At 43.2% G+C, this 71,567-nt stretch overlaps 2 protein-coding genes and 1 long non-coding RNA gene across 3 annotated transcripts in view; 1 reads left to right on the plus strand and 2 right to left on the minus strand.

The window, feature by feature from the left end:
* Nucleotides 1-9,800: 9,800 nt before the first annotated feature.
* Nucleotides 9,801-33,167, minus strand: Map3k8 (mitogen-activated protein kinase kinase kinase 8). The gene is made up of 9 exons (XM_048367767.1): nt 33,112-33,167; nt 29,135-29,493; nt 22,241-22,408; nt 19,305-19,566; nt 18,141-18,247; nt 12,842-12,994; nt 12,110-12,356; nt 10,906-11,126; nt 9,801-10,699 (listed from the first exon to the last, which is right to left on the minus strand). The coding sequence occupies exons 2-8, from the start codon at nt 29,468-29,470 to the stop codon at nt 10,996-10,998; spliced, it is 1,404 nt and encodes a 467-aa protein (XP_048223724.1). The 5' UTR covers nt 29,471-29,493; nt 33,112-33,167; the 3' UTR covers nt 9,801-10,699; nt 10,906-10,995.
* Nucleotides 33,168-53,806: 20,639 nt separating this feature from the next.
* The window catches only part of LOC125366859 (mitochondrial poly(A) polymerase), a 22,195-nt gene continuing 4,434 nt past the window's right edge, over nt 53,807-71,567 (plus strand). The window contains exons 1-5 of the mRNA XM_048367583.1: nt 53,807-53,973; nt 58,807-58,979; nt 59,910-60,143; nt 62,459-62,683; nt 70,143-70,354. Of these exons, the coding sequence (XP_048223540.1) occupies nt 53,820-53,973; nt 58,807-58,979; nt 59,910-60,143; nt 62,459-62,683; nt 70,143-70,354 (998 nt within the window). The 5' untranslated portion in view covers nt 53,807-53,819. The remainder of the gene's footprint in view (nt 53,974-58,806; nt 58,980-59,909; nt 60,144-62,458; nt 62,684-70,142; nt 70,355-71,567) is intronic.
* LOC125366860 overlaps nt 65,275-71,567 on the minus strand; it is an 11,519-nt gene continuing 5,226 nt past the window's right edge. Inside the window, exon 3 of the long non-coding RNA XR_007213985.1 lies at nt 65,275-65,285. This is a non-coding gene — a long non-coding RNA (uncharacterized LOC125366860). The remainder of the gene's footprint in view (nt 65,286-71,567) is intronic.

Genomic DNA, 71,567 nt, shown 5'->3' on the forward strand with positions numbered 1-71,567 from the left:
AATTAAAAAAATACCAACTAGTATCAAAATACAACCCAGTGGTTCGTGCCTGTAATCATAGCTCTTCAGGACACTGATATCTGACTATCGCTGTTTGAAGTCAGCCCAGGCAGAAAAGTCCATGTGACTCTTATCTCTGATTAACCATCGCAAAGCCAGGAGTGGGGCTGCGTCTCAGATTATAGAGGGCCAGCCTTGACTGAAAAAGCCAAGTGAGAATGAGCGGCTCTGAGTGCAAGCCTTAGTACCTGCGTTGTGCGCACACACACACACACACACACACACACACACACACACACACACACCAATAGCAATGACAACAAAAATAAAAAAAAAATAGGCCACATCTGATCCATTCCTGTTTCTCTACCACCTTCACTACCAGACTTGTCTCGGACCTAGAATAGTATGAGAAACATCAAAACATCACATTTTACACCAGAAAGAGTCCTGGTGGGCCGGATGGCATTCGTTTCTGCAAAGAATTTGAGTCCTCATGGGAGAAAGTCTGGTGAGAAAGTAACAGAGCATACACCAAAAATCTACTGAGAATTCACACCAAGTGTTTTCAAGTACTTCTCTTTTTCTCAGGTCTTTTTTTAGTTATTCCAGCTCTGTTCTTAATTACCATCCGTAAGTGCAGAAGGGGAAAGAAAGAAGTAATATCCTCCTTAAGTAGTTGGGCTGTTTTCAGTCAGATGTGACAGATCCACGTTGAAACCTGTGTCGTGAATCCAATACCCTCATTTCTCTTGTTTGGTCTTCTGAGACCTGACCTGAAATGCATGTGGAATATTCTAGAAAAACTCGGGGAACACTGTTTACTTTTATTTCTATTATTTCCTAATCATAGTGACTCTTGTTACTTTTATATCTTTCTTGACCATATGCTTTCTTTTAAAATTTGTTCATTATGGAAATACTTTCTTCTCGTGGTATATAATTTCTCACTAACCAGGCTGTGTACAAGCAAGATATTAGGACTCATGTCAAAGTTTGTAAATGACCCTGAAATGTTACAGTAATAAACTATCTCATCCTTGCTCCCTTTTTTAGCATATTTTAAAACCCTCTTGCAGCCCTAATAAGAATTTATATGCTGGTGGCATTACTGTGATTTTGTTTGTGGGCTTTTGGATAGATACCCAACAGTGGGGCTGCTGGGTCATAGGGGAGTTCTATATTGAGCCTTCTGAGGAATCTCCATACTGCTTGCCAGAGTGGCTGAACCAGTTTACATTCCCACCAACAATGAAGTAGGGTTCCCTTTTGGGCACATCCCCTCCAACAATTGTTATTATTAGTTTTCTTGATATATGACATTCTTGCTGGGGTGAGATGGAATCTCAATGTTGTTTTGATTTGCATTTCCTTTATGGCCAGTGATGTAAAGCATTTTTTCATATGTCTATTGGCCATTCTCATTTCCTCATCAGAGAAGTTTCTTTGTAAGTCTTTAGCCCACTTGATGAGGGGGCTATTGGTTCTTTGCAGTTTTGTTTTGGAAGAAGGTAATTTTTTTAGTTCTGCATATATTTTAGAGATGAGGCCTTTGTCTGTTGAATGTCCGGTAAAATCACAGTAATGCCACCAGCACAACAATGTTCATCGCAGCACAATTTGTCATAGCGAGAAGCTGGAACCAACCCAGATGCCCCTCCATAGATGAATGGATCAGGAAAATGTGGTACATTTACACAATGGAATTTTATGCCTCTATCAGAAAGAATGACATTGTTCCATTTGTAAGGAAATGGAAGGACTTGGAAAAAGTTATACTAAGTGAAGTGAGCCAGACCCAAAGAAACATGGACTCTATGGCCTCCCTTATTGGGAATAATTAGTACAGGTTTAGGCAAGCCATAGCAGAGCATCACAAGGCCCAATAGCTATACCCTTAGAAACACATAAGATGATGCTAATTGAAATGAACTCCATGTTATGGAAACAAGTGATATATCACAGTTGTAACTACTTTCAACGTCCTATGTGTATGTGTAGTTTCTATTATTGATAATGTTTTGTATCACCTTCCTATGTTTGTACCTACACTATCTCTGTAATCTTATCTGAGTATATTGGAAACCGTGTTTACTGGTATTGGAAGTAGGAAATTCAAAGGGAATACCAAATTCGAGAGACACAGGGTAAAAAAAGAGAAATAACTACAAAAGCAATACTTGCAAAACTGTTTGGTGTAAGTGAACTGAACACCTGGGGGGGGAGGGAAAGGGGGGAGGGAGGGGGGCATGAGGGACAAGGCAACAAACAGTACAAGAAATGTATCCAATGCCCAACGTATGATACTGTAACCTCTCTGTACGTCAGTTTGATAATAAAAATTTGAGAAAAAAAAAGAATTTATATGCTCCTTTACACTGAAAGAAGTTACTAGAAAGTAGAGCCCATACAGAGATACTTATTCAAGACTTACTTATTTGAAGCTGGGCACTGGTGGCTCACACCTATAATCCTAATATCTCAGAAAGCTGATTTATGAAAACCATGGCTCAAAACCTGTCCAGGCAGATTCTTACCCTCAATTAACCAGAAGTGGAGCCATGGCTCAAGTGGTAGAGTACAGTCTTGAACAATAAAGCCATATGAGAACACAAGGCCCTGAGTTCAAATCCCAACCTCTCTCTCTCTCTCTCTCTCTCTCTCTCTCTTTCTCTCTTTCTCTTTCATTCATACATACACATGCACACACTCTATATAAGTCACACTGAAATCTCCTAGAATCTGAGTAAAACTTACTAGGAACAAAGTTCCATCCTCAGATCTTGGTCAAGTGTTAAGAAATTATTCAATTTCCTGAATACCTTACCAGAAAAAGTCCTTTTTGCAGTATTCAAGAATACTATTACAGTGGCACACGTTATATAATTCACCCCTAGACCAGATTATTTTCTTGTGTATATGTACGTGTGCCATTCCTGGGCTTGAACTCAGGGCCTGAGTGCTATCCCTGACCTTCTCTGCTCAAGGCTAGAGATCTACCACTTGAGCCACAGTTCTACTTATAGCCATTTTGCTAGTTAATTGGAGATAAGGGTGATATAGACTTTCTTGCCCAGGCTGGCTTTGAATACACTACTCAGATCTCAGCCTCCTGAGTACTTAGGATTATAGGTGTGAGCCACCAGTGCCTGGTTCAGAAACTTCCTTTACATTCTTAGTATCTCCTCCAGAAAATTCACTGTAGATTCTTTTCTTTTTTAGTTTGATTAAAAAACATATCCAACAAAATAAATAAATAAATAAAAAACATATCCAAAAGCTTTGGGTTTTTGTTTTGTTATGTTGTTTCATTTGGATCTTTGAGACAGAGGTCTCCCTATGTATCCTGGGCTGGCCTCAAGCTCAATAAGAAACACAAACTGGTTTCCAACTCAGGCTCCTCCTGTCTCCGCTTCCGAGTGTTGGGCTTATGGCTATGCACTATGGCTCCCAAGTGTTTCTTCTCTTCTATAAAAATCAGGTAAAATGATGGTAGAAAAAGAGAAGGCACTGGTATTACTTGATGTATTTTTTTTAGAATAAGTTGTCAATTCCTGGGGAAAGTGCTCCTGGAGTTTCTTCCAGCAGTGTGTAGCCATTGTCATTTCTCCACATTCTTCTTCAAAATGAATCCCAAGGTTTGAAGTTCAGAGTCGCTGTGGTATTCCTGATTTCCTATGGAACACTCATCTTATCTGGGGGCGGGGTGGGGGGAGAAGGGACTTTTTATTTGTTTTCTACACTCCATAGCATTTTCCAGTGATTTACTGAGCTGACAAAGAATGAATAACATATTTCCATAGTTCCAAAAACATTATACAAGAAAAAACACACTCAATCGTTAAGAGTAAGCCTCGAAAAAGTTCAGAGAATAATTTGCAGAAAGCTCTAATAAGAATCAAGTTCCTTGCAAATCCAAACAACGCTGAGTGCTCATCTCACCCCAGTTAGAATGACCATCAACGGCCAGGAGCCGTGACTCATACTTACAATCCCAGCTACTTGGGGAGGCTGAGGTCTGAAGATCGAGATTCAAGGCAGCCTGGACAGGAAAGTCTGTAGGACTCTTATCTCTGGTTAAGCACAGAAAAAAAAGCTGGAAGTGGATTTGTGGTTCAAGTGGTAGAGTGCTAGCTTTGAGCAAAAATAAATACATACATATACACATACGTACGTACATGCATACATATATACATACATACAGCTCAGCGCCAGAACCCAGGCCCTGAATTCAAGCCCTAGAATCAGGACAGATATATATATATATATATCTCAACAGGATGCTTGCAGGGATGGGGTCAAAGGTACCCTATTAAACTGTTTATGGAAATGTAAACAGTGCAACCACTCTGCAGGGAATTCTGGAGATTTCTTTAACAAAAAAAAAAAAACCCTAAATATAAAACTACCCTATGATCTAGACTACCTTTGGGCATTTATCCAAAAGATTACATCAGGATACAGAAAAAAAAAAACCACTTGCATAACTGCTATGTTTTGTATTTGTTTAGCAACTTTCCAGTTAGACTCCTTAAGTCGCCTTCCTCCCAGCCTTTTTTTTTTTTCTTAATCTGGCTCCACCTCGGCTAATCACACTTTATACTCCTTTTATTTCAAAATACAACAGCAAGCATTCTCCTGATTCACAAGGCACCAGTGACCTGCTCACAGCTGGCTTAGCAATATCTTTGGCTGTTGTTCACTTCATTGAAAAGCTCTCGCCTCTGTTTTCTTGTAGCAAAACCATTGCTTTTTCTCCTTGAATATCACATTGATTTTTGCTTCCGTCTCTTTTTCCTTCCACCCTTTATGCCACAGAGCATAGATATCTGGATGCTACTGCGTGATGTCAGCTTTAGATGCGATGACACTGCTTTCTATCTAGCCAGAAAGTTCCTAGCAATTCCCCACACCCAAAGCAAGCATAAGTACACCCCGCTGCCTTGCTTCTGCGCAGGACCATGGACACTAAACAAGAAATGCTGAGCTGCAAGCGGGAGCGTGTTCTGCTGGCAAGGCCTGAAGCAAGAGCATTGGTTCATGTCCTTTCTGTGAACATAGAAATATGGATCTTCCCCATTGCCATTAGACGTTTTTGTCCTAGGAAATTAATCAATGGCAAGATGTAAATTAAAAGGTCATCTTGTTGTTCCCTTCTGTTTCCAGAAGAAGAAAGAAAGAAACAAGGAAAATTAAACTGCAAACTTCTACTTCATGGTACAAGTAGGTGAGAAAAGGTTTTATCTCCAAAGCAAGACTCACGTTCAGTGATTGCTCTTCATTAAATATCTCTATCTATGATCCTTGGGAAATATGCTGTAAGAAACAAGACGTGCATGGATGTGTGAATTGTATTTCTAGTGTTATTTACAAAGAAAGGTCATATAGCTGGGCTTTTGTGGCTCATGCCCGTAATCCTAGCTACTCAGGAGGATGAGACCTGAGGATCATGGTTCAAAGCCAGCCTGGGCAGGAAAGTCCATGAGCCTCTTATCTCCAATGAACTACTCAGAAAAAGCCGCAAGTGGCACTGTGGCTCAAGTGGTAGAGCGTTAGCCTTGAACACGAAGTGGCTCAGGGATAGCACCCAAGACCTGAGTTCAAACCCCAGAACCAAAAGAAAAGGGTTATAGAATTGCCTATTTGTATGTTCATAGTCTAACTTCAATTATGGCAATTGCTTCTGGGGCGCAAGGCTGGGGAATTGGGGTGAGATTGTGACGAGAGTAAGGAGGAAGCTGATGCAAAGGTTTAGCAGCATGCTAAATCTGTTCTCTTGCTTACTGGCCAAACCACAGAAGGAACTTTGCTTCTCAACAAGAAAATCTGCACTTTTAAAATTCTCTCTCTTCCTGGCTTTTCTAAAACTTAATGAAGGTGGGAGCAATTGCTACTTCCTTGCTTACTTACCCTGGCAAAGACTCACAGATAAGTGCACATAGAGGATGTAAGAGGTTCTAGAGGCTTCCTATGTCCTAGGTCCAGAAAAGACACCTGGGAAGATGTGTGTGTGTGTGTGTGTGTGTGTGTGTGTGTGTGTGTGTGTGTGTGTGTGTGTGTGTAGATTATACCATTTCCTTTTCATATAAGCCTAAATGTTGGCAGGACACTGTTGCTATCCCAAAGCCTCTCTCCACTGCCATTGGTTTTGTGGGCTCATGCCCATTCACGCTTTTATGAAAAGAAAAATGAAATCCTCTCCTATCTTCAGGCCCTCAGTACCTTCCATTACCCTTTCTTTTAGGGGAAATACTCTTCTTTCTTATTATCACCCTCGATGACTTGAAAACATCTTCGTTGGGCTAAAGAGTCAAGTAGATTTGAGTTTATAAATGGACCCCTATGGAGACACATCCCAATAAAATGCTCTCCGAAATTTTATATTCAGTGAAACTGGAGTATAATAAGCTTCCTAGAACATCTGGCATTAATTAAGAAAACCCTAACAATAGTCAACACTCAGGGAACAATTCCACATCACTTGTCAATCTTAGTGTCAGTCCTAAAATGATATAATTTACATCCTAGGTCAACTCAGAACACCACCTGAGTCAATACTAGGTCAATACTTCCTGGTAGAACCATAAAAGGGGGAACGCTCTGAGATGGTTAGGCATTTAATTGTGTGTCTAGTTGGCCTCCCCTTTTGACCACCCGAATTAACACGATTTCGTTAACTTAGACAGTAAGGTCTTTTCACAAATGAGTTCATTTAATTAATTTCTAATTACTGCCATCTAGGGAGCTAGAGAGCACAGCCTGCTTTAGCACCTCTGGATCTGTAACCTGTGGTAAAGGAGTTGTGCTGAATGGGCTAAGTACTCAGTCCTAGAGGATGACAGCTACGAGTGCTTATTGGTGCAATGGATTCTCGCGCTGAGGTCTGAGGAGTCGGCCATGGGAGGGGCCGCTGCTGAAGCTGGGATGGGGACCTTTCGCCCTCGGAGTGGGAACCTGACTTTTCTCTCTTCCTCACACGCCGATCCTCAAAGGGAGTTGGGCACAAACGTGAGACGTGGGCACAGATCAGCACAAACATGCAAGGCAGACGATGAGCTGTTCCTCTCTCTAGCGCCAAGCGAGCTCGATGACCATGAGGTTAATGCCCACTCATGCTACTGTAATGGCCATTTCCTTCCGTATTTGAGATTAACTCGACCTTTAGAAAGTTCCAGTCTCTAGGGTTGGAGGTGTGCTTCCGTGGTAGAGCACTTGCCTAGCAAGCTCAAGGCCCTGAACTCCATTCTGAGGACTACAAAAGCAAAGAAATTAAATTACATTAAAAGTGAAGTGAAATGAATGAAACAAAAGAAAATGCCAGCTCTTGGGTAAAAAAGTACAATGGAAGATAATTTTTGAACAGAAAAGTCTTTCTGGAAACAGATAGAGATGTAAACTATAACCAAGAACCTTCTAATATCTCCACAACATGCTTCTTTTCTGCTGGGATTAAAGAAAAGACTCCAGGACCTTCCCCTCCTGTGTCCCTGTAGGGCCGAGCATAGTTGGGTTTTTTATTATTTGGGTTTTTTTCTGTTTTTTCCTAGAGTGGTCCCATAGCTTCCGCTGTTCATGAGCCAGTCTGGTCCCTTGGACCTTGCCATGGAACCTCGTATCAAACAATATTCACTCACAATCATATCGAGACCTTTGAAAAAAAATCCCTTGAGGCCTCTCATTAACACCAGCTTTCACACTGAGTTTACAGATATGCACTAGCTATCAATGAAATATCAAATTCCTCTGACTGTCAGACAGCGAGAAAGTACCTGGGAAGAAACCCAGGTCTTGCAGAATCTCTTTCAGGCCCCACGGACATGGGACCCACTCAGCAAACATTCCCTGATCTTTCCACACGAGCTCTTACATTTTTCTAAAGAGTGGTTTTCTCCGTTCAAAATGGAATTTGTTAACTAGAACTCAATTCTTACTAGTTCTTATAATCCAGCGATATTGGGGGTGGGGTGGGGCAGGAGATCCAGTGGAAACTTAGCTCAAGGCACAGAAGGGCATTAGCTGATCTACAGATGGGAACCTCCTTGCCAACGCCAGGTGACTTCCCATTAGGTCTAGCAGATTGCTAACAGTCTTCACCTTCTGCTTCCGGTTCACTTCCCAGAGGGGAAAATCAGAAGTCAAGGCTCTAGATTGACTACACGACCTCCAGCAAGCACCTTCAACTCTGACTCCATCGTGGGGTTGAGATGAGACAATCGGCGAGGCTGGCGTTTGAAAGGCTTTCTCTACCTTCCGCAGTGCACTCCTGCGCTACTGCACAACCAGACGCTGTGCCTCAACGACGACTCCAAGGTGAACAGAAGTTGGCTTCTGGGGGATGGCTGGACTGTTCTAGGCACACTGAACTCAGAGAGTCCCACTGCCCGTGTTCTCAGGAAGACACGAGAAGGGGTTTGCTCAGAACTCACTGGGGCCTTCTGAATTATTTCCAGTGACCCATCCCGGGCTGCACACCACGGCCTCCGAGGCGAAGTGTTTGCAGATCCTTGAGGCCTGGGTCTCAGCGGTGAACTTCCCAACTCTCTCGTCTCATGACCACTTCCTCGGTCACCATGACTGCAGGCCCACCCTTTGCAAACACCCCCCAGAGCTCCCCACGAGAGCGGCAGCGTCTCCAAAAGGATCGTTTTCTCCACTCCAAATGGATCTTGTTCAAGCTGGAATTTCAATTCTTCTTCATTGCCTAAGGTTTTCACGAAAATGATTACAAGTTGTATGCCTTTCTCCGTGTTTTGCTCGGGCTTCATCTGGAGGTAGCATGACGTAAGCCACAGAGGGAGAGGCTACGTCAACCCCGTACCCCATCACCTCGGCCTCAGGAACTGAACCTCTCACTAGGAACAGGCCAATATGAAGAAGAGCCCGAAGTCCTGACTCATCAAAGCCTAGGTGCCCGATTGTGATTTTTAAGCATAAACTTACCTATGCTTCCATTTCCCTGTTTAAAAAAAAAATGTGTATCCCATGTGGGTGTTTTGTGGCTATGCCATTGTGTGAATCTGTCCCTCAATGAGGTCCCTCCATCTGGGACACTATTGGGAGAGGGCAGAACACTGAGGAAGAGGAGTCCGATGAGGGGGACTTAGGACATTGGGTAGTGTGTCCATAAAAGAAATATTGGATCCCGGCCCCTCCTTTCTCTCTCTTTCTCTGTCTCTGGTTTCCTGACCAGGTGAGCGTCTCCTCCTGCAATCCACTCCTAAATGATGGGCTGCCTTACCACAGGCCCACGTGACCACAGACAACGAGTCGCAGAACTACACAACCATGGAATGAAACCTCCAAAATCATAAGCCAAAAGCAACTCCACCTTCAGAGTCGACCTGACTCGTCTCAGGCGTTCTGTCATAATGACAGAAAGCTTGCTAAGGGGGGGGGGGGGAAATGTGCCCTATCTTACACAGGCCAAAATGCTGACTCCTGTTCACTCAGCAAGCAAAGGACCAGACTTGCTTATGTTTTCCTCCGATTTTAGTATATGGATTTCAATCTGCCTTGCTCCAAAGGCAAGTGAGCTATGAGCCTGCCAAACAGGCATCAGTAAACAGCATGCAAGCAGACATCCCAAGACAGCACAGAGGCGCTACAAGATATAAAACAAAACCCCAATTACCCTGAAGCAGTGACTCATCATTCTCTCTTCTACTTTGAAGCATCAGAGGTTATAATACACGCAGGTCGAACACAATGGCTGTTTAGAGCAGAAGAGGAACACTGGATGTGCAAAGCTCCTAGTTAACTCTTGCGTTACCGTGTGACCCAACCCAAAGCCAGCTGAGAATCACACTCCATTATAATTGAGAAAAGGTACTGAATTTATTGAGTAGATCTGACCAATCGTATTGGATGAAAGTGTTGGATTTCATTTGCATAATGTAAAAATATACTTTAAAAACACATACTTGACAATGCTAAAATATGGAAGAAAGATTCATGAAGACATGTGACATAAAACATACATAGTATGCTATTTTAATAAATATACAAATGCTTTAAAGAAAATAGCCGCAAGAATTACAAAAGTAGCATCACCAAGAATTTATAATAGTTTCCAATTTCTTAAAGGAAACATTTCGCATCCTTTGGGATGTACAGAGATTATGTGGTTTACACAGTTTTATCCACATTCAAAACACCATGTTTTAAATGTTTTAAGCATAGCATGTACAATACAAAGTGTTTCCATAGGAACATAACAAAAACTGTCACTAGTGGCCTGCTGTCTGATGGCTCCTACTTGATCAGCCATGTTGAAGACACTAGTCAAGCTTATTGCTAAATACTCACCTCGTTCTATTTATTCAAAATACAATCACTTTAATTTATACTAGAATCTACCAAGGAGGCTCAGAGTTACACATAGTATGTACATCAATATACACAGAACCATTATTTTGAATTTTAAATGGACATCCTGTACTTAAAATAAGAATTAAGGATAGTAATTTTAGGCTAATATCCATATGGTTGATATTCTGAAAATGTCAAGCAAAGTGCACAGTGAATGGTAATGATCCTTCTAGAAACTCTCCATTTTCTCTTGAGTCCCACCACCTGAGAAATGAGAACCTTGAGAGCTGGCAGAGGAAACCGGAGTCGCTTCACAAATGAGACACACAGGGCCAGCTGGAGTCCCACTCACGCGTGATGGCAGCCCTCACTGTGAGCCCTGATAAAGAATATAATTCACTGGCCTAGTGGCAAGAGTGCTCGCCTCATATACATGAAGCCCTGGGTTCGATTCCTCAGCACCGCATATGTAGAAAAAGCCAGAAGTGGCGCTGTGGCTCAAGTGGCAGAGTGCTAGCCTTGAGCAAAAAGAAGCCAGGGACAGTGCTCAGGCCCTGAGTTCAAGCCCTAGGACTGGCCAAAAAAAAAAAAAAGAATATAATTCACTGTCTGGAGCCACTGAGTAGTCGGCAGCCCCAGGATCCAGACACGAATGCTGCTTCTGTTTGGAACAAACAGTGCCATCTGTCAGCCATATTCCAGTGTCGGTGGGCCCCGAACAAGATTGAAGTAGCCAGCCAGGGCGCCAAGGTCAATGTAGAGAGAACGCTGTCGCTTGAGCATCTCCGACTCCTCAGTGCTTCCTGTGCATGAGGAATCTAGGAAAGGAAAATAGATAATAGAATAAATGACAGGGAAACATGTCCAATAATATGTGCTCCTTCAGCACAGTCATCCTCCAGGGCCCAGCGAAACATTGCCCTGGTGCGGTCCCATCAGGGTGACCTTGGAACACGCTATGGGCTCTCTTATGGAATAACAATAGACAGGTCAAATCAAAGTCCAGGGTGACAAGAAATGTGTTGGAAATCCCGGCCTATTTTCCAGCAGCCCAGGTGGTTTTCTCTGACATCAGAAAAAAAAAAATCAGTACAGAAATGCAAACAAACATTCCAGGGCTGACACATGGATTAAGACCTGCATGACTTTAAAAAAAGGACTGCCAAGTAACGATGATGGCGTCCTTCTCCTGTACGATCGATCTCCCTGCTTGGGAGCCCCTGACTGCTGGCAAGGAGAGAAAGGAATGGCGAAGACGAGAGTTGACTTGCTGATGCACCTGCTGTTGAGCAGAGTGCCCGAGGGGTCTCCAACCACAGACCGGACGGCTTGCCGTAACCGAACACAACAGAACCTCACGCCTGAACGACAGCAAAGCTGTTGTGCTTCGTTTGTTTTGATCTATGGCATTTTTTTTTTAAAAGGAACTATTTCCAATGACCATGTTACTTGTATTTGCTTTAAAAGAAAAAAAAAAAAACCCTGATTCGGTGGCAAGTGAACCAATTTAAAATATTCTTGTTAAGGTTTTTCTAATGAGTTTCCCAAACAATGCATGGTACTCAAGAACTCGTGTGTGTGTGTGTGTGTGTGTGTGTGTGTGTATGTGTGTGTGTGTGTGTGTGTGTGTGTGTCTGAGATGGCGTTGCCCAGGCTGAACTTCGGGACTCAAGCATTTCCACCTGCTGAGTAGCTAGGACACAGGCACGCGCTACAGTGTCTGTTGCTCCTTCATTTTCCCCCCTGAACTCCATTAGGGGGGGAGTGAGTGGACAGGGGGACAGTGGACAGGGTGTCCTACCAGCAATGTTCTCAGGCAGCTCCAGGTCCTTCCTGCTCAGCAGTCTCTTCCGCTCAAAGAGGGCAGAGTCCAGACTCTGACAGCGCGGCTGATCTTCTCTGGGAGGGTTCAGGGCTTCGTGTCTCAGCAGATCTGCGGCTCTTGGGCGGTGATTGGGGTTCCTCTCTAGGGCGGCTTCAATCAGCTCCCTCATGCCCCGACTGCAGTCATTAGCAATGTCTTCTAATGGAGGCGCTTGCTTGTGGATCTATCAACAAACCATCTCTCTTACTAGCATCAATGGTAAAGAAATGAGCCCTCAGCCACAAAAGCAAACTTTTCACACCTTGAAAGTAATTTCCTCTGGCCCAATTATCCGCAATAGATACAGTTGAGCTCCTTAAGAAAAGCTTCCTTTTCATTTCCTAAGGACAACAGTTAAACCATCTTTTGGTTTAATGTTACAAAAGGTGCATGCTGGGTTTGAATACACAGTAACAGCTTCCTTCAGGTGGCCAGAGGTCACTAAAGAAATGTCTGCTCCTGGATTCTTCTTGGTAAAACGGGAAATGCAAGCACTCGCCTTGAGCAAGAACAACCTCAAGGACAGCGCCCAGGCCCAGAGTTCAAGCCCCTAGAATCGGCGAAGCCATCTGTAGCCCCCTCCCACAGAGGGAGTGAAAGGAGGCGAAACTGCCCTGTCCACCTGCAGGGGGCGCTCACCCGCCCGCCCGCCCACGGCCCCTCACTTACGATGTACAGGTAGGAAGGGTAGGCAGAGCGAGGGTAGCGCTTCACCCAGGGCGGGGTGCCCGTCTGCATGTGGATGAGCGTGGCCCCCAGGCTGTAGATGTCGGCTTTGGTGGAATGGCCCCTGCACAGGATCACCTCCGGGCTCATGTAAATCTGAAAGACAGGCGGGACATACCGTGTGCCCGGGCACAGGACAACCCTAGGGAATGGCTCATCCATCTCTCCCACATCCACGGCCTGCCTCATCCTTCCGGAAGGGGACGCCGTCGCTGGGTCCCCTTAAACTAAGGAGCCAGGAGACATTTGCCGGAGCAGGAGTCTGAAGACTGATAAAGGAACATGGTTCCTACAGACTGAGCACACAGCTGGTCTAGCAGCCCGGGCAAAGGGCCTGGGGCCAGGAATACATCTGGGATGCCCACAAGTGCTGCAGAAACTCATCAGGTATAGTTCACCTTGCATCCAATTAAAACCTTAATTCCTTTATAGTTAAAGGACACTGAATTTGCTGCTTTACTTCCCTGTCATCTCACTGTCAAATCTCTATCTCCAGTGCCTAAAGGTGGCCAGATCCCACAGGGTATTTATTAACACCAACTGCTTAGAAGGAAAGAACTAGAAAAGCGGAAGTCTACTGCTGTCAGAGTGTTCCTGAGCTGTTTCTATGAATTCCCTCTTGTCTCCACCAATCACGGGAGTGCAGGGATTAAGTAGCGAACGCCTGCCCTCGTAACAGTGGTACCTCCTATCCGGCTTCATGTGTCAATAAGCTGAATAAGCACTGACTCTTTTATGAGTAGCTTCTCTAAGAAGTATTCATTTCTACACTAAATAGATAGGGCGGGTGCCCATAATCCTCAGGAAGCTGAGATCTGAGGATTGCGGTTCAAAGCCAGCCCAGGCAGGAAATTCCCCATGAGAATCACCAAAAAAGCCAGAAGTAGAGGTGCAGCTCAAGTGGTAGAATGCTAGCCTTAAAAGAAAAAAAAAAAAAAGCTCAGGGGCAGACAGAGTCCAGGCCCTGAATTCAAGCTTCTGGATCAGCATAAAAAGAAAAAGATAAAGAACAAATAATAGTCACCAACAACGTGTCTTTTATGGCTGACACCAACACAGAATTAACTCCATAATACCCTAATTGACTCCATAGGTTGAATAGCTCTAATCTAAAGATACCAAATCGAAAATGCTCCCAAATCTGAAGCTTTTTGAGCAAGGTGCCACAGGAGGAAACTTCCACAGTTGGACATAATCACGTGACAGGTCACAGTAAATTTGCCAGTGCACTAAAATTACCACCTAAAATGACCTTCAAGGCTATGTTATGTATACAGCGCACACAGCACAGTTAATTTTGTGCTCTGGGCTTGGATTTCCTTCCCCAAGATCTCGTGCATTATATAAGTGCAAGTATTTCAAAATCTGAAACACCTCGGACCCCAGCCTTTTCAGATAAAGGCTACTCAGGCTCAATTCCGCTTGAAAAAAGACAAGTTTACACGTGGTCATGTGACTATGCGGAAAGAGGTGAGGGTTCCCGGAATACATTTCTGAGTAAATTAGTAGAGAAGTAGCTGACAGAAAACTGGGGAAATTGCCCAGTTTCCCCACCCTAAGCCTGCTCGGCTGCTTTGAGAGCTCACTTCCGGGCAGGCTTCCTTTGGCTTTCAGCCCACAGTTGAACTGAGCTGTGCTCACAAACTCTGCCTGCAGCCAAGACGCAGTACCTGACTCCTGAAGGTCTTTCTTAATCAATATAATCATACAGTTAAAACAATAAATGAATGTAGGCCTTTGTACCCTGTGGTCAACAACAATGTGTTAAATACTTTAAAAAAAATTGCCAGAAGGGTGGATGGTACAGATTAACTGCTCTGACCACAATCATATATCAAAGAGAACAAGGACAGGGATGATGGAGAGAGGAAGCGTGTGTGTGTGTGTGTGTGTGTGTGTGTGTGTGTGTGTGTGTTACAGTCACTGGAGAATGCCTAGCTCTTCCTATCCACCCCTACAGGGCAAGGATTAAGCAGAAAGCAGTGTCTAATGGGCTGTAGCTGTGCACACATGGTCTTGAAGGTTCCATGGGCTGTAGCTGTGCACAGACAGTTTCGAACATTCTATGTGACTCACACCTAGGCCACCAGAAGGATCCAGCCTGATGGCTGGCCCCCAGGCAGTCATCTGAGAGCTCCTGCCTCCTCAAGCTGGCCACAACAGCCAGACCAGGGACTGTGGGGCTGGATGAGCAAGCCCCCTTCAAGCTGGCTACCGGGAAGGCATGGCTCGGCACTGGTCAAACCTGGTAGAATTCTCATCCCCTCAGACATGGGCACTGGGGCAAGAAGACTTCATCTCACAACACGTTTCTTAGGAAAAGAGACTGTGTCCGTGCATACATTTGTATGTGATGTGATGTTAATTTACCGATGGTAAAAACAGACTGGAAAGTAAGAATTTTTTTTAAAGACCACACACTTTGGAAGTGATTCTAATTTATTATTTATGTGCACTATTTATTCTTTCTCTGCACCATGTCACAACGTAAGTAAACATATGTCATGCTAACCCTCAGGTCTACATGGCTATATTGCTTTAAATATGAATACAGAGGATTGAGATTGATTGATTTTCAATGAGCAGTGTTTGGATTTGTGAGCTATACTTCAGAGATCAGAAACAGACTTGGGCTACAACAATAGTCAGGTATCAAGTTCTGATGGGAAGCCAATCTGTGTGGTTGACTGGCTAATTATATCTTATTTGCTTTTACAGTATGATGAGTAAAACCCAGCTTGTTGAGAGCTTTGATTGGGACTTTAAAACCGTTATTCTGCTTCCCGTCCAACTTCAAACGGCAAATGCAAGTTGATGGAAAGAGTTTGTAAACACCAACGCCAGTTCTGCCCTTCATGCAAAGAGTACTTTGCATTAGTAGTTCAGCTACAACACCTCATCTGAATACTATTCAGACATGAAACATACTATTATTCCACACGCAAGGATCCTGCTGGAGAAAAAGAACATGTGTTTCTCTGGCATTTATAAAATGTTCAAATTGACCACACTACCAGGAATCAAAAGGTACTTTCCATCTCTAGTACCATATGTAGTTTATTTCTTACACTGGCTCCAGGAAAAGGGTTAGAATGCCACATATCTAAATTCCTGACTGATGCCAAAATATGTGGAGACATTTTCCAAAGAAAACATGCCATAAGCACAAAGTGGGATTAGATTTTGTATTCTGGCAAAGGATTCTTAAGCTCTGGGGACAAAACACTCTCTGCAAAAGAAAATGTCTGCAGTTTTCTCTCCTGAATATCTCAAAGATGACTATCAATAGTCTTCTCCAGGTAGGTTCCAGGAATGACGTCAGAAAAATCAGCCATACCAGGGTCCCTTCTGCCCCTCAGGAGTCTTTCAATTCAAGTTAAGAAAAGGCTTTCGGAATCTAGCTTGAAAGGAAGATCTTTAATTTTGTCACTGCAACTCAGCACAGTGTTACACATATCCTAGCTACTAAAGGTCATTACTGGTTGGACTCCAAGACTAACAAGGTGACCTTGAAGCTGCCACACAGCCAAAGGTCCTCTCTCCATTCCTCTTGGGTACCTCCAGGGGAGAGAGGCAGGGGCTCGGGAGGCTCAGCTAGAGTTCTTTGTGCTGGTGGAAAGCATCCAGAGAAGCTCCCTTTCCTCCTTAGCCATAGCACAACTTACTGAGATCTCAACTTCATTGTTGAGCTCTTAACCTTCAGGTCAGCTTAGAAGCCAGCTTAGGGAAGGGGCGGGGGGTGGGGGGAACACAGGCTGATCAAGGGGCTCCAGGTTGCAGTTACACAAGGAGTAAGAAGCTTTGACATGTACTGCAATGCACGGGAGAGTGACCACTGAGAGCCATGCGTTGTGTGTATCTCAAAAAAGCTAGAAGGAGGAAGTTTGAATTGTCACCATGAAAGAAGTGTTGGAAAAGACAAGTTTAACCTGACTACACAATACGTATGCATTCTATTGAAAGACCATGTGAAACCCCCATCAATAGGTATAATTCTGAAGGTTTTATTTCCCAGATTCAAAAAAGAAATGAGTTGAAGCCCCAAAGAAACAGCAAAATGGTGTGTTAGAATAGCTTTCTAAAATGTCAGTTAAGTTAAACAGATCCTCCCATCAAACAGTGGGGAGCAGCGAAGTACCAGCGAAGTACCAAAAGGGCTCTCCAGCACACACACCTGCCTATCTAAAGGCAGATGCTCCACGGACATTTGCTAACTAAATTAATCACTCAGCCCCGTACTGAGACTATTGAATTACATATATTACTGAAGAGCCCACGAAAGCATTTCCCAGAAGCTCATTTAGTTTCAGGGATGGCTTTTTCCTTTACCATTCACACTAGTTAAACATTTACAGCAACTTAGCATCTTCAGATAAACTATGTTTGTGCTCACAACTGTGTTATGGTTTTTTAAAATAGTTTTAATATAGTTTTATTATAGCATCCCTGGATGGAGACAGGTCTTAGTGGTCAGTCTTCAGTAAATATGGTTGACCAGGAGAACACCACTGATGGTTTTAAGTGAACTAAAATGTTGTGGTATTAATCACAGGAATATTTTAATAGTATATGAGTCATATTAGAAAGTTACACAGCATTCAAACCTTAAATTCAGGGGAAAAAAAAGGCTCAAGTCTGAGATATGCCAGCAACTGAGTAATTTCAGACATTTTGCTTTCATCTCTTCAAGATTATTTGATTAATGTAAAAAAAAAAAGAACAACAATGATATCTGCTATAATGATAGCATTTACCAGTAACACAGCTGTTAGGAGGACTAAATGTTAGAACTCACGTGAAGTGTAAAACTCACTGTTAGAAAGTTAAATTATAATTCTGTGGTTGTCTGAAAAGCTGAATTGTGAAAATGCAAATTGGGTGTTCTTTATTTATAAATGTCTGGGACTAAAAAGAAGTATGACAGTTTTAGGAGTTCTTTCTGTTTTGGAATGTTTGCATAGACCACTCCTCATCCGTCTTTTCAGATCAGGGCATCTATATTAGCATTAGATTGTTTCTAAATGTTGATAATGTAATATATATGTAGTATTATAAATACTACCATGCATTACAAACAACAGCATACCCAGCACACCCAGAAATTGTTAGATTTCTTCTAGTGACAGCAGTGACTCAAGACAATGCCTCCCATCCCTTCTTTGTCCTTCTTCCCCACAGGAATTCTAGAACACGCTTTGTTCACTCTCAAAAAGATATTCACATTTCGCAGGAACATAATTACCTCTGTTCCTCGGAGGTCCTTTGGAAAATAGATATCTCCAGTCATTTGAACACTTAGGCCAAAATCCACCAAGACAGCTTTGGTAGACATGAAAACAATGTTGCTAGCTGCAAGGAGAAATTGTTAGCATATGATTATTCATATACCCATACATAAAATGAAGTCATCCACTAAAACAACAACAAGTCCCAAGTCAGAATAGAGGGAAATGCTTTCCCCGGTGCGACATGTATGCTATTTCCAAAAGAGATGCGTCTTGCTATTGGCAAGAATCTGCCGATGTGAACATCAATGACAGAAGGCAGTAACAGCGCTCAAGAGCTGGGGTTTCAAATTTGAAGAAAAACATAAACATACAGAAGGTACCAACAAACTAAAACACCTATTTCCAATTCAGTGCTAGATACTGGATCATTTCTTCATTCTAGGAGATAGTCAGAAGAGGCTTATTTAATGGATTACTGTCAAAGTTAGCATTCAAACTTAAAAAGCTACTGGTTCCTCAAAAGTGTATGTAGCGGGCTGCCTGTGGCCTGTAAGCCTGGCTCCTTGGGAGGCTGGCATTTGAGGCGTGACTCCACGCAAGCCTGGGAAGAAACATCTATGAGACTCTTAGCTCCCATTAACCACCAGAAACCTGGAAGCGGAGCTGTGATTCAAATGGTAAAGTGCCATCCTTGAGCAAAAAAGCCAAACAAACGAGAGGGTCCTAAATTCAAGCCCCAGTACTGGCATCAAAAACAAGACACAGCAAAACAAAATGGCTGTGTGTATATGTTAAGCAAATTACCTTTTTAAGTGTGTGTGCGTGTGTGTGTGTGTGTGTGTGTGTGTGTGTTTGAAGATGCTGGCGATGGATCCTAGACCTCACACACGTTAAATAACTGCATTTCCACTGAGTCACACTCCTGAGCCCTAACTAGTTGTGTGTCTGGAATCCGCATTACAGCTAGGTAACCCGGAGAGCTCTAGCAGCCTGGCCTGACCTGACCCTGCTGTCTCAGCAGCAGAAAGGAAGGAGGTAAACTGAGTTCCACAGGAGCTAGCCGTCTTCCCTTCCACCGAGGGTCTTCAGGCTGAAGGAAGAGCCCGTGTGCCTCTCCCTTCCTCCCCCAATAATAAGGCTCGTTAAATCCAAGTGGTATGCAACGCCCAGACACTTACGTTTAATATCATGATGAATCACTTTCTTGGAGTGTAGAAAATCAAGTCCCTTGAGAACATGCTTCGCCACCCAAATAATTTCAAATTCCCTCATGGGTCCACAGCTCTCCAGCTTCTCGAGGACAGAGCCTCCCTCGCCGGCTTCCATGAAGAGGTGGACCGTGTCACCCCACAGGACCGCGCCGTACAACTCGGCAATGTTCTCGTGTCGGAAGCACGCCTGGATTTCCACATCAGACGGCTTAAACTGATCCACAGGGATCTAGAACGCAAAAGCAAGATTCTTAACCTCAGGAAAAGTGGAAGGGGGAAAAATACACAAGACGGGTGAATCTATGAGCCAGAAGGCAAACAGATACCCTCCTAGGAGACTCTGAACTACCTGAAATGTGAGAATGTTTACCTCAGATCGGCCTCAGCTTTTGGTATAAAATTCAAAACAGAGGGCTGGAAATGTGGGTTAGGGGCAGAGTGCTTGCTCAGCATGCATGAAGCCCTGGGTTCGATTCCTCAGTACCACATAAACAGAAAAGGCCAGAAGGGGTGCTGTGGCTCAAGTGGCAGAGTGCTAGCCTTGAGTAAAAGAATCTCAGGGACAGTGCTCAGGCCTTGAGTTCAAGCCCAAGGACTGGCAAAAAAAAAAAAAAAAGAAAAAAGAAAAAAGAAAAAAATCCAAAATAAAAACATTAAAAAAACAGTGAAGCACTATTATCATTTGGGGTACAGAAATTCAACCAAGATTTAAAAATTACAAATAGATCAAAAGGAGAGAAAATTCCCCATTTCAGATTCATACAAATTCTATGGAACCTAGACTTTAGACTGCTATTTTTCAATATTTCAACTTGTTTGAGAGAATATAAAGGCTTTGGTCACACAGTTCAAACTTTAGTTACGCATTTAAAATAAGGGCTGGCCATCCTTCCACAGAAAATTAGTATTACTAAGGAACAAGTAGCTCTTTCATTGCATAAAGATTTGGAAACATCTCCAAAATACAGTGATAGGTGAAAATAAAGCAACATTCAGAAGCTCAGATTATACTTGCTCATTTGTTAAAAAAAAAAAGTTTTAAAGTACACACATGTATATGCATAGAAATTTTCAGAAAGATAAAATAAGGAAGACATCTTATTCATTAGCCTACATGCTTGTGAGTTTCATCATCTATATATTTTTATTTGTTAAGACAACAAATTGTGCCTGAAATAGTAAATGTAAGTACTGCGGGAAAAACAAATCCACAAAGCCATTCCCCATGTTTGCGGGCGGAGGGATGGTAAAATCAAAAACCAGGACACTGTGGTTCTAAGAATACCTTCCTTTTTAAAAAAAAAAAAACAGTTTGAACATGTAAGCTTCAAATGGCTTACTGGAAGTTTTTGTTTTTGTTTTTGTTTTTGTAGGGTAGGATTTGAATTCAGGGTCTCAACACTTACCACACAGCTGCTATACCATAACCCTATAAGTATTTTTCCAATAGGCTCTTAATGTTTTGCCTGGATGGCCTAGACTAAGATCCACCGCTCTGCTTCCCTCGTGGCTAAACAGCCATACATTAAAATTGTAAAAATGGTAAGTGCTGACCTCAATGAACACACAATCCCTAGCCAAATAAAAATACAGAACTCTAGTAGTACCCCAGAAATCCCTCTGAGTCCTTTCAGAAAGGAATCAATGGCACCCACTATTTGAGCACCAAGCTTATCTCTTTATGTAAATGGAATATCCTACAGATTTGGGGGAGGAGGAGATGATCCCGGGGCTTGAACTCAGGACCTCGGGCTCTCACTCAGCTGGCTTTCTCAAAGTTTACATTCTACCACGCGAGCCACACCTCTAGCTCAGCTTTTTGTTACGCGTTAGTTGGAGATGGAATCTCAAGCATTCTTCTGCCTGGTTTGTCCTCAAACCCCAGTTCTCAGATCTCAGCCTCCAGATGAGCTGATATTATAGGTATGAGCTACTAGCACCCAGCTCCTACAAGAGATCTTATTTTGCGTCGGCTGTTTGAGCTCAACCTAATGGATATGAAATGCATGCACACTAATACAGCTGTAAATCATTGATTCTCTTCGTTGTCCGGTATTTCAGAATGCACATATTCTACCGCTCAGTATCTGGGAGCTTCTGAGTTTGGGATTCCTCAAAGAGTGCTAACAGGAACATAGGCGAACCTGATGACCATGTGAACATATCTCTGTTGGGTGGAACCAAGGAGGGCAATTACTGGGTCACATGATGTGGGCATACTCAGCTTGCATGCTCTGCGCATACTCAGAGTACGGAGATTCTTCAGAGTGGCTTTTCCAAAATGGCGGCACCCTGGCTTATGTGTAGTGAGTCTTTTCAGTAACAGGTGTGTTGAAATTCAGTCCTTTAAGCCTGTAGTTTTTTAAATCTCTGTTTCTCAGCCCAACCTCCCACCTAACAGACAGGACAAAAGCATACAGCTTGACTTCTCCATTGCAGAACTCCTCTCTGAGTGATTGTGTTATCCAAGCTGCTGGCATTCCTTTAAATAGATTAACAATAACTTATAGGCTCATGCCTGTTCCTACTAGCCACTCAAGAGGCTGAGATATCAGGACCCCAGTTTGAGTCAGCTGGGGCAAGAAAGTCCATGAGACTCTACTGTCCAATTGACCACCAAAAAACCAGAGCGAAGCTATGGCACAAGTGGTAGAGCACTAACCTTGAGTGAAAAGACTAAGCGCCAGAGCCCAGGTCCTGAGTTCAAACCCCAGGACCTAAATAAATAAATAAAATAACTTGGTTTCTAAGAAGACCCAAAAAGGCCCCAGGTAGCCAACAAATCCATAAAACAACAAATGCCTTGATGGAGGACACTGAAGTAAGATTCAGTCTAAGGGGTACAACTTGGGCCAATGCAAATGAAAGGCAGAAAATCACACAAGCAGTGTGACTACACATACCAGTTTACACGCCATTCTTTTCTTAGTCTTTATGTCTTGGGCTAAGTACACTTTCCCAAAGGCTCCCCGAGGAATGAAATCGGAACCAATATTCCTGTAAGTCAACTTCCACGGGATGAGAAGAACATCGGAGTCTATTTGGTAACGTCCATTCTGGGGGGTGATCACCTATGAGAAAATACAGAGACAGGAAGATGAGACTATCCACAAAGTTTTCCTTTTCTTAGGGCCACTGAACAGAAGCAGGTTATTTCTGAACCCTCTTTACACACAGCACTTAAAATTAATAGCCCTATGTGTAAATCTGACACTGTACAGACTATATTTAGAACTTGATTAAGACAGAGAAAGCATGTAACAGACTCGGATCTCTAGTTGGACCAGGTCTTGTTTCCTAATGCTCATGAGTATTTAATTGCCAAATAGAATGTGAGTATGTACCTAAGGAGAATGACTAGAGTGACTCAAAGACTGAAAACAAAGGTTGCGACTGAGTGGGCAGGTTGATTTGTTTCTATTTAAGATGCGCTAACCTGTTTGTCTGCCTGGCCTTACTCATACACGAAGCACAAACAGGTCAGAGAGCATGGAAATTCACTGAGGACCAAAGAGGGCTGTGGTAAACAATGTGGGATGCTACCGCCATGAGTTGGTGATGCTACATAAACAAAGAGCCGAATCACTTATGCACGTGATGTTTACTAGGTGCCTAATGCATGCCTGCCACTGGGTTTGGTGCAGCCATGAACAAGAAAGAACCATGGTCCATGACCCCTGAGGGGTTCATGGGAAAGCAGATACTTAGAACCAAAGCTTTCAGAAATGATGAACTCAGGGCTTGGATGGAGCTGAGTGTTAAGAGGGCTAGGTCTGATTCTCAGCACTGGAGGAAAAAAACAACAACAACAGCAAAAACAAAAATCAACTCAGAGGAAAGAAAATGTTAAACTAGTCGACTAAAAATGACGAGATGTACCCGGATAGCAATGTATGCTATCAAAATGTGTGTGCCAGGCCAAGGGCGTGGGATTAGACATTTAAGATTTATGTATTTTCCAGTAGAGAAAGTAGAACTCAAGCCAGGCACAGGTGGCTCAGACCTGTAATCCTAGTTCCTCAGGCGGCTGAGATAGGAAGGCCAAGGTTCAAAGCCAGCCTGGATAGAAAACTGTGAGAATTTTATGTCCAATTAACCACCAATAAGCCAGAAGAGAAGCTGTGGCTCAAATGGGAGAATGTCCGCCTTAAGCAATAAAACCAAGGAGCAGCACCCTGGCCCTGAGTTTAAGCCCTAGTGTCAGGGTACGTATGTACATAAGTCTCCCCTCCCCCCCCCCCACCTACACACACATAGTGGAACTCAACTTTTACATTTTAAAAAATGAAAAGGGAAAAATAATCACACTTAACATGAAAACAAATGAGTCTGATGGTCCATGGGGAATATAACCTGGAACACAGTCCTTTAAAAATTGTCTAGAAAATTTTTTTTCAAGGAAATGGAGTAACTAGTCTCTCAAGATATCAGTTTTTCTCCCTAAATATAATGAGTAGTATTATGGCTTCAGGTTATGAATTCAAGTTGTTAAGCTATTTCAAGCACAGAAGCAGCCCACGGGGAGTGTGGAAAGCCCCAAATCCACCCCAGGGAAGAGGAATGAACACCTGATTCCTAGGATTTATCCCTGGCCTTTACTGGCATAGTCCTGGTAACTGGAAGGGTTATTCACTCGGCCTGTATTATTGCTCTTTTTAGCCACACAGACATGTGCTATTATTAGTCAGTGAATGAAGCAGAAAATGATCATTAATGTGTGGAAGTGCAAAGTCATTAAGCTTAAATACCTACCGAGTGCTTCTGCTATGCGGGACCTCGTACAGGGCCCTAGAAGGGACACAGATACGGACAGGCCTCGGTCGTGCCTTGTGTGAAAAACCATCTCTCCACAGGTGTGACCTCCAGTGCTGGGGACCTCCTTTCTGCGGGACCCTGAGCATTCCTGACTGGTTCCTTCCTCACTTTCACAGACCCATAGGCTTTGCTCTAGTTGGTGGCTCCTTTCTTATCGTTATCGATAAACAGGTCCAATTTCATTGCAGCCTCCAGACAACAATTTCAAGATCTCACTGGCCTTCATCCAAGTTTTACTTTTGTCCAAACTAAACCTGCTATTACCCATTTCCACCCTGTAACTCTGCCCAAGAGGATGGAAGCTATAGTCATTTATCATACTTAGCAACCCAATGTTGTCCTAGAATCTTTATCTCATCAAAGTCTGCCACCATGCTCTGAGGAAAGGGCTACTTTTACCTCCACTTCGTAAATGAGGAAACCAACCTCAGGATTTGAACTCAGGTCTACCCAACACCACAGACTAGTTTTTCAGTCTTTGTCTACGGTGCTCCAGAGTGTGTTATCCAAGGCCGCGCTGTGATGCAAACCTTCTTACTAAGAGCTTACCCACCAGTGAGCACACCTGAGCTCTGTCCCCTGCCGGTCACGTTGCCCCCAGTTGACCTGCCTTGCGACCTGAGGCTCCTGCTGCATTGCACACTGTGTTTCGCTACCACCTTGATGACCGGCTCGGAGCTCACCTGCTGCTGTGCAAGTCCTGACCGGAGCACAGCTCTGCAGAGCTCCCCGCTCTGCCTCTGGCCCGAGCTTCCCCGGGTGGATCTGTTTTGTTTTACATACCCTTTCTAGGGGCCCCATGGAGCCATCAGACATCACTTGATGCTATTCATCTCCGCTCAGGCTGCAACTTAACCAAAGTGCAGGCCGGGAAGGAGTCTTCCTCATCCAGGTGTCTATCAGCTATACGAAGCTATCCTGGGCCTGGACAACAGGATATCCCTGCTGTGAAACAGATGGGATTCTAGGCTACATTCAAGGCCATTTATCTAGATCAAAGGCAAACAGAGCTCTGCCCTACTGTGTAAATGATGGACCCCACGTTCAAGGGCTGAGCATTAAGACTGGTGGCAGAGACGTGAGTTCAAAGGGCACTGCCAGATGACAGGAAGAGTTAACACTACCGTGTGTTAAGTAGTAGCAGACAAACTCAGACACGATGTGGGAGAAGAGAGATCCAGAGGCCATGCAGGTTTTAAATATTGAAAGAGCTGTTGCAGGGAAAAAACAACTGTGTATTACCACCCCAAGAGCCTGCATTCATTAAACACTGGGTGTATACCAGCAGGTCACAGGGACTTGCTCTCTGCATCTAACAACAGCCCTAGGAGGCAACGCTATAATGTGTACTGGTGAGTAAACAAAGGCATCAAGAGATGAGGTAACTAGCCCTGTCTATCACATAGCCAACCCAAAGTTCAGAGGCGAGCAACATAGCCAGGCACTTCCATTAAGGGCCCACAGCCTTCCTGGCTACTCACCATCTGAGACCTTTTGTTTTCAGGCCAAGAGTAGGACTAGAAGGAAGAGCAAGGAGGAAGCCAGAGATGGATTTTAGTCCTACATAAAGAGGAAGTTTCTTAACAGAGCACAGCAAATAGGACTGAATGATCCAGTATGTAATGGCCTCTTGAAAAATGTTCTACCCATTATAAGAGATGATCAGTCAGGTTACCCAAACATCAGAGAGAGGGCTGGACTCAGTATTTCCAGGGGTCTCCAACCCTGAGAAGTCCTGACTCCATGATTGAGCCCCCCCAAAAACATCATTCAGTTTGTCACAACAGTTCCTATGAGTCCTTTGGGGTCCTTTAGCTCTGGACAGAGCCACCAGAGTTGAGTGGACACATCTTGGATTATGCATACCCAGGACTGGTTATGAAACAATCATGTAAAAATAACTTTGGGCTGTAACACAAAGCAATCCCTAGGTTCATCTCCCAATGTTCCTTCCCTGGGTCTTTGTGGATGTCAGTGGAATCTTAAACATATTATATTTAGGAAAATAGCACACATGTGTGCACGCGTAGACACACATACACACACATACACAGAGAGTACCATTCAATATGCCTATGCTTTGGGATATTTTTATAATTCCTGGTTCTCCACCCTGACTAATTTACTCTGCAGCATCGTGGCTGTCGGCTGCTGGAACACACCAGATCTCTGTGCCTCAGGCCTTTGCAAATGCTGTTCCCTCCATCTGAGACACTCTCCACCTCATCTAGCTGACTGAATACTTCAGACCTTGGCTCGGGTACCAATTCTTCCTGGAAGCCTGGGCCTATGCTAACCTTCTCCCAGGCCCCTCCCCATGCTCATGGCCATGAGAGGCCTCTTGCACAAGCTTTCCCAAAACAATCAGGGTGTAGCTGGACCGGGACTGAGCACACTGTGCTGCTCTCTCTGGCATGCACCGCAGAACACACGAAACTCCCTTTACTAGCACCTGGAGCGGAAACAGAAGCAGATAGACTGAGGAGGTGCCAGCCATGTCTAGCAACTGAATGATGGATATTTGCATGGAAGTTTTCCATCCCTATGTAGGTATACTTTAAAATGGATTGTTACACCTTGGAACCAATCTAGTTGGTGGGAGATGCTCTAAAAAAGAAGGAACGGCAACAGCAAATAATAGTGAGAGAAGAGAAAGGTTAGACAGGGAGGTGGGAGGAGGTAATAACAAGATCTTGATCAAAGGATGGGTCCACAGAGGAGGACAGGAAATGAAAAGCAAGCCCTGTCTGTTAGCATCTCATCCCAGTTTGTGGAGGGTCAGAGATGACAAGTATCAATGCATATGACATTATTCATGAAGCACAGTTATGACAGGTTATCACCTGTCACAAGGACGGAGTTTTATTTAACGTCAGTGACAGGAAAGTTAACCATTATTCCACATTATAAAACCTTCCTCTTAATCCATTCTGTTGTTCTGTCTTCTTGCATTGTACTTTATTATCTTTAAGTGATCATCTTCTTTCTCCTTCTTCTGCTTCTTTTTTGCTGTACTAGGGACTAAACTCAGGGCATAGTGCATGCTAGGCAGGCACTCTACCACTTGAACCTCACACCCAACCCTTTGGCTCAGTGGTTTGTTTTTCAAGCAGGGTTTCTCACTAACTTTAACCTGGCTGGCCTCAAACCATAATCTTCCTACTTCTACCTCTCCAGTCGCTGGGATTACAGCTAGGTTCCATCATACCTAGCCCCTGACCATTTCTAAAATTAAATATGTGTGTATTTATTTATTTAAAGTTTTCAAGATCCCTGTCTTTGTAGTATGTCTTATTATTAAATTATCTTCCTCATACACAATTTGCTCATTTACACAACCTGGGCTGTTTGGCAAAAATAACTTGTTTATGCTAAGTGTTTTTATTCAACCAATATAAAAAGGAAACACACAGAAGTTCTGTCATTGTACATGGGTATGTTACTTTGAACCACAGTCCTCAAGCAATATTTGGCCTTGTTTTAGTGATGGAGATTAAAACTCAGGGCCTTACCAGACTAGGTCTGCCCTCTATCACTGAGCCTTATCTCCAGCTCTATTTATCTCTACTTCATCCGGGGGAAAAAAAAAATTAAGAGTGGCTCCAAGCACAAATGATTACTTCCCATTTGCAAAAGGAAGTACTATTCTGAAGGCAAAGTACTCAGTCAACCACTAAATGCAGTTTGGTAGAATCAGACCAAAGGAAGCCATACAAGAATCACACAGAGGACCATTTCTCTCCACAGTGAGCCAAACACAACTGACTTCTAACAAAACAAGTCAAGAGATAACTGGCCTAAACTACTGCGTTGTTTTTCATTAAATGAATGTGGAACGCAAACTAACAACATAAAGCACTCTGTTCATTTAGCAAGGACTCCCCAGCAAAGGCCATTTTGCCATTGGGAAACACCAAAGCCAAGAGGCACTGTCATCAACGAGCGCGCTTTACAAATCACCACCTACTCTATTGCAAAGTCTTCTTTTTACGAAATTAGATCACCTTCAGCCAGCACCTCAGACATACGGAGGGCCAGACAGAGGGCCCGGCATATCTAAACACACCGTCCCATTGACTATTGTAACAACCCAGTGTTTTGGATTAATCTGCATACTTGGAATGATTACATAATTACATCATTTGTCACTCAAAGCCAATTATAGAGTAGACCTGTGGATTAGCTATTGAACCACCTACAAACAACATTTCTTCAAGGACTAAATTCAGTCAGTATTGTCATTATATTTCAAGATGTGTGAAGATAGATGGAACAACTAATCCAGCCTTTCAAGATACCTCATTTCTTCCTCTCTCCTATGAAGGATTCGTATTAAGCTTTTCTTTTCTATAAAAACATGCCGGGTGCTAATGGCTCACGCCTGTAATTCTAGCTACTCAGAAGGCTGAAATCTGAGGGTAGAGGTTTGAAGGCAGCTCAGGCAGGAAAGACCATGAGACACCTATGTCCAATTAACCACCAAGAGGCCAGAAGTGGAGCTGTGGCTCAAGTGGTAGAATGCCATCCTTGAGTGAAATGCTAAGGGACAGTGCCCAGGTCCTGAGTTCAAGCCCCAGTACTGGCATAAAAAAAATCTTTAATAATATATAATAATGTATTTCATATCAATGCTATAGAATATATCTTATTAATAATACAATCTTATAATATATATCATGATTATATATAAGTATTATACTATAATCACATTATGTATTTGTTCACTTAAAATTCATTGTTAGGGGCCGGAGGTGTAGTTTGCTTACTTCACACTCTATGTTCTTAATTACTTATTTGCAGGACTTACGCCAACTTATGATCAAGAGTCTCTGAATGGAATTTCTCGTGAAGACTTTTGAGGTTTTGAACATAGTGATTCTTAGCAAAAATTACACATTTCTAGAAACAGGCCTAGAAGCCAGTCTACACCATGCTCAAATGCCTGAACAGGCAGCCCTCAGCTGATCAGAAGGAACACATACCATATTTAATAAAATTCCAGATTCTTGTGGTCGGTGTCTACAGAAACACTTGGAGGTATTGGATATATGGTTGGCGAAAGCCAGCAAGTCCTCCACCGTTCCGTATCTGACGGAGGACAACCATGGCCCCTCCTGGCCACTGAGCAGCAGAGATTCGGAACGCTCCTCATTTTCATTCCCGTCCGGACACATGGTCATCAAACTGGGCTCATACACCGCTGGCTCTTCACTTGTGTAAAGATTTTCCATGATGTCTATTACATCCGACACGTTTAAATGTTTGATTAAGAAATCAATTTCTTCTTTATTGTCACTTCCAGTGCTCATGTACTCCATCACTGTGGCGTGTCCTGAAGAGTCTACAAAAGAAGATACGCTCAGTTTACTAAGTCTGTATTTGCAGCAGACACCAGTAGGCCATGAAAGGATTGGGGACAGGCTTCCCTATTCTTTTGTTTATAAAACAGTATCTCCCGGTCAACAGCAGGTGTGAATTCAAGTGGACAGCAGTTCCCACTTGAAAGGGACCTTAGATCATCTTTAGCCCTGGCTCCCTCCCTCGGCTGGGGGAAATCTGAGTCCCCAGAGCTTGCTCCCCGGTGACATCAACTCAGCTCAGCGGGAGCTACTGAAAACAAACTTTCACAAAACGTAAACATTGTGAAGAGCAGCCCAGGAGTCACGGAACCTGGGGCTCCGGGCTCTTCCCACTTTTCTACCTAGCATACTCTAGGCGTTCCCAGCAAGAATCACTGTGGCATTTATGCCTCCGGTGATTTTAAAGAAAAACAATCACCTGACTACATACAGGAAGTAAGCAAATAAAATTCAAACCAGAAAGAGAGGGGGGAGAGAAGAGAGATAGGAGGAGTACACTGGCCTAACAATAATTTGAAATGGACCTTATTTATTTATTTTTGCCAATCCTGGGGCTTGAACTCCGAGTCCGGGTGCTGTCCCTGACTCTCCTTGTACTCAAGGCTAGCAGCGCTCTCCACTTGAGCCACAGTACGGTTTCTGGCTTTTTCTGAGTAGTTTTACTTGAGATAAGAGTCTCACGGACGTTCTTGCCCTGGCTGGCTTCAAACCACAATCCTCAGATCTTAGCCTCTTTGAAAAGCTAAGACTACATACAGGTGTGAGCCACCAGTGTCCAGTTTAAAATGGATTTTAATCTTAGCAAATCTGAAGTCAAGTTTAATCTTAGCAAACGTGGGGTCAAGTTTCAAACTATTCTGATGCAAATGAATTAAACAGTTCCCCATCTTCCAAAAAAAGAAAAATTGAAGGCAGCAGACTAGCATCCTAGCTCTGCAAAGATTAGTAGGCAGAAGGAGATTTCTTAATCTTTCTTAATTTCTTGCTTAAACTATGCTTCCGTTGTCGTCTCCTAAGAAGAGATCTTCAGAGTCCCAGAAGCTAATTTAATATCTACACCAATGAACCACTAAAAGTTTTGGTAGGGAAGTCAAGTCTATGATACTACGTAAGGCTGAGATTAAGATCACCTGACTGCATTAGCTCAAATTACATTTTGGCTCTTCCACAATCCGGCTTATCAGGATGGTACCCGAGGGTCACTTTCGGAGATATAAACTGTATCTGAGGCAAGCTGTGTATCTCCCAACCTACAACCTAATATTCCTCTAGACTCAAGACGGAGGCCACATCTCATCTCATTGCTCCCAGCTACGGCCGGCAAGCAGCTTGCTGGCCAAGTACCTCACCTCTGGGCACCTCCTTTCCAGCATCTGCAAAACAGAACTGATAACAGCATCATCCTCTCAGGCTGGCTGAGAGGATTAAATACCTTCAAGTGAACAAGCTCTCCCCCCATTTCCCCATCTGCTACACCGTATGTATATCAACAGCCATCTGTGGCTGTTTCCAGAGTGCCAGCCCTGGCTACGCAGGTGTTGCCTTAGTCTCCTTTTTCTGAGTGGGATGTAGCCACCTCTTCCCCAGTCTTCTTCATAATAAGCTTTCAAAGGCTGCGTCTAAGCTAACAGGCAAAGAAAAAAAGGAAGAAAGAAAGGCAGACACTTCTGAACTGCTTTGATGAGGTCCTATCTCTGTACTTAATCTAGAGAATCTGACAGCTCTCACTCAGATATCTTGTGCATGTTTGTGGGAGGCTGTGATTCAAGCACTTGGCATCTGTGGAGTTAGGGGACTTCTTAGGTTAAAGAACCAACACTTGACTTGGGTTTCACAAAGCCATTTAGTTGCAGTTTCTACTTCTAGAATGGGCTAAGAAAAACAGAAGTTCAAAACAACAGTCTACAGCCTCCAGTGGCTGAAAAGTAACAAAATCAAAGGCCGGTGGAATGATTTATCAAACTGATTATTTGAGGAAAAGAAAGTTTCCAGCACCAACTTGACTCAAGAAAGACTCAGCTCACTCAAACTTCATCAGAAAGACCAGCTTTGACATTTAAATCCAACAGAAAATCTCAAGCATTTGTGAGTAACACTGGGAGGTAAGACACACCCACAGACTCCCAAAGACAAGGAGGGAGGGAGAGGAGAAGGCAAAAAGAGGTTGCCGGGCCTTTGACACCAAGACTCTTTTCAGACTTTGCGTGATTCCTTAGCAACCCAAGGCTTCAGTCACACAGATCCGTGCTACCCAGCAACCTTCCTGACAGACCAGGCGGCTAAACACTCCTGCAAAAAAAAAATCCTCAGGACTTTCCCCGCCTTAATTAAGCAGACAAATGCTAATGTTTATGAACTGGCAACAGCAGTAACCCACGAAGAAAAAACACACATGGGTGAAGGCCTTGCAGCTCAGCAACTAAGACTTCGCAAAAAGACTGCCCTGGACACCATTCACAATAATAATAATAATAATAATAATAATAATAATAATAATAATAATAAATCTCTACTTCCTAACAGTCCAGAAACATATGTCAATTTTAGAAACTGGTCGGATCCGAAACTGGACTTCAAAAGTAAGAATCCATAACAAATCCCAAATTACATTTTTTTGGGAAAAAAATCAGCGATAAAATCAAGAAGACACTAATAAGCATTAGTGCAATCAATGCTCTTGGCTGCTTTTCTAGAAGTAAGGAAACAAGTGTTTTGTGTGGTGTATATTTTTTTCCCCTATTAAAAGTGAATGCGAAGGACCAAGGTTACGGGAGTATACCTGGTGTTGCTTATCTAAAAGGTGCATTTGTTGTTGTTATTATTATTATTATTATTATTATTATTATTATTATTATTATTATTAGTCAGGGCAGTGCCTGGCCTCCAGGGGCACATCTCTCTTCAGGAATTCTGTAAGTAAATACGAAGGCTGGGGATGGCGCGTTCTGGGGGTGCAGAATCACGGCCACCCGGCTTCCCAGTCCCGGATGCCCCCCACCGGGGCCACAAGCGGCCCGGACGCGCGCGGTCCACGCGGGGCCGGATTCCACGCGGCCCGCAGCCCCCCGCCGGCCCGGCGCGCTCTCCTAGCAGCGAGGGGGGTTTTTCCCTCGGTTTCCACCCCTAGCTTGGCCGGATCATAAATCTCCATCCTAAGAGCCAGCCAACCACCGGAGCTCCCAAGAGCGCGCGGCCCAAGGCCCGGGGGACTCGGCGAGCCTCGGCGGGGAGGGGGCCGCGGCCCGGGCGTCCGGGGGTCCGGGGATCCGGGGGTCCGGGGATCCGGGGGTCCGAGGGATCCGGGGGTCCGGGGGTCCGGGGATCCGGGGATCCGGGGGATCCGGGGGTCCGGGGGTCCGGGGATCCGGGGGTCCGGGGGTCCGGGGGTCCGGGGGTCCGGGGGATCCGGGGGTCCGGGAGTCTGGGGATCCGGGGGTCCGGGGCCCCCGGGCGCGCGCGAGGGGCTTCCCAGCGGTGACCCCCGCCACCCTCCCCTCAGGCTGAGGGAACTTTCTATTTATTTCTACGTGGGAACCCCCGCCTCCCCCCCCCCACCCCGAGAGAGATCCCCAATACACCCCGCACTCCGGGTGGGTTACCTGCGGCTCCGTGCGCCCCCGCGGGGCGAGCGCTGCGGCCGGCCGCGTGTCCCCCCCGACGGCGGGGCGCGCAGCTGGTGGCCGGCCTTGGGGAGCCCGGCGGCGGCGGCGGGAGCGGGAGGCCGGGAGAGCGGCCGCGGAGCGAGGCGCGCCGTCCGGACCCGGGAGGACGAATGCGGGGCGGGCCGCCCGGGCGCCCGGACCGCGCTCGCCGGGGCCTGACTCACGCCGCGAGAGCCGGCCCAGGGGCGGTACCGAGGCCGCCGGCCGCCGCCTCCCCGCCCTCGCCATTTCCTCTTTCGCTCCGTAAACAGAAAGAGACCGCGGGGTGGCGAGGAAAGCCAGGGAGCCCCGCGCGGGGAAATTCCGTCCACCCGCGGCCCTGCGGGGCGCGCGGCGGGGCGGAGGGAGCGGGGCCCGGGGAGGGGTGGGCGTGGTCGGGGCGGGGCGGGGGCGGAGCTGTGTGGGCGGAGCCGGCTGGGCGTGGGCGGGGCCTGCGGGACGAGGGCGGGGTCGGCGGCCGGAGAGGCAGCGGGGTGGGCGGGGCCGGCTGGACATGGGCGGGCCCGGCGGGGTATGGGCGGGGCCTGCGGCCGTCGCGGGCGCGGGGTGGGCGGGGCCGGCGGGACGTGGGCGGGGCCGGCGGCCTGAAGTGCAGAAGTAAGGTCAGTAAGACGCAGCCTCCGCATCCCACAGACCAGCAATGCTGGACCCTCAGCGGGTTCGAAACTGCACCTGACCCCTAGGAGGGCTCTCCACGCGGTGTGTGCGTGCGTGCGTGCGCGCGTGTGTGTCCTGGGCCTTGAACTCAGGGCCTGGACGCTGTCCTGGGGCTTGGCGACCTTGGGGGAGCCCCTCAGCCCCGCTGAAAGCCCTTCGTTATTTGAGGGGGGTTGGGGGGGGTCCCTTTCTGGCCCCGGAGAGAGCCGTTCCCATCCAGCCTGCCCCCACGCGGGGCTGGAGGACACCCCCGCCCCCGCCCCCGGCCGGCCCAGTGGGTCCCCAATCTCAGCTGGAGGAGGAGAAGACCGAGCCCTGAGGAGGGAGCACCGGTTGTGAGTTCTAACCGTGGAGTGACAGCCGTCTCCACCCCCCCCCCCCCACCTCGCTGAGCCTTATAAACATTTTAAAAATAGAACCGGGGCGCCCCGCCCCTCCCCGCCCCCCCCCCCGGTGAGGTCACCGAGGCCACGCCCAGCCTTCTGAGAACTGAGCTCCCTTCCCGCCTCAACCCTCCCCGGGCCCGGGGAGGAGCTGAGGAATAATGCCCAGGTCCCCAGCACAAGCCTCAGTACCCAGCACCAAAATAAACGGGGTGTGAAAATTCAATCTTATTTTGTAAGCATAACTTTTTTTCTATATTATTTTATTGTGAAAGTTACATATTTAATGATGTCTAAATTACAATCTTTTCATGCTCCTGACAATCATGTTCAGATGACAAAAGTGTACACACGTAAGCAAATTGACGGCGATCACATCGATCAACTGTAAGCAATTGGATTTTTATCATCTCCCAGCTCTTCTTTTTCTTTCATTGAGAGATCTCAGTTTCTTGTGATGTGTGTGGATTTTTAAATGATTGAACTTTCTCCAACTTAGTGTTTTTAAATGACAAAGCTTTAACACGCAGAAGGTGTATGTTTTGTCTGAGGTACAAGGCTGGATTCTATGAAGCCTCCTGCAGAGGTGGAGGTTCAAAGCTGCCTCCCTTGGCACCTGAAGCACATCGCCAGGAGTAATGTGCGGGGCACTCAGGGGTTGATGGGAGACTCGCTTAACCTCCCACCAAAGGCTTAGGATGGATCAGGATGATCCATGAGGTTGGGGGAGCAAAGTTTAAAATCTGAGAAAGCAGCAGGCCCTGGAGCCTCGGGCCCCAGCTCTCTTCCTTTGGAAAGGGGAGGCTGAGTAGGTACAGTACACTGCTAGCCCATCAGTGTGCAAGGCTACTTACTGCCTGGCGGGCTGCACACCTCTCCCCTTTCACCTCTCCCAAGACTCACTGCAGGGGAGGAGTGAGCCAAGGTGGAAGGGGTAGTCTTCTCTCACCTCCTTCTTCCCCTCACTCTTTCCTCTCCTTTGAGACTGTCACTGTACTGCTCACCAACTTTCACCATTATTGTGAAAAGTGAAAACAGCAACCAACCAAGGGCCAGGGGGCCCCAGGCAGAGATGCAATCTTCACATGGGACGTGAGAGGGAGAAATCCCCTGTATCTCAGGGAAGAAAAGGGGAGTTCTTAAATAGACTCAGCTGCTCCTGTTGTTTAACTAGAAAGGCTGTATATATACTGGGTCTGGACATGAATGGAGACCATCTGTTTTCATGTGCAGAAAGTTAGTAGTCCTATATGTAAGTGTTGGTTTTTAAAAGTATTTTTTATATTTCTATTGTTATTATGAAGGGGATATACAGAGGGGTTACAGTTACATAAGTCATGGAATGACATTTCTTTTAGGACAATGTCACCCCTTCCCTAACTCTGTTGTGGATTTTTAAAATTGTACTTGATAAATGTTACACTTCCCCAATTTTGAGTTCCTTAGCTCGCACTCTGAAAACAGAAACTACAATCAGCTCCGGGCTTCTTTCTTCCACCTCTCAGATGGAAAGTCCTTGTGTAGCATTTCTTAATCCTAGAGTCAAATGTGATGAAACCCTCCCCCTGCCCCAGGTAGACTTGTGGAGATTTCCCAGATGCAATTTTATCTGCCTCTAGCTGTTCTTTGACTTATCTACTGACCTGGCAATATTGCTCTGTCCCCAGCATGAGACCCAATCTGAGAATACACTAAAAGCAAAAAGGACTGGGAGCATGATTCAAATGATAGAGCACTTGCCTAGCCAACACCAGGCCCTGCATTCACTCCTTAGTAGTTCCACTAAAAAGAGAAAGGAGGGGATGGACTAGGATATTATACCATTCAAAGCCAATAATTAATTAGACTCTACTACCAAAATGATGTTAGCCACATGCAACATGTTTTATACTAAACACTTTGTCTTAGAAAAAAAAAAAAACAGAAAACATTTTGTGCTGCTATACCAAAATGCCTGCGACTGTATAACTGATGGAGGAAGAGAATTTGCTTTCACACAGTTCCAGAGGCTGAGAAGTCAAACATCAAGATGCCAGCAAGCTCAATGTCTGGTGAGGGTTGGATCTGTTTCCAACATGTGCCTTGATCCTGTGTCCTCTGGGGTGCACAGCGAGGAAGACAGAGGGCAAGCAGGCCCAAGGGCGCATCGCCTCCTTCACACGGGCCAAACCCACCCACAGGAGTTCACAAAGACCCCTCCTGGCCCGTCACTTCCGGACTTTTAAAGGGGACACGTTCAAACCATGCTGATTATCTTACAGTACCGAAAACAACCGTCAACAGATTCCATCTCTTTAGTGCAGGTGAAAAGATCACTTTCCATTTTTAATAAAAAGTATGAATTCATGTCCATCAGGCCCTTTTTTTCATAGAACTCAATGTTTGGATTGATTCGTTTCCTAAGAAGCATAATGATGCTTAACGAAGCGTCGTTACGGACTCCTCCAAATGTATTCAAATAGCATTCACAGCAATTGCATTTGGAGTTTACCTACTCTGCTAGTCTCCTCACATGGATGATCTCTCTCCTCTGACTCTCAGAAGTCTAATTTCCATTTCCAGGTAGAATTTGTATGAGAAGCAAAATGTGAAGAAGCCCAGATTTGAATCCACATCTCTGCAATCTTAAACATGAGTGAAGAGCTTCCTGCGTGTGCTGTTTGCACACACAGTGCTTGGCACAGCTGCGTGCCTGCCGGCCCCTAGGAGCCAGTGCCAAAACTTCTCAGACCTTGTGAGAGTTGCTTTGCAAGCATGGCCATTGTTTACCAATAAAACTGCCCAAATACAAGTAAATAAAATCCATATGAAAAACAAAGGTAACCTGGGAGCCGGTGGCTCACACCTGTAATCCTAGATACTCATGAAGCTGAGATCTGAGGACTGCAGTTCAAAGCCAGCCTGGACAGGAAAGTCTGCAATACTCTTATGTCCAGTAAGCTACTCCTCTCTCCCTTCCCCTTACTCCGCCCCCCCAAAAAAGTGGCAAGTGGAGCTGTGGCTCGAATGGTAGCGTGCTAGTCTTGAGCAAGACAAGCTCAGGGCCAGCATAGAGGCCCTGATTTCAAGCCCCAGAACCTGTACACACACATGCACACCCAGAAGACAAAGGTAATAAACAATGGATACTCAGCACTTCCTGACGACTAAGTTATCTTTCACTATATTTCTTAGGCCATAACGACTAGACACAATTACTATGGTACCAGTTGGCCACCTCTGTATGCTTCTATGCAACTCATCCAGTGAGTTCAAACACTGAGAGTTTGAATTATGCCCCTGTGGAAGTATTCACACCACAGTAAGCAGCAAATACTACAAATCAGTACAAGACATTCAGAGAAATGATTGTTAGATATGTACCACCATACAGTACCTACAGGCAGTGTTTATGATTTCTGGTACTTCTGCCACATTTCAAATTGCAAGTTTTGTTTTTATACCGTGCCCTCCCTTTCTTCATAGTCTATAACCAATGTCCTGGGTCCTGGGGCATGAACTCAGGGACTGCGTGCTGGCCAGGAGCTGTCCCTGGCTTGTTTTTTGAATTAGCTTTTCCTGCCTGCATCCTAATTATAACCTGGCAAAACCTGGGCTCCTAAAACCAGGATTTTAGAAAGTGTGAGGCAACTATTCCTCATCAAATGAAAAGAGTATGCTGGGATTCAAGTATCTGCCTCTCCAGTTTGGGACCCTGTGATCTTGTTCAAGTCACTGAAAATCATGGAGCTGTGGTTTCCTTTTATAGATGGGTGGGGAGGTGGAGGAGGAGGAAGAATAACTATCTTGTTTTCATTTTATGTTTTATAATATCAGTGTGTGTACAATCTCATAGGAGAAATCAATTATTTAATCTGTCATTGGTTCCATTTACTGGCATGTTGTTATAATTAAGATAATAATAATAATCCTGAAAGTGGCTCTAAGTAAATCCCATCTTATATTTGAGGAATCTGACACTGAGAGATCAGTAATTTGTCCAAGATCACTCCGATAATACACAAAAAGCCATCATCCTAACTCAGCCATTGCTTTCAAGATTCAGTAACTTGCTTTACTATACTCTTGGGCTTAGTAGATGCCTCGCCATTCCATCCAAAGACTGAGCTGCTCTGGGTTTTGCTATCGACACATATCATGCACGGGTTGCTATGGACCAAGGAATCACCGGCCAGCCTTCCGCTGACAGCTGTTAACGCTTATTGCAGGTTTTCCTCCCCACCTTTGCTTACTTGAAAGCAACATCCTGCTGGTTCTGACTCAGGGACCTGCTGGTCCAGTCAGCACCTCAGTCTCTCACCTTTTAGATCCAAGATTCACAGAGCAGAGCCTTGGGATACAGACCTCCTTGGGGAAAGGAGGAAGCTAGAGTAATGAAGTGTATTGTCTTGACTCCAGCTAAAGACAGAGAAGCTTTAGACATCTCTATTCCTGACTCGTGTTTCCAGAGAAATATCAAATTAGGGAACACTTCAAGGGTTCACATTCTTTTTAAAAAAGAAAACCTTCCATCTAACTACAAAAACAACTCGTGTTCAACAATACCATGCTAGAAAAGTGATTATGAAATTTACTCCCAGTCCTGACACACAGATTGGAAACAATACTTCCACTATTCTGAATTTCTTTATACTGCACTGTGTGATTTCATTATCTTTAACTCTGGCACCTGCTTTCAAAATTGGTTTTGCAAGTAAGAAGAAAGGAATGACCACTGTGCCATTAAAAAATACAAAAAACAACTTGAGAGTTCCCTCTTCAGATAGAAGGGTTTTTCTACTTACTTCCAGTGCTTTTTTTTTTTTTTTTGGTAACTTTCAAATAAGTGTTCTTATTTGGTTAAAAACAAAAACCAACCAACCTGTGCAGTCATCCATACTTGCAAAAGCATACCTGAGCGTGAATTAAAGGCCTGTCACCATGCCAAGTTCTAGGGGCCAAGCATGTACAAACCTCAGTGGTCTCTAGGTAGTCATGGAGAGACAGTGGACAAGTCAAGAAATACATGTAAGAGCCCAGTTTCACAAGAAAGTGACTGGGTATGGAGACATGCTCTTGACCTTACTGAGGCCATAGAGGGCCTCTCTGAGGACATGAGCCTGATGGAAAGAGAGAGAAGACTATGTGTAGACTCCAGCAAGCTAGTGTGGGTCAAAAGTCACTCCCGATGACTAGGATTTGTCATTTACATAGCTGCTTCTTCAATCTTGTGATTCCTTGATGTGGACAGATTGGTGAAGCAAGAAAGGGTGTTGTTGTTGTTGTTGTTGTTTAGTCATGGGGCTAGAACTCAGGGCCTTGGGCACTGTCCCTGAGCTTCTTTTACTCAAGGCTAGCACTCTACCACTTTGAGCCACAGCACCGCTCACCGTTTTCTGGTAGTTAATTGGAGATAAGAGTCACGGACATGGCTACCCAGGCTGGCTTTGAATTGTGATCCTCAGATCTCAGCATCCTGAGTAGCTAGAATTACAGGGGTGAGACCCTAGTGCCTGACTAAGAGGTGATTTAATCTAGTAACTTCTCTTTGTAAGAGATGAGATGCGTCCAGGAGTCACTTAGTTGGGTTCCTATTGCTTATATGTAACAGAATCAGACCCACCAGTCAGCATTTGGACCCACAAATCCTATTACTATTCTCACATGTGATTTCTCTTAGAAAAGAGTCATGTAGAGGAACCTCGAGGGCTGGAGTTGAGGTTCAAGTGGAAGAGTGCCAGGCTAGCAAGTGTGAGGCCCTGAGTTGAAATTTGAGGTTAAGTAATAAGGTTATTTATTTTCTCAACTACAACTACAAACAATTACATAATGCTTCTGTCCCCCCCCCCCCCCAGTGCTCGTTTGAAGTAGAAGAAAGACCCTGTGGTTTAAGTGGGTTTTAAGTGTTTCGTGACATGCAGATACTAGTTTTATTTTCTTATAAGCTGTGTGAGTTGCACTCGACTTGCCCTCCTCAGTAAGCGTGTGTATTATTTCAATGCTTAGGCATAGAAAAGCATGAGAAATACTGTTCTTTCTAATGCCATAAAGTGTGGCCCCTTCAGTGCAGGGGAAATATTTTTCAGCCTGTCAGTGGTGGGGTTTTGCTTTCCGTGGAACAGGGCTGTCTCTAGCTGGTGTTAGCAACCCCACTGCCTTGCGTGGAGAAACCAGAGAAACCGGGTAAGCAGCACCGCCGGCTGCAGCCCCACCATTGTGGTTTTCCCTTTAAAGATACCAAACTTCCGGTTTCTTTCTTTCTTTTTAAAGTTGCACTGGCTTTCTTGCATCATCTGCTTTGTGACAGTGGTTTCATTTTGACCATAGGAACTGGATATCCCACTACAAATCTCCCCTGTGTTCTTGGAAAAATATCTGAAACTGATAAGAGTCAGGACATTTTCAAGGAAATACCCGCCTAATGAACTGCGGAATGTCTTACTTGGTTTGTGGAGGTTGAGAGGAGATAGTCCAGATCTCTGTGAGAAAGGTCAATTTCTTTTTCTTTTTCTTTTTTCTTTTTCATTTTTGGTGCCAGTCCTAGGGCTTGAACTCCCAGCTTGTGCAGAGCACTGTCCCTGAACTTTTTTTGCTCAAGGCCAGCAACTTGAGACACAGGTCCACTTTCTGCTTTTTTTTTTTCCTCTTTGGTAGTTTATTGGCAATAAGAATGTCATGGAATCAAACAAGGGCCCCATATCTAAAATATACCTAAAGCTCAAAAAAAATTAAACCTCTCAAAAACAAATCCTCAAAGAAACAACAACCCAATTAATATGTGGGCTAAAGACTTTAAGAGAGACTTCTCTGAAGAAGAAAAAAGAATGGCCAATAGACACATGAAGAGACGTTAGATATCTCTGGCCATAAAGGAAATGCATATCAAAATAACATTGAGATTCCACCACACTTCAGTTAATAACAGATACTGGCAGAGATGTAGCTACAACACTGTTGGTGGGAATATATCTTGCTCAACTACTCTGAAAAGCAGTATGGAGTTTTCTCAAAAGACTAAACATAGAGCTTCTTATGACATAGCAATCCTACTCCTGGGCATTTATCCAAATGACCACAAACCAGGCCACACTAAAGCCACTAGCACAACCATGTTCATTCCAGAATTGTTTATCATAGCTAAGATATGGAATCAACCCAGATGCCCCTCAGTGGAAGAATGGATCAAGATAATGTGCTATAAATACGCAGTGGAATTCTATGCTTCCATCAGAAAGAATGACATTGCCCCATTCGTAAAGAAACAGAAAGACTTGGAAAAAATTATATTAAATGAAGTAAGCCAGACCCAAAGAAACATAGGATGCATGGTTTCCCTCCTTCGTAATAATTAGAATGTGCCTACAAATCTACAAGTAAACCTAATGGATAATAAAAGACAAGTAATTACACTTGGACATGATTAATTGCACAGCACTCTAAACGTTCACACAGTGAGAACAAAGGAGGTTGGTTATTCTCAGGCCTCAATAGGTATGTGATAGGACCATATAAAATGATGCTCATCAAAATAAACTCCAAAGAATGGAAACAAGAGGTCTTTTTATTGTACTGTTTGTGGGGTTTTTCCTCTGGTGTATTCCTCTTTGTCCCTGTATTTCTCATTTCTGTACCTTTGTCTTGCATATAAGTTTATCTGATTTGGGAAGGGGAAGTACAGAAATGGTAGGACAAAGGCTGAACCAAATGAACTCTACAATTTGCAGGGGAGGGGGTCAGGAGAGAAAACATTGGGAGAAAATGAGGGAAGGGGTGATGCTGTTCCAAAAGAAAGGTACCCATTACCCGGTTTACATAACTATAACCCCTCTGTATATTACCTTTACAATAAAATTTAAAAATAAAATAAAAATTTAGAAAAGAGTACCATGGATTTTCTTACCCAGGCTGGTTTCAAACCATGATCCTCAGATTCTCAGCCTCCTGAGTAGCTAAGATTAGGGTCAATTTAAAGATTGAGCCTCAGTTTTTCTAATGCCAAGGAGACAAGGTTTAAAAGAGGATTTCCCTCTAACTTCTTCTTCTTCTTCCTTCTCCTTCTCCTCCTCTTGCTTCCTTTTCGGAAGTACTGGGGTTTGTGTTTACTAGACAGGTATTCTCCCAAGTGAACCTGGCCCTTTCTCTTGTAATTTTTTTTGAATAGGTGATCACATTTAAGCAGGCCAGCCCAGATCACCATCCTCCCATTTATGCTTCCCATATGTCTGGGAAGACCAAGTTTGGGCCACTGCACCCAGCTTTAATTGACGGCCAGAAGGTCTTACAAACTTTTCTTTGTCTGGCCTGGCGTCAAACCCTAATCCTTCCTATCGCAGTCTCCTGAGTACCCAGGATTACGAGCAAAAGCAACCATGTATGGATTTTACTTTGAACTTGGCCTCGAGCAAAAGCAAGCACGTATGGAGTTTACTTTGAACGTGGCCTCGTGCTTGCTAGGCAGTTGCTCTCCCATGTGAGTCGTGTACCCCCTCATTGTTTGTGCTGTGATCTCAATTCTAAGCCAGATCTGAGCAGAAAGAGCAAGTCATGAGATCCCCCAAATAACTAAAGCAGAAAAGTTGCCAGTCCTCCTCGCCCTGGGTCCTGAACCAGTGAGGAGTAAGCTAGCCCGCCTCCTAGGAACATCGTGGAATATTCAACTTGAGAAATCACATAACACCACGGTAGGATTTAGCAAAGTGTCTCTTATCTACCCAAGTCTGTCTGACAGGCCTGCCCCTAAAATGTGCATGCTGACAGTAACTTTTGCATCTCTCGCTCCTTAAATGCCAAATACAAAAGACCAGTTAAATAAAATTATTTTTAAAAATAGAAGAGTTTTGGATCTAGGATGTACCTTGTGCTCACTTTTAGAAAATAGATCAGGCAAGGATATACCTCATCGAAGACCACGGTCTGAGCTCAGAGCCTCACATTTGCTAGTCTGGTTCTTTGATACTTGAACCACACCTCCAGTCTGGTTCTTTGCTAGTTATTTTTGGAGATGGGCTCTTCTGGATTTTTCTGCCCATGCTAGCTGCACACTCTGATCCTCTGGACCTCAGACTCCAAAGTTACTGGCATTATAGTCATAAGCTACCAGTACCTGGCTCAAACTCTGTTTTTAATGTCATTGGGCCTTTCCATGAGGCTGCTTGAGCAGCCTTCTCCTTTCCTAGCCCAGCGGGCATGCCACACAGCAAGTAGAAGTGGCTGGACCTGAGGAGAAATCACACATTTCATCCAAAGGGGTGGGGATGAAATTAATCTCCCATGCCAGGCCCCATGCAGCCTGCCAGGTTTTTCCACCTCCAGGAATGGCCAGGAATGGTCTCACTACTGCTGAGTGGCACAGCTTTTCCTAATGGAGCCAGTGGCTCTTAGAGGAAAGAGACATGGTAAAGCAAATATATTCCTTCTGTCTCTTCCAAAGAAGTTGGGCAGCCATGGTGGCCCTCATCTATTATCCCAGCTATTCAGGAGGCCAAAGTAGAAGAACTGTGGTCCTGAGCCAGATCAGGCAAAGTTAGAGACACTATCTGAAACACAAATCAAACAGGAAGAACAGAGAAAGGACTGGGGTGAGGCTCGAGTGATAGGGTCCCTGGAAAGAAAGAAAGAAAGAGAGAGAGAGAGAGAGAGAAGGAAGGAAGGAAGAAAGGAAGAAAGGAAGGAAAGGGGAGGGAGGAAGAAAGTAAGCAAGGAAGACAGAAGAAAAAGAAAAACAAAAGGGGAAGCATATCAATTATATTAATTAATATTAATGCGGCAAAGATACACATGGCTAATTCTGTGCTGGTGGCTATCTCTTCCAGCTCACTGGCTTATTAAGGTCTAAGTTCAAGAACATTATTCCAAAGTGAGATCACAGTTGAAAATCATATGCAAATAAGCTAGTGAAACGAATCTAAGTAAAAGTAAATAAGTACACAATGCATTCACTCATTCTCCACAGAGGAAAAAGTGCTTAACTTTAGCAATTGCTAGGTTAGGTGAGAGGTTTTCATATATTACTCTCAGAAAAGTCACTTGCGGGCTGGGGATATGGCCTAGTGGCAAGAGTGCCTGCCTCATATACATGAGGCCCTGGGTTCGATTCCCCAGCACCACATATACAGAAAATGGCCAGAAGTGGTGCTGTGGCTCAAGTGGCAGAGTGCTAGCCTTGAGCAAAAAGAAGCCAGGGACAGTGCTCAGGCCCTGAGTCCAAGCCCCAGGACTGGCAAAAAAAAAAAAAAAAGAAAAGTCACTTGCTTGTGCTCACACACCTGTTGATGGTCTTGTGAGCCACTGTTATATGCCAACACACCAAAGAGGCTGCCTAGTAGAGGTTTCTGAGTCTCAGTCCTAAAGGCCAAATGTTTGGAAAGAGTCAGATCCCTGGCCCAGCTTTAGAATCCTGCATCTTGCAGAAAAAATTTGGCTTGGAATATTATATATATGTACTTACATATATAGATAGATGGATAGATATATGTATAAAGTCAAACTGTAAGAATATGGATGTCATATTCCAAAAGGCAATGTCCACAGCTTCAAACACCTACCCGCAAGCATGAGCACTTTAATTCATCATCATCATCATCATCATCATCATCATCATCATCATCATCATCATCGTTTGTACTGGTACTGGGGCTTGAACTCAAGGCCTGGGTGATCACATGCCCCAAGTGTTTTGCCCTCAAGGCTGGCTCTCTAGCACTTGAGCCACACCTCCACTTACGACTTTGTTGCTGGTTTATTTGGAGATAAAAGTCTCACAGACTTTTCTGTCTAGGCTGGCTTTGAACTGTGATCCTCGGATTCTCGGCCTCCCGAGTAGCTAGGATTACAGGCGTGAGCCACCAGTGCTCAGGATTGGCGCCTGACTTAAAATCCAACGGATCTTTATGCTTCCCAAACAGCAGCAGCAACAGCTTAGGAATAAAAACCACAGAGGAAAGAAAACATGTTAATGACATCAATTAACACAAACCATCTTAGAGGGGAATGAAGAAAACACAAAAACTTTCCCATGAACAACCTTCTGTGGAGCCGAGTTCTGTGTCATTTCTTGGTTAGATGAGTTTCTTTGGTACTAATAGAAATATTTCCCATGGCTTATGTCATATCCAAAAGCCCTCTTTCCACTCGGGAGTGGGAGGATTATCCTGGCTCAAAAGGTTGAGATTTGGGGCCCCCTGGTTACAACACTGTCTTAAGTTTTCGGTCTTTTTGTTCTTTGACCAAATTATGTAATTTCTGCGTGCTTCAACTCCCTCACCCACAAAACGAAAAGTGGTAATACAAATGAGTTTGCATCACAATTTAAAACATTTAAATATTATGTCATAATGAACAATCTCATCAACTCTTAAGATAAACTCCTTTTCTTTTTCTTTTTTGCCAGTTCTGGGGCTTGAACTCAGGGCCTGGGCACTGTCCCTGAGTTTCTGTGTGCTCAAGGCGAGCACTCTACCACTTGAGCCACAGCCTCAAGCTTTTTCAGAGTAGTTTATTGGAGATAAGAGTCTCATGGCCTTTCCTCCAGGCTGGCTTCAAACTGCAGTCCTGAGATTTCAGCTTCCTGAGTAGCTAGGATAACAGATAGGAGCCACCAGCACCTGGATTATTATTTTTTCTTTCGTATTTTAATATCTCTAATAATCAGAGTATGCCTCACCACTGACAAGAAAAAGTATCTTAACCTACAGCAGCTCTTTTTTTTGCCAGTCCTGGGCTTGGACTCAGGGCCTGAGCACTGTCCCTGGCTTCTTTTTGCTCAAGGCTAGCACTCTACCACTTGAGCCACAGCGCCACTTCTGGCCGTTTTCTGTATATGTGGTGCTGGGGAATCGAACTCAGGGCTTCATGTATGTGAGGCAAGCACTCTTGCCACTAGGCCATATTCCCAGCCCTACAGCAGCTCTTTCTTTCTTTCTCTCTCTGCTTTTCATTTCCTTTTTCTCTCTCTCTTTCTTCAGTTCTGGGTATTGAACCTGGCACCTCACACATGCAAGACAAATGCTCTACAACTAAGCTACGTTCCTGGTCTTACCATCTCCCTTAGTGGGGCAGAAACTATTGGGATGTTTTATATTGATGATATCTTTGACCAGAAAATGTAATATGATTATTTATACTTATAAGCCTACAGTCTTGCAGGTCTAAGCTGAACCAAGAAACAAAATGCTTAAGACCGTTGACTGGCTAATATACATCACTTAATAAATATAATCTATTATATTTTGATATGTGCCTGGGTTATAACTTAACTCATTCTTCCCCATTCCCATTGTATAGTTAGATTGTTCCATTTTTTCTTCTATTATGGTGTTACATATTCATATATATCAACATTTATGTGCACCTCTAATTAGGATAGATTTCCTAGATGTGGAAATACTAGGGATCAGAACATAGTAAGTACAAAATAAGCGTAGATTATCTGAATCAGGAAGTAGATTCCAGCAGCTCCGTACAACCCATCCAGCTTTGGACCAGAGCACATAGCTCTGTGGAAAACCATCAATACTCAACAGCTCCTCCACGTGTCCATAACAGAAACAGCAGCGACAAATGGGTAGGTGTTACGAGAAAAGATCAGGTGTACCAATTCTTCCTCCTTGTTGTTTTGTGCATTTAGAGAGAAAACCCTCCCTCTTGAGATTCTTAATGTGACAAAGATACACCTAAAGGAAGAAATATTGGGCTCTGCCAACCTGTATAGGCAGGTCTGAGTGATTGCTTTAGTAGAGTTTATTCATTTTTTAAAATTTAAATTCTATTTCACACTCTCCTGTCGTGTGTCCCACCGCATTCTCTCCAGGATGGGAATCATTCTTTCTGTCCAGCTATCTTTTGTCCTATATCATTCTTTTGTCCAGTATCTATGCTTTATAAACTACCCACCTGCGAGTCACTTAATAGTAACCGCAATCATTTTCAGATCAACTAATGTGGTATTGCAATGCGTGTGCTCATGTAACCCTCATGGTGCGCAAAGGCCCCAGAGAGCACAAACCTGGTGCTAATGATTTGGGTGTGTCTAAGAGAAGCTAAAAGGCTTTTTCTTCAAGTGAAAAGGCAAAGGTGTATCATAGTTATGGGCATACAGGAAAAGACACAATGTGCTATGGCAGTTGCAAACACCTGCTGGAGATCTTTGCGTGTACTCTCAGCATATGAGAAGGGGACAACTGAACATACAGTAGTCTGCTAGGCAAGTGGTTAGGGGCCTGACCACACACTTAGTGCAGCACCAGTGACATATTATCATTCAACAAAAACCTCAAACCAAAGTACGAAGCATGAAGCCCTGAGTTCAAACACCAGCAGCACCAACAAGGAAATAGATTTTTAAGAAAAGCCTTGAATTATCAATGCACGTCTGTGTATATGAACTGATAAACGACTCATAATGACTTCCGAGGTAATGGCACAGTCTGCTCTGTACAATCATGAGAAATCACTGTGGAAAATTTCTTTTTACCTTGTCTTTCCATCAAACTTCCCACTGCCTTTTAGTGAGTGGTTAGGATTGACATGATGATACTTAAGTTATCAGTCACCAAAGGCGTACAAGCCTGAACTGCTGCAGAAGCTAGGAGACTCAGCATTTAGAAATGGAAACAGGAGCAGTGGCGCAATGAGCATGGGGACTCCATTATCCAACTGGTGTGTCAGATGATGAACGTACATGTCATACATTTTATCTCAGCGCCTACAGTCCATTCATAATGACCAAATAAAAGAAAGTATGATTTAAAACTAAGCTTCTGTTTTGAAAAGTATAGGTTACCTTTACCTGCACTTTATTCCTTTCCTGAAGTGCCTGGGACTAGAATTGTTCTAGAGTTTGGAATTCTTTTTCTAATTGGGAGTATTTGCATGCACACAATGAAATACAATGAGACAGAGACCCAGGTCTAAGTCAAAACTAGTTTGTCTTGTGTAAACATCATAGGAAGAGCTTGAAGGTAATTGCACACATACTTTCAATGTACCTAGTTGGACTGAGACTCAGGTATGGAATTTTCCGCTGGTGATTTCACGTTGGTGTTGGAAAAATTTCAGATTTTGTCATGTTTAAAATTTTTATACGCCCAACCTGCACATGACTATGTGGGACTACATAGCTCAAGTAGCAGTTGAAGAATCGCTATAGCAAAATCATAAGAATACAAAAGTACAGATGTAAATGGTCCACTTGTATAACTCCTTTGAATAACGAATAATTCCTTTCAGGAAACTGAAACGTATGTTGTCTAGAGGTGGGGAGGAGGAAGGATACCAAGATCAAAGGAGAAAGAAAGGGTAGTGGACTATAGTCCTAATATCCAATGCATATATGGGAAAACGCAACAGAGTACCTGGAAGAGATTGATGGGAACTTCAGAATACACTTTATACAACTACTTAGAGATAATTTTTTTAAAATATGCCAATGATTAGGTACAATTAGAATGGATTTTAAATATGTAATTGCAAAGCTTTATGTGCTTTTTAATCATTTGACCACATCTTTATTTATTTGTTTGTTCATGCATTCATTCACCCATTCAGTGCTACAGATGGAATCCAGGCCCTTGTACATACTAAGTACATGTTCCCTCTCTGAGCTATATCCCTGGCTAACCACTTTCTAAGTTGTATGCAATAAATTGGCATTGGTGGCACACACTATAATCCTAGCTACTCAGGAAGCTGAGATCTGAGGGTTGTGGTGAAGCCAGCTCAGGCAGGAAAGTCTGTGAAACTCTTATCTCCAATTAATCCACCAGAAGTGTGACTGTGTGGTTCAAGTGGCAGAGTATTGGCTGTGAACCCAAAAGGGACAGCACCCAATCCCTGAGTTCAAGCCCTAGGACTCGCACAAAAAATTGTATATACTAAGTTATTAAGCAAGTTATATAGACAGTCTAAAGTGCTTAGAGGAGCTAACATTTTGCATCTATAGGCAGAACATACATAAAACGCAATTTAAAAGTACAAACAAGCAAACAATGAATGGTGAGTCTCCCTCCCTTCCCTAATAACTAGCTACTTAATTGATCTCCCCTTGGTCAAACTATGGAGCAGAAGGCATTTTATACTTTTTTTTCCCCTCAGTTGTGGGGCTTGAACTTGGAGCCTGGCCACTGTCATTGAGTTTTGTTGCTCAAGGCCAGTGCTCTACCACTTTGAGCCACAGCTCCACTTCTGGTTTTCTTGTGGTTCAGTGGAGATAAGAGTCTAGTAGACTTTCTTATCTGGGCTGGCTTTGAACCATGATCTTTGGATCTCAGCCTTGTAAGTAGCTATGATTACAGGCATGGCCAATTTTAATCTTTTCAGTGAGAAGTGTTTTAAGTCTTTTTTTTTTTTTTTTTTTTTTTTGCCAGTCCTGGGCCTTGGACTCAGGGCCTGAGCACTGTCCCTGGCTTCTTCCCGCTCAAGGCTAGCACTCTGCCACTTGAGCCACAGCGCCGCTTCTGGCCGTTTTCTGTATATGTGGTGCTGGGGAATCGATCCTAGGGCCTCGTGTATCCGAGGCAGGCACTCTTGCCACTAGGCTATATCCCCAGCCCGTTTTAAGTCTTTTAAAATAAAAATTTATGATTATAATATGGTTAAAAGCATCAAAACATTCATAAGATACAAAAGTTGTATACAACCCTCTTCTTATACTTGTTCTACCGTTTTTGTTTCATCTTCAGAGTCAACCAGGTCTCAGTGCTTTCTGCATCCTTGAGAAGCTTGCTACGAACTCTAGCAAACGTTTGTGTGTGTGTGTGTGTGTGTGTGTGTGCTCATACAATGCCCCCTGTCTTTATCTGTTTTATTTAGTGATTCTAACAATAGAATCCTGAAGATAGCTTCCCATCAGTAAACTAATCTGTAAGAGGCACCTATTTCTTTCCCATGAGTTTTAAAGAAAAAAGGCACAGTATCCCCCATTTGACAGCTCATGCCTTTCAAAAGTCCCAACAGTTATATGCTTGCTTCTCTTTAGAACAAAAAAATTACCCAGTAGCCCCTGCAGGCTGAGATGCTCTCATCCAGCCTTCACTTTAAACATGACAATCCTTCCTATGACTCAGGCAGAAACCGGGCTCCAAAGGGCCAGCACTTAGGTAGTCATGTAGTTTTTGTCATCCAAACTGGAGAAACCAATAATAATCCCAGTGGCGTGATTGACTATGCGGTCACAGGAGTCTTACATCATGCATGCTCCCAATTTACCAGAACCAGCGCACCTTAATTTGGCTATTCTTCGTAGCAAATGGAATACAAGAACAATGCAAGAATTTTCTATGTTTCAAATTAGTTTTAAATCTACAATAGAATTCTTTTGTCTTCATTCCTTTCTTCCCTCCCTCCCTCCCTCCCTTCCTTCTTCCATACTGGAGTTTGAACTCAGGAAGTCACTTCCAGCCATACTTCCAGTTCTTGGACTTTGAGCCTTTTTTTTTTTTTTGCCAGTCCTGGGCCTTGAGCTCAGGGCCTGAGCACTGTCCCTGGCTTCTTTTTGCTCAAGGCTATAGCACTCTGCCACTTGAGCCACAGCGCTACTTCCGTTTTTTTCTGCTTAGGCGATGCTGAGGAATCAAAGCCAGGGCCTCATGCATGGGAGGCAAGCACTCTGCCACTAGGCCACATTCCCAGCCCGTGCCTTGAGCCTCTTGATCTCAGCATTCTGAGTTGCTAGGACTAAAGCAGTGAGCCACCATGCCCAGTTTACAATACGATTCCGTTTTTCTTTTCAATGATGAAGTGGATCTCTTTATTTTTTTAAGTCAACAAATTAAACATCTCATTTCTATGTGCCTCCGCCTCGACATTCCCTCTGCAGAGAGAGGCATGGCCAGGGACCTGGTGAATCTGTTACAAAGCATCTCCCAGACAGACAAGCATAGGGGAGCAGCGGGGACGTGGGGGGGGTGGGGACGGACGGACAGACGGACACAGAGAATTTGATTGACAAATATCATGTAGCTGTCACAATGTTTATAGTAACTCTAAAGATAGGGCAAATAATTTAGTATCCTAGGCAAAGGGTCACACATGGAGTGGCCTGAAACAAGAGAAACATACTGTCTTCTAGATTGGGAGGCTAACAGTGCCAAGTCAAGGTGTTGGCAGGGCCACGCTCCCTCCAAGCCTGTAGGGAATACTCTTTGTTCTCAGCAGCCATGGTTTGCTGCCATCTCTGATGTTTTTAGCTTGCAGCTGCTTCATTCCCCTCTTTGTCTTTGTTATCACATTGTGTCTTGACTGGTGTCTTGGCCTTCTTATGTCTGTCTTGAAAAAAATTATTTGCGATAGTTTTTCCAATTGCACTGGGTGTGGTGGTTCTCACCTGCAGTCTGTTCTTGGGAATCGGAGAAGGCACAGGGAGGGTGAGTTCCAGGCCAGCCTGGGACACGTCTCAAAAAGCCAAACCAAACCAACCAAACAACAATGACAAAGCTAGAGGCTCACTTTTGTAGTCTTAGCATCGTGGGAGGCAGAAATGGGAAGGATCAAAGCTTCAGATCAGCCCAGTCAGAAAGATCAAGAGACTACATCTCAACGAATAGAAAGCTGGACATGGGCACATAGCTGTAATCCCAGCTACCAGGGAAATGTAGGAGGATGTTGGTCCAGGCCAGCTGAGCACAAACAGAGAGTCTACTCAAAAAATAACTAAGGGAGGGTGGCTCGTGTCTGTCATCCTAGCTGCTCAGGGGTCTGAAATCTGAGGATCACAGTTCAAAGCCAGCTGGGGCAGGAAAGTCTGTGAGATGCTTATCTCAAATGGATCACTCCTCATTTGGAAGCAGAGTTGTAGCTCAAGTGGTAGAGCGCTATCCTTAAGCATAAACGCTCAGGGACAGCACCCAGGCCTTGAGTTCAAGCCTTAGGACTGGATCAAGAAAAATAAAAATAAGGCAGAAAGACTTGGAGGCATAGCTCAAGTGGAAAAGCATCTGCCTAACAAATGTAAAGTCTTTAGTTCAAACTACAGTGCCACCAAAACAGAAAAACTTTATTTTCAGATGACATGATCTTGTACAAGGAAATCTTAAGGAATCTGTTCCTTCTGCCCCAAATCCAAACTATTAGAACTAATAAATGGCCCACCACTGGTGCCTCATGCGTGTAATCCTAGCTACTCTGGAGGAAGAAAAATCTATGAGATTTCATCTCCAAAATTACCAACAAAATGCCAGGCTGGAGGCGTGGCTCAAGTGGTAGAGTGCCAGTTGTGAGCAAGAAAGGCAAGCAAGAGCCATGAGATATAACATGTTCAAGCCCTGGTGTGGATACTTGCTCACATGTACAGGCACACGCACACACGTGCACCACACACACGAACTAATAAGCAAGTCAGTAAGCGGTAGGACACTTGCTATAAGATGCTAATACTCCCCAAAGTGTCTAGAGATTCAATACAATCCCTTTCATAACCCCAGCTGTCTTTTATTCACAACTGACAAACGGACACTAAAATTCCTCTGGAAATTCAGGGACCTACAATATCTTGAAAAAGCACAAAGTTGGAGAACGCTCACTTCCCAATTTGAAAACTTACTACAAAGCCATGGCAAGGAACGCAATGTGAAACTGGCTTAGGGTAGACTTCAAGATCACTGCAGTAGAATTGAGAACCCCCAAACAAATCCAGACACTCGTCATCACTGACATTGACAAGGATGCCAGTACTATTCAATGGAGAAAGAGTAATTTTTCCTAATAAATAGTGCTGGGATAATAATATATCTGTATGCAAATGAGAAAAGTTTGGGCCTGACCTTCCACTATATACAGAAAGTGAACTCAGAAAGGGTTGAAGACCCAAAGGTGTACGTTGAAGTATTTAAGAAAAAAAAAACACCTTAAAGGAATATATAGGAAATATAGGAAATAAAGGAATATATAGTAAATCTTTTCAAATTTCAGCTAGACAAGAAGAAAATAAAGGATAACCTACAGAGGATTAAGTATTTGAAAATGTTTATCCGGTAAGTATCTTTCATCCGGTATATATAAACAACTCTTAAAACTCAATGGTAAAAGGACAAATTGATTAAAATGGATAATGCACATTAAAATATTATTGTATGGCATCTCGATGAAATGCCTATAAACAATATAAACAAAAACTTATTCCATTTATTACACTGCAAGTTATCCCAGGAACCACCGTATTAACACTTTCCCCCCCCCCACACACATAACTTCACTATTGTGAATAATATGACAATATTAATATTATGGAATAATCTTAAGTGTTAATGATTGTGACACATTCTCATGTCTTAATCATATGGCATAATAATAATATGGAGTAATCTTAAGCCTGCTGTGTTTGAGGCCCTTTAGGAACCAGATACCATGTTTACTTTGGATTTTTAAGTGTTATTCTCTTTTTTTCCTCCCCCTAATGACATTGACAGGACTTCACTTTCCAGCTTGCTGAGGTTGCATGAAGGAATGTACATCCAAGGGACGTGTAGTTAATCCAGTTGGAGGGGTGGTCGCAGAGGGGGCGAACGCCTTTCGCCTAGGTTTGGCCCTCGCCGCTTCCTGTCGGGCCCGGCGCATGCGCGATCGCGGCGCATGCGCGGAAGCCTTCCCCGCGCCTCCTGTCCGTTTCCCCCGCCGGCCCGCGTTGCGGCTGCCATGGCGGCTCGCGGCGTGGGTCTGCTGACCCGCCTGTCCCTCTGCTCGCGGAGGAGCCCGGCGCAGCGGCCCGTGTTCAGGCCCTCCAGCAGCGCGGGCCCCGCGGCCGTGGAGCTCCGCGGGGAAGAGCAGCCTCCGGGAGGCGAGGGCCCAGGTGAGGGCGGGCGGGGCCTCGCGCGGGCGGCGGGCGGCGGGCGGGCGGCGGGCGGCGGGCGGGCGCGGGGCCGCAGCCCCCGGGGGCCCCTCGCGGCCCGGCCCGGCGCGCCTTGGTAACCTCGGTGGTGGTGAGTGGCGGCGTCGGCGCGGCCCCGGACCCCCCCCCCCTCCCTGCCCCCCGGGCTCTCAGCCCGCGCGAGGCCTCGGGTCGCCGGCCCGCGTGCGCGGGGTGCGGTGCGCGGGGTGTGTGCGGGGGGCCCTGGCCGCCCGCCCTGCCCCGCCCCCCCGGCGGTCTTCCAGCGGACCCTCGGCCTAGCGGGGACCTCGCGCGGGCCCGAGCCGCCCGTGTGCTCAGCCTCGCTTCCACCCAGCAGGTGCATGGTGGGGGGGGGGACGGGGGGCGCTGGGGGGACCTCAACTCCACACGGTCCGCTGGTGGACATTTCTCCCGAGCATACCCCCCCTAAAATAAAACCACCGCCTTCACCAGACGACTGAAGACTCGTTTGGACGGGGAACCGGGAGAGGCTCTTCTCATACGGCATCTCGTTGGAATAATTGGCTGGATTGTGCTTAGTAGAAGCTGCTTTTGAAAGTACAACTAAAGCAACCCTGCAAATTTATATGAGAGATCCGCCAAAGGAGCTGTTTAATTTAGCATTCGTACGGTGCCTTAAGTTTGAGAGTATTTCATATGCTCTTTGAGACACAAAGCAAACTACTATTGGTTTTTATTTTTGGTACAAGTACTGGGGGCTTGAACTCAGAGCCTCATGCTGTAGCTCACCTTCCTCCTATCTCCCCCCCCCCCTCCTCCCCGTTGGTGCTCTGCCACTTGAGCTATGCTTCCAGTTCTAGCTTTTGGCTGGTCGGTTGGAAATAAAGCGCCTTGTGGATTTATCTGTCTAGGCTGGCTTCCAACCTCTGTCTTCAGATCTCAGCCTTTTAAGTAGTGAGGATTAAAGGCAAGCATGAACCACCAGCACTCAACTGATATTCTAGTTTATAGATGAGACAACAGACTAGTGAAAATGGCTGGCTCTATTAGGTATATCCAGAGGTAACATTAACAGTTAGACCCCCCCTTCTGACTTCAGGACTATCTTCCAACAAGCCTTGTTGCTTTTCTTTTCTAAGGAAATATTTCATTTACTACCCCAGTAATATAACTGTTCAGAGACACATTAAAAATGCTCAGAAGCGAAGATACTAACATCTTACTCTGATTTAGAGACATGCATTATTATAATTGAAAGGAACTCGAGACTCATCATTTTTCCAATGAGTATGAGAACAGTATTTGTGACATTGAATTTAAGAATGCATTGTCAAGACATTTACAGTAAAATTTTCTAGTAATAGGACCTCATAAGTCAGCCAGTTCTACTTTAGCTCTAACTGTAATAGTCAAAAATACTTAAAATCAGAGGTGAATCCTAATTTCTCCTTCCTGTCTGTTTTGACATAACTTTCTTAAAAGTAATGAAGAGCTGTAGTAGCAAGAGAATGGGTTCTTTGGATCAGTGACAAAAATTAACTCAGAAGCTTAAGTAGAATGGGAAGGTTGCAGCACCCCAGGAAACTGAACTGGAGGGAGGGCCTTAAACTACTGCATCATTGTAATCAGAGCGAAGTGTTGGTCTTCTCAGCAGAATTCCGCTTGTGGGTTTACAGTATCAGACTCTTCTGTAGGAGATTGGCAGAGGGAGGGAGTGTAGCCATGATCCCTGAACACAGGCTCGAAGCTTTCTCCACAGGGAGAAATAAGATTGTTCCTTTATGCTGAATGTGCAAAACCACAAGAAGCTTTTGTTTGGTTCTGTGCTCACTCACTGGACCAAGAGGATGTGTCCGAAATCATGTGATACTCATAGCCTCCCGGATGGACAGCTCCACAACCACAGACTATTTTGCTTTTTAAAAGCAAAGGTGTGCACTTACTTGAGTAAGGAGTGACAGATGCCAGCCACTAAACAGCAGCTTACCACTATTGGAGGATGTCTAGTTTCCTAGATGTTTGAATTTGCATAGTTTTTCCCTGTATTGATACTTTGTCTATCTTAAAAGGTTTTTTTTTTTCTTTTTTTAATTATGAGGTTCAGAAAAGTTGTGGGGACTATAAAGTACTGCTTAAAGAAAAGGTGCTATATTTTACTTGGTCAGCTTTCAGCCCTTAGGTTCTCACGAGGTGTTTGATTCATTTTTGTTGTTTGGATTTTTGGCTGCAAATCTCTACTGTGTCTACGATAATGTTTTTATTCCATTTTGTAGATGACTAAACAGGCCTGACCAAATGGCTAGCTTAATCTTCCCCATGTTCTTCTCAGATTAAACTTCTGCAAGGTTAGCTTTCCCCATTAAGTGCCTTGTCTTTATTTTGTTTTAATATGCCTTGGAAGTGTCTGGAGAGGTAAGTACCAAAATTAATGGCTATTATGAGAGCAAAAGATCTGGAGGAGGATTTATACCCTTATTTCACACAGTCACATTTCCATTTCCTTTAGAGACAAGAACATGTCAGTCGTATTGCAAGTGAGAGGGACGAGCGGTTCAGGTAGAGCCTGCAGCATAAGAAGGAAGGAAATAGGACTGATAGAAAAGGGGGACTCAGTAGACTGAGAAATTGAGGAAGACTAGAGTAGACTCTGAGCTCCACATGGAAGATACCTTCCATATTAAAATTAAATCAAATCCATTTGTAACATTCCTATGGGTTGCGTTCCTTCATAGATGCAAAAGTAAGGGAGTACAGAGGTGGAAGAGACTCTACCATGGAGAGGGCAGAAGTCTTCACACACCTGAGCCAAATTTGGAGAATGAATGGGAGTTTGCCTGACAGATACGAGAAGATGGGCATTCCAACAGAGAGATGAAGACAAGGAATTCATAGTATGTGAGAGTATCATGTGCACAGTACTGTATGTGAAAAGCACAGGAGGCAGACATGGCAGAAACGGGTGTTGAGGAGGCAAGATGGGGCAAAGATGGCAGCTGGGAGTTTAGGTATGCTACGGTCTTCAAGGCTGTAGGAGCGTTACCGAAGCATGTTAAAGCCAGCACAATCTCATGTCTGAGTTCAAACCCCAGAGCTGGCTTTCCTGCTTAAGTAGAAAAGGCAAAGGCTTTTTTTTCCCCCCACACATTGTCAGCAGGGTGGAGAATTGCTTGAGAAAGACAAAACTAGAATAATGGAGACTAAATATTGTGACATAGGCTTAGGTAAGAGGTTCATGTTAAAAAACTGGCATTGGTAATGGGGGGAGGGCACATACCTAAAAATTATTTTCAGTCATAAGGAAGGTGTTCCTAGGTGTTGGGTCCAAGTTCCCAGGGTGCCATTAGAGGCTTGTTTCTGGGTGGACAAAGGAGCGGTTTGGGGCTCGGCAGCGCCTACTGTCTTTAACCTGTATTTCTCTGTCTTGTCCTTGAAAGTACCTTGGAGTTTGCTGAAATTGAGAGAAAAGGAGAAAAGATTCTCCTTACTTCCATGTCAATTATGTCTTCTACTCTACTTAGTTGTTTTGGAACTTGGTTGAGAGTCTTGATCAGACTTGGTGGTTTGTAATTTCTGGAATTTACCATTCCAGACCAAAAAGCACGTGAGCTGCCCAACTAGAAGTTAAATGTCTTGGGGGAATTTTGAGCTGGAAGCTCATGCCTGTAATCCTCCCTACTCAGGAGGCTGAGATCACAGTTGAAAGTTTACAGTTCAAAACTAGCCTGGGCAGAGAAATCCCAAGAGACTCCATCTCCAAAATAACCAGCAAAAAACAAGACTGAAGGTGTGCCCAAGGAGTAGAGCATCAGCCAGGCAAGCAAATCCCAGTACTGGCAATAAATGAATGAACAAACAAATGCATTTTTCAAAGGTTGGGTTTGGAGGTCTGGGTGTGGTGGTGTTTGTAACTGTAATCTCAGCAGGTGGGGGTAGAGGCAGGAGGATCCTCATGAGGTTCAAGACCAGCTAGCCTGCATAGTGAGACTCTTCCCCCCGCCAGAAATTTCTGTTTGGCTTTAAAGTTTTCTTAGAACTCAAATTGTTGTTTTTTTTTTCTCTTTATACTTTAGTTCTTTTGTTGATTTTCCTTTTGTGGCAATTGGATGATTAATGTTTCATTCTTGACTGTCATAGCACCTGTCTGATTATTCCCTGTTTGTAAAACTACTTGCCCTAGATTTTTTTAAAGTGAAAAAGAAAAAAAAGCCTTATTTCCTCAGTGAAATCCTGAGTTCTTGGATAGCAACCATGGATGTATGTAGAGCAACTTGGTGTTAATTTTTGACTATATGGAGGACCTCATCAAGGAAAAGTTCCTTCATAACTTACTTTGTTACCCATATGATAAAACTATTCTCCACCTATATGATAAAAAGTATTTGGTTCTAAATAAAGCAGTCTGTCTGCCAGACTTAAGGTTTGAAAAAAAAAAACAAAACTTACTTTGTTACTCCTAAGCTCTTTACCTCCTAAATTCTTTGTTTCATTATCTCAGGCTTGAACTTACTTACTTTAGGCTTTGTGTTCATGTGTTTGTTGAAGTGTTAAATGAGTGTTTTTACTCTCCTGGGTTGGTTTTTCTGGTGTAGTAGAACTTTTCCCACCTAACGGAACTCTTCACTTCTGGCCTGGTCAATCAAAACAGGGGAAGTAAATAGTTTTAATGAGATATATCTGAGCAAGCCTTAAAGGAAGGGAAGAAAAAGGAAGGCATCAAGATGAAGCTATTTTAATTGTACATATGATCTCTTATACTCTATCAAAAATTTTTAAATGTACATGCATATGTTATGTGTATGAGACAGAAAATCCTTATTTTTGTTTCATTTGTAGGCACTGATGACAAGACTCCCAAAAAGAGATTCTCTGAGGTGCAGAAAGAAAGACGAGAACAGGCACAGCGGACTGTCTTAATACATTGCTCTAATAAAATCAATGAAAGAAAGTTTCTCAATTATTTATCTCAACATGGACCTATTAAAAATCATTTCTTCTATGAAAGCTTTGTACGTATCTCAGCGAATAGTCCAACTCAGTGGTCATGGTTCTGAAGGGTATTTTTGGTTGTTGTACTTTTGTTGTTGCCTTTGCAGTATGATAAATCAGGGTCTCTTCTGACATTTTACATATTTTCTTACCTATCGTGTTTTATTTGTGTTTTGTTTTGTGCTAATGGTGATAAAAACGTGGGGACATTTCTACTTGAGCCATGTCTTCAGCCCTTTTGCTTTGTTTCTGAGAGGGTCTTTTAACTTGGCTTGAGATAGCCTTGAATTTGGGAACTCAACCCTGCCTCTGCTTCTTGAGTAGCTGGGGTTATAGGTTTAGAACATTATGCCTGGCTTTATATTTCCTTAATGAGTTTTTTTTTTCTTTTTTTGGATACGAGAGTAGAAGTCCTTATAGTAGTACTTTAGAATTCGAAATAATTTATTTTGGGTTCCATTATGAATTATTGAGTAATATTAGCACAGTACTTTAGATAAAGGCCATTGGGAGGGAATCTTTGTTTTTCATTTTGGTTTTTTGATTTGTTTTAGTTTCTCCTGACTGATACTACTTTCCTTTTCTTAGTCTTCTTAGAGTAAGTAAAACCCATGCTTGGGGCTGGGAATATAGCTTAGCAATAGAGGGCTTGCCTAGCGTGCACAAAGCCCTGGGTTCGATTCCTCAGCACCACATGAACAGAAAAGGCTGGAAGTGGCGCTGTGACTCAAGAGGCAGAGTGCTAGCCTTGAGCAAAAAGAAGCCAGGGAAGCTCAGGTCCTGAGTCCAAGCCCCAGGACTGGCAAACAAAACAAAACCAGTGTCTGTGTTAGAATTACGTCGTTCATAAAATTAAAAGATGTGTTTTGTAGTATGGTACTTGTTTTGAGGATATCGTTCAATGTATCATGAGATGTGTCCTATTTTTTTTTTTTTATGTTTTGGTACAGGGTCTGTATGCTCTTGTAGAATTTTGCCAGAAGGATGCTGTAGATTCACTGTGGAACAGAAGTCAGACTCCAAGTCTGAGCACAGAGGCTGTGATTCCATTTCGATCGCGTTTCTTCAGTTTCAAGCTGAGGAACCCGTCAGGCCAGGGTTCTGGACAGCCCTGCGTGAAGATGAGCAATCAGTTGCCTCCTAAAAGCAGGAAGCTTTTCGATATACTTTATTATGCAGAAAGTGTAAGTTTATAGGTATACTTACCTCAGCTTCTAAAAGTATGCACGACATTTTATGTATTACAGAAGTTCTTAAGAAATACTTAGGGGTTACAAAGATGGGTAGTAGGAATGGATCCCCAACGACAGTTTTCTTCCATCTTTAGCTTTCTGAGAATTGCATCAAGTAGATGCTGTGTTTGGCATTTATGATCTTGACAAGCCATACATGATTTGAGATGTCATACAGTTTTTCTCTATTTCTTTTTTTTTTTTGTCAGTATTGGGCCCGAACCAGGGCCTGGGCACTGTCCCTCAGCTTTTGTGGTCAAGGCTACTGAGTGCTCTATGACTTGAGCCACAGTACTACTGGCCTTTTTAATGCTTAATTAGAAATGAGCCTCATGGACTTTCTTGCTCAGACTGGCTTTGAATAGTGATTCTCAGATCTCAGCCTTCTGAGTAGCTAGGATTATAGGCATGAGCCACTAGCACCTGGCTCTATATTTCTTTTAATGTCATGAGTGACATTTTTTCCTCTTAAGCCATTCTTGCATTCAGAGAGTAAACTACTTAGTAAAGGTGTGTTTTTAATGATATAGTTGCTTAAGTTTTTGTAGCTTTAATGTCTGTTAATCAATGTGATTGCTTTGTGAAAGTCAAAGTACACAATATATTGAGTGAAAAGTAAAAGTAACCCTTACCTACTTAATGCCCCATTTTTTTCTGTGCTTTTCAGAAGTGACCACAAAGTTTTTCATCTTTTTGGATAATTTGGATTTTATTTCTCTTTTCATCATAATGACAAAGAAAAAGTTGGTGGTATTGTAAAAGAAGTTTTCCTTTTTATAGTATCACATTCATTTTTTTCTTAAATAATGAGTCATTTATTATCTCTCTTAGTAAATACTGTATTTGTCTTACTCCAACTTGCCAAATGTTTTCTAGTTTTATTAGGCTTTAAAATCAGTCGATAGTTTTATTCTCAAAAGTACTCTGCTTTTAAGTTTTATTATTTAATTTTTTAATCTCTTATTTCTACTCTGTAAAAAAATTTGAGTTGAATGCTTTATTTCCAACATGGTTTTAAAATTTGATGCCATGATTTTTGTTGTTGCTGTTAGCTTGTTTGACTTTAAATACCTTTCTTTAAATATATCTTAAGGACTAGACTTGGAGGGTCACATGTATGTAATGGCTATAATCCCAGCATTTGGGAGTTTGAGGTTGAAGGATCTAGTTTCCTATTCTTTTTTTTTTTTGCCAGTCCTGTGGCTTGGACTCAGGGCCTGAGCACTATCCCTGGCTTCTTTTTGCTCAAGGCTAACACTGCCACTTGAGCCACAATGCCACTTTTGGCTGTTTTTGGTATATGTGGTGCTGGGGAATCGAACTCAGGGCTTCATGCATGGGACCCAAGCACTTTTGCCACTAGGCCATATTCTCAGCCCAGGTTGAAGGATCTAGAATCAAAGCCAGTCTGGATTACATAGTTTCAGGTCAGCCTAGGCTATGTAGCAAGACCCTGTCTCAAACAATCAAAAGCAAACAAACAAAAAATGTCCTTTACCACATTTCAAAGTCTTGATTATTTTAGTCTGTGCTGTACAAAGCTGCTTATAAGGAACTGGGAGATGTTGGGTCTTGACTGCTTGAACTGTGGCTACTCAAGTACTCTTGTGCCCTTTAACATTGCTTTTCTCTGCTAGGTAGCTTTGTGGATGTTTGACCTCTTCTGAGCATTTTATCACTTGAGTTTTCCTAAAACAGTATGTTAAACTCATCACTTATGGAAAGTAGTAACTTTTGTTCTAGTCAGCTTTTATTTCTAATTGTCATTAGTGCTTTTGAAAGATTTTTTTTTTTTTTTTTTTTTGCAAAAAAACCCTCTTTTTAAGACCAAACAGGAAGGGCTGGGAATGTAGCCTAGTGGTAAGAGTGCTTGCCTCATATACATGAAGCCCTGGGTTCAGTTCCTCAGCACCACATATATAGAAAAGGCCAGAAGGGGCACTGTAGCTCAAGTGGTAGAGTGCTAGCTAGTCTTGAGCAAAAAGAAGTCAGGGACAGTGCTCAGGCCCTAAGTTCAAGCTCCAAGACTGGCCAAAAAAAAAAAAGTCCAAACAGGAGAAACATGGCATATTTTTATATGCTATCAGGTCTTTGGAAGCAAGGGGACAGTTATTTTGTGGGATAGGGATGTAACTCAAGGTTTGCCTAGCATGTGCAAAGGCCCGGGTTTGATCTTAGACTGCTCTAAAAAGAAGGAAGAAGAAAATGATGGTCATTTTCTGTGATCTCTGCATCGTCTCTTTTGTTGCTTTGTTTTTGTCAGCTAGGTAGATGATCAGCTGAACAGTCTGCTGAAGGAATTTGAGCTCACGGAGGAGAACACCAAGCTCCGCTATCTTACCTGCTCCCTCATTGAAGACATAGCAGCGGCTTATTTTCCCGACTGTACCGTCAGACCTTTTGGTTCCTCAGTGAACACTTTTGGGAAATTAGGATGTGATCTGGACATGTTTTTGGACCTAGATGGATTTAAAACACAAACCACTAACAAGGTAAATTATATTTCTTTATACTGCTATAACTTAAAATTAATTAGAAAAGAGACATCTTTGGGTTAATTACTTAGTAAACATGGTAACAGAATAGGGCTTATTTGATAGAAATCCACAAACTACAATACTGTGGACTTTAAAGGACTGCAGCATTTTAAAGTCTATTGCTTATGGATTTTGTTGATTTGTTATTCAGATTCTATATTTAGATTATATTCTGATTTTTAATGTGAACTATTTTTTTAAATATATAATTTTATTGTTACTAAGGTATTGTACATAGCAGTTACCATTTCAAAAGTCAGATGAATTTAAGTACATTTCATTTTTGAACAATGTTACCCCTTTCTCAGTTACCCTCTCCTGTCTCTGCCTACCGGTTTCATGGCTCATTTTCCACATACTGTATACTAAATACTATGATGAACTAGTTTTTATCTGTGTGATATAGTTACCAAAATATTTCTTGCAGATTTTAGTCAACTTTTCCTTAAAATTCTTTTAAAGTTTTTTTTATTCAAAGACCACATATAGGTATATAGTATATGATTTATATTATATTGGATCATTTAAATTTTCATCAAATTACTTCATTTCTGTAAATACTTAAGTTGTCTTTTGTTAACTAAGATGGTCACTTGCTGTCTGCTCTCATGTATTCTTTGCTTTCAGCCTTTATATTTGTTGCTTTATTTTGTGTGTATCTCTTATAAATACCAATGTGATTTTACCCCAGTCTTTGAGTCTTTTTTTTTTTAATTGGCGTTTAAACTCAGAGTTTGTCACGTATTGGACAGGCACTCTACTGTGTAAACCAGGCCTCCACCCCTGCTCTGTTATTTTTGAGAAGGGTCTCATTTTTGTCTGGGCTGTTCCAGACGAGGCATGATCATCCTGTTTCTCCTTTCTGTCGTAGCTGAGACGGCAGGTACACACCCGTCAGGCCTACTTTTTCTGTTGAGATGTGGGTCTTCATTGGCCAGATTGCCTTGGAATGGCAGCAGTCCTGATCTGTGCCTTACTTAAAACAAAAAAAGTTAGTGGGATGGCAGTCCTGATCACAGCCTTTTTAAAAAAATGTTAATTTTTTATGGCTATATTCTTTTTCATGATTCAAGCTAATAATGTGTGCCTTTATGTGGATGGATACCTTTGTGTGGATGTTCAGGTTACTTCATCCCTGCAGATGTTACTTCTGAGCCCTTATAAAATCTCTTGTATATGTCTCCCATATTAGCTAGTACTATTTTAGCTTTGCCATCATCTTTTCATTCTTCTCATTTGCCTTTTCTATCTGTGGTCACACATTCCCTTAATAGGTCCTCAAGCTGTAACACTCCCTTGTGTCCTCCTGTGACAAGCCCTGACATCCTACTACCCTGTTGGGATGTTCTCACAAGCTTATAAACAGTTCTTCTCCGTAGCATGTATTGAAATGATTTGTCTCCTGTTTGTTTAAATCATAATTTCTCATTGTGCATCTTCCATCCTTATATACACAGTTTTCTGGGATCTGGGATTCTGAGGCACTTTTAGAATATCATAGAAAGATCAGTTTTCTGTCCCTTTAGTCAGTAGAATTATCTGTTCATCCCCCACTGTTGATAGGCAGCTTTTCAAGGCCTTTTTCGGACTCTACTTTCCTGAACCACCTTTCCTTCTTTATTTTCCCCCTTAGTTAAAATTCATGCTTTTCTTTCTTTTTAAGTGTTTCTGGTATTTCTTTTCCAGGTTCTTGGTTCATGTGTAGTGAGTTCATCTTAACTGCTACATACATCTGCTGTGACCTTAGCTTGGGCAGAGCACAGGCATGTCTGTTGTATACTTATCTCACAGTACTGCTGCCGCAGTACTGAACTAAGCTAGCTAGGTATAGAAAACAGAGCATAATTAAATGGGCCAGTTTTATAAAAACTAAATATGCTTAAAATTGTATTGAGATCTTGGCAAGAGTCAAATACGTTGTGTGGGGTAGGTTTTGTTGTTTTGTTTTTGGTACTGGAACTTGAACTCAGGGTCTGACACTTGCTAGGCAGATACTCTACTGCTTGAGATGCCCCTTCATGCTTGGCATGTATCACCACACCCAACATTTTTCTATTGATACTGGGTTGTGAGAACTTTTTCCCAGGCTGGCTTCAAACTGTAGTTGTTCCCATCTCAGTTTACCCAGTAGCTAGGAGTGTAGCCACTGGTACATGGTAGAAGAATATTACTAAATAACCAAGGAGCTGCCCATTGTGCAAGCAGGAACCATTGTCTTACTCTGTCTGAAGCACAGGCAAAAGTTGAAAACTTAGTTGGAGCTTAGCTCTTAAATTGCTGGGGGATTTTTAGGAAAATCCATTCCAAAAAACATTGCGCTAGTGGACATTATTTTGCATGTAGGTTTGACTTAGGAAAGTGTTGATATAAATGCACATGCTTGTTTAAGATTTTTTTTTTTTTTTTGGAGTATGTGTTTAAGAATTTATTTATTTGCAAGTCCTGGGGATTGGATTCAGGGCCTGAGCACTGCCCCTGGCTTCTTTCTTTTGCTCAAGGCTAGCACTCAATCTCTCGAGCCACAGCGCTACTTCTGGCTTTTTCTGTTTATGTGATGCTAAGGAATCAAACCCAGGGCTTCACGCATGCTAGGCAAGCACTCCAACGCTAAGCCACATTCCTGGCCCTTAAGAATTTTTTGAGATATATATTAATTTAAATTACAATAGCTTTGCAGTTGTGAAAACATTGACAAAATAATGAAACATTCAAGCACTCGTCAACTCATGTAGTCACAAAGCCACCTTTCTCTGGTATTTGATTCTTCCCCTCCCCCTTTTAATTTTAGTTCTTCCTTGTTTTGTAACTCTTGGTGTTTGTGTTTTATTCCTCAGCCTAAGTTAAAGGGAGTAAGGAAGACTATGTTAGCCATTTGATGTCTCAGCACTGTGAATGATGTCTTGGGCAGGACAGGCACTAACCAGACTTTTGGCTAATAACTAACTTAATTTATTCATTCATCAAAATGGCCAGTGCTAGCTAGTATTGATCAGTTTTATCACATGTGAAAGATGTTTAGCTCTCAGAAAGATCATTATAGCAGCAGATCCTAGCTTACATGCTTTTGCTTTTTTTCCTTCAGTCTGCTTTTTTAATAGGATTCTGCATCTCGAGGGAGTTAAGTGGAAGAAGTGACAGTAATTCCTAACAACTGTGTTCTGTATGGAAATGATAGTTTCCTTTCTGTTTTTCCTTTTTAAATTATCTGCCACTAGGTAGTGCTATAGGAATAGTGAGTGAATACTAGTAAGGTTGAATTAGCTATTTCTGAAGAATTCTTTAGTTTTATTTATTTTATAGAGGAGAGTGGTTTTGATAGATATCATCTCCTACACCTTTTGTAATGACATTGTTTCATTCTGTGCAGTGCGGGTTTATCTAGTTACCTGTGCTGTACAGGTCAGGTTATGTTTTGATATCAGACAAGACGGGAATCTGTGGCTTAGCGCGTTAGTCACACTGTAGACATTACAGGTTTCCTGTGCTCTGCCATCGCTGATACAGTGAAAGGCCGTAGAGTTGAGCATTGGCTCTTTACATTTCGACCAGGAACAGCTGCCTAGAACTCTCTCATCTTTCACTGGTCAGAGCATAGCACGTGCCCATGCTTAACTTCAGGTGTAGGGCCATGATACCCCACCAGATACCGTGGAGGTAGTATGGAATATTTGGTATTCCATTTATTAGGGTAGAATCTTTGGTATTCCATTCCATTCACCTGGTTACAGTTTCTTGTCCCAAGTACCACTTGTCAGATTTGTGCCCTTCACAGTATGGAATGGTTAAAATTTCATTACTGCCTTCTCATATGTTAGGCTTGCCCTTCCTTTGCTTCTGTGCCCTGAGTGTAGCATTCCCTATCCACTGTTCCTTGTTTTTGTTTTGTTTTCTTTATTGTCAAACCATCCTAAGTGGTTACACTGAGATCTTTGCTTTTATTCTTTTTTTTTTTTTTTTTTTTTTTTTTTTGCCAGTCCTGGGCCTTGGACTCAGGGCCTGAGCACTACCCTGGCTTCTTTTTGCTCAAGGCTAGCACTCTGCCACTTGAGCCACAGCGCCACTTCTGGCCATTTTCTATATATGTGGTGCTGGGGAATCGAACCCAGGGCTTCAGGTATACGAGGCAGGTGCTCTTGCCACTAGGCCATATTCCCAGCCCCTTTGCTTTTATTCTTAATGGAAGATATTTCTCTTTTTTCGTTTTCCTGTTGAAGAGCTCCCTACTTTATTACTTGCTCTTGTTTGGGTTTCTACGTGGAGTAGTGAAATACGAAAGTTACAAGGATGGATCAAATGACTAGAGTTTTGAAACCTCAGTTGTTTGTTTGTTGTACCAGTCCTGGGGCTTGAACTCAGAGCCTGGATGCTGTCCCTGAGCTTTTTTGCTCAAGGCTGGCACTCTCCCACTTGAGCCACAACTCCATTTTTGGCTTTTTGGTGGTTAATAAGAGTATCCTGGACTTTCCTGCCCAGACTGGCTTGGAAATATGATCCTTAGATCTCTAGGATTAGAGGCATGAGCCACTAGCAGAAACCTTAGTGTTTTTAAGGGAAATCTATTTTTTATTCACTTTAATGTAAAAGTATCCTACTACCTAGGAATCTAACATGACAGAAGTCAGTAAAGAAAAATATATATAACATGTTTACTTAATGGGGATTGTTTTTATCCATGTAATATTTGTGTAGGTTAATTGATTTTTCCTGATAATAAAATAATAGCTACAGAAATGCATAATGTAAATATCTCTGATGGTCTAGCCATCTAGAGATAATCACAGTGAATTGTACTAATGTGTTTTATGCTGGATTTTTTCCCTTTTCATATTAAGTACTTTAAAAATTAATATTTTATTTTATTGTCAGTTGTGTAATTTGAAATCAGAGCCTGGGTGCTGTCCTTGAGCCTCTTTGTGGCCCACACTGGTGCTCTGTCACTTGTGCCACAGTGCCACTTTGAGTTTCTGAGTGTTTAATTGGAGATAAGAGTTTCATGGACATTTCTGCCTGGGCTGGCTTGGAACTGCCATCCTCAGGTTGCAGTCTCTTGAGTAACTAGGATTACAGGTGTGAGCTACTCGTGCCCAGCTTAAAAATATTATTTGCAGGTTATAACTTAATCTGCAAATTCTAACTTGACTTTCTCCCTGTATTAGTGTCTTAGCAATTGAATCTACTGCATTTAAACTGCTGAAGAATGAATGTGCTGTAATTTACTTAAACAATTCTTCATTTGTTAGATAATTAGGATGCTGTCTTCTTTTCCTACTCTTAATTACTCTATTTGTTAATGTTCTTTGGTTGCAGAAAGCAGCCCAAACTAGCATAAGCCAAAGAAAGAACTGGAGGAGTTAGAAATGTAGATGAGTTTTAGGAAAGGACTAGGGAATTTAAGCTATGGATTTCTCTATATTTGCTTTATTTAGCTTTATGTTTCATTCCTTCTTTCTTAACTCCATTGACTTTACTTTTTCATGCTTGTCATATAAACATATCTGCCCCAAACCTTCTGCATTACACACTTCAGCCACACGGTTTGCCTTCGAATCCCATTTCTAGGAGGCATCTTGGTGGTTTGGTTCACTCCTGCAGTGCTTAGTTAGGTCCGCTGTCCATGAGTGGCCCACATGGCTGAGAGGAAGGGGCTAGATTTCATAGGAAACCTTAATGTTTAGCCTGGCATTGGTGGCTCAGGCCTGTAGTCCTCGCTACTCAGGAGGCTGAGGTCTGAGGATTGCTGTTCAAAGCCCTGGCAGGAAAGTCCACGAGACTTGATCTCCAATTAGCCACCAGAAAACCAGACAGAGGTGGTGCTGTGTCTCATAGTGGCAAATGGTGTGCCTTGAGCTGGAGAGCCCAGGGACAGCGCCCAAACCCAGAGTTCAGTCCCCACGACCATCCTCCCCTCTCCCCCCCCCCCCCCACCCAGGTGAATGAGTGCTAGAAGAGAGAAGCAGGGGCTTTTGAGAATAGGGAAGTTTCCTAAGCCAGGAAGAGTTGAAAAGGTGTCTGTCTGTGTCATGAATGATGCAAAGAATGGCTTGGCTTGGCTTGTTCATGCAAGTTCTCCTTCGAAATAATCTTAGCACAATTGTATGCATTTCAAGTTTCAGTAGATATTGATTAACATTTCTAAAAGAAGTTTGTCCCTAGATGCGCTCTGCCTACAGTGTCTGCATCTCCTGTACCCCCAGTACTGACAGTCATTCAGCCTTTTTGTTTTTGTCAGACTTATTAGTGAAGAGCCTCATTGCTGTTTTAATCTTTTTTGGTTTCTAGAACACATGAGCATCTTTTTTTGTTGTTGTGAATATCAGCTGTTTTTATTTCTTACTCATCTTCTTATATCTGCTTTAAAAATTTAGTATGTTCTTCATTTTTTTCCTTATCACGAATACAAAACAAACTCTTTGTAAACTAGTCCTTTGTGTGACATGTATTGCTGTTTTGCTTTTTATCGAGTAGCAAATGTATGCTTTGCCTTAACATGGTTTAGATTTTCATGCAATCATGCTTATTTCTTCTATTTTCAGTCATGCTTTGAGTCCTTTGCTAATCTAATATTTGAAACATTTGCTTGTTGGCTAGTACTTTGCTAGTGTACTTTTTACATTGAGGTTTTGATCCATGTTAGATTTACTTCAGTTTAGGAATAAACTATGAATCTAGTTAGTTTTCTCATGGTAATTTGACTTTTCTTGACTATGACTTTTTCCCAAGTAATTTTCAGTTTATCTCACTAAATAGTGTCTATACATGGCTATCTCTGTGTCCAGTCTGTTTTCTCTTCTTGACCTATTATCCTCTCTTACTGTTGTGGTTTTATAGTATGTTGTGTCTATAGTATCTTTTGTATCTATTGAAATTCAGTGGCTAACTAGGACAGGGCAGATGTCTGTCAGTTTATACAATGAGTGGTTCTGTGTATACTACTAAGATATCTTCTATGCTGTGATACATACGTTAGCTATGTAAACTCAGTGAATTTGCATGTTTGTACTTTATATGTATTCTAGAGAAACATATGGTCACCAAATAAACATCTTCTAGGTCTTTTTGGAGTGCTTACATGAAGAATTCATACATTGTTATTGTATATGTTTGTTTAGCAGGAATGATTGAGGGCATCCCTTCAGAAAAATTTTATTAAATCTCTCTGTACAACAAATGCAACGTGTTGTTCAGTATATATACACTATGTGGAAAATGAAGTATGTAACTTGTGGGCAGGGGCAGGAGGGACAGAGTGGGGGAAAGTGAAGGAAGGGGTGATATTGTCCAAAAAAGAAATGTGCTCCTTAGAACTTATGAAATGTACCCATAGTCCCCGTGTACAACACCTTAATAATGACAGTCAAGTTATATTAAATTTTTACCAAACCCCTTGTTATAAATGTGTGTTTTTATGATTTAGAACATTGGAAATTTTTGGATGGAATTTCAAGTGAAAAGTGTTCCTTCAGAAAGAATTGCGACTCAGAAGATCCTGTCTGTGATAGGAGAGTGCCTCGACCACTTTGGCCCCGGCTGCGTGGGGGTGCAGAAAATCCTGAATGCTCGCTGTCCACTTGTGAGGTTTTCTCACCAGCCGTCTGGGTTTCAGTGTGATTTGACTACTAACAATAGGTATGCGCTCCTAAGTGTACTGTTGTCAATGTCAACGTTATATGATATCAGCTGAGGTCTTCTTGGATAGACACAGTGGCCTTGAGCTTTTACTCATACTTGAATAGCATTTTTTTAGATGTAAAAGTAGGAAATCCTTTTTTGAAAAGTTATTATTATAGCTCTTGGCAGTTGGGAGTTTCTTACACAAAATGATAATGTATTATTGTGTTAATGTTAACTGTTTATTACTCTAACAGTGAAATATGTTCACTTGTGTAGCTCAGTGTTGCAAAATATATCTGTTTATAATAATCTTCTAAAGTATACTTCTAAAGTAAAGTGGCAACTTGAGTTTGCCCTGGGAATCGTTCTGTGATCCCTGCAGCATGAGTAGCAGAGACATTCGATGTTGGGTTAGGTCAAAAGGGGTGCGAACAGAGTAAGATTTGGTGCTCTTCCTTAGCACCTTACATCCTGTTGTAGTAACCTGTTTGCTTAAAGAAAAGTGTTACACTCTGTACATGTACCCCAGGCTCGTAATAGGGAAAAGTCCTAAACTGAGGATTCTATCCTCCTTCTGGTATTCTCCCTTGTTAGATTGCAGTTATCTGCTAGAATAAACATAGTTGAAAATAGTTTCAGGAGGGCTGGGGATATGGCCTAGTGGCAAGAGAGCTTGCCTTGTATACATGAGGCCCTGGGTTCAATTCCCCAGCACCACATATACAGATAACGGCCAGAAGTGGCGCTGTGGCTCAAGTGGCAGAGTGCTAGCCTTGAGCAAAAGGAAGCCAGGGACAGTGCTCAGGCCCCGAGTTCAAGGCCCAGGACTGGCCAAAAAAAAAAGAAAATAGTTTCAGGAAATTCAATCCAGAGTAGTTTTGGCTAAACTGAAGTGTTCGGCCAGTAAGCTGCTGAAAACTTCCAGTTTCTCTCATGTAGACCAGAGTGGAGGCTGTGCTCTTTTTTTCAAATTTCAGTATAAAAATAAAAATGCATGCTGTACTTTTACCACTATTGTTTTCATTGCAGTATCTAAAACAGGGTAAATATAACACAATAGTATTACAATAGTGTTATTTTCTTTTTCTCTTTGGGATAGGTTTATAAAAATGTTTACCTCAGAATTTATGTGTTGTTTATACATGCTTTCTTTAGGTTTTTGTAAGTGTGCAGTGTTTTTTTGTATCAGATTGCTTATACTATTTGGTATTTATTGCTTACAGTATTT

This window comes from Perognathus longimembris, chromosome 18 (genome assembly GCF_023159225.1).
Source record: "Perognathus longimembris pacificus isolate PPM17 chromosome 18, ASM2315922v1, whole genome shotgun sequence".
NCBI classification, from domain to species: Eukaryota; Metazoa; Chordata; class Mammalia; order Rodentia; family Heteromyidae; genus Perognathus; species Perognathus longimembris.

What these genes read in the sequence shown, in the direction of transcription:
- Map3k8 (XM_048367767.1), bottom strand. Translation starts at nt 29,470, where the DNA reads ATGGAGTACATGAGCACTGGAAGTGACAATAAAGAAGAAATTGATTTC. An exon ending in AAAGAATGGCGTGTAAACTG is followed by an intron (nt 19,567 to 22,240) that starts GTATGTGTAGTC and finishes TTTGCGTTCTAG; the next exon opens with ATCCCTGTGGATCAGTTTAA. An exon ending in GCTGCCTGAGAACATTGCTG is followed by an intron (nt 11,127 to 12,109) that starts GTAGGACACCCT and finishes TTCCTTTCCTAG; the next exon opens with ATTCCTCATGCACAGGAAGC.